At 32.5% G+C, this 71,388-nt stretch overlaps 9 protein-coding genes, 2 long non-coding RNA genes, 1 other non-coding gene and 1 pseudogene across 13 annotated transcripts in view; 6 read left to right on the forward strand and 7 right to left on the reverse strand.

Moving 5' to 3' along the window:
• The window catches only part of LOC131170451 (uncharacterized), a 2,488-nt gene extending 135 nt beyond the window's left edge, over positions 1–2,353 (reverse strand). Inside the window, exons 1-2 of the long non-coding RNA XR_009141195.1 lie at positions 2,150–2,353; positions 1–81 (exon numbers count right to left, since the gene is read on the reverse strand). The exon at positions 1–81 is cut by the window's left edge and continues 135 nt beyond it. This is a non-coding gene — a long non-coding RNA (uncharacterized LOC131170451). The remainder of the gene's footprint in view (positions 82–2,149) is intronic.
• Positions 2,354–9,440: 7,087 nt separating this feature from the next.
• On the forward strand, positions 9,441–14,562 carry LOC110661929 (heat stress transcription factor A-4a). Of its 2 annotated transcripts, none has more exons than XM_021820768.2 (3): positions 9,441–10,071; positions 10,216–10,432; positions 10,521–11,643. In XM_021820768.2, exons 2-3 carry the CDS (start codon positions 10,217–10,219, stop codon positions 11,520–11,522), a joined length of 1,218 nt encoding a protein of 405 aa, XP_021676460.2. In that variant the 5' UTR covers positions 9,441–10,071; position 10,216; the 3' UTR covers positions 11,523–11,643. The 2 variants fall into 2 exon arrangements, 1 of the variants encoding a protein (XP_021676460.2); XR_009141410.1 differs by adding an exon at positions 14,183–14,562 and having other exon boundaries at positions 9,443–10,432; positions 10,521–11,584.
• A 92-nt stretch (positions 14,563–14,654) lies between these two features.
• Positions 14,655–17,994, reverse strand: LOC110661928 (transcription repressor OFP5-like; annotated as a pseudogene).
• Positions 17,995–18,281: 287 nt separating this feature from the next.
• Positions 18,282–19,312, forward strand: LOC131170280 (uncharacterized). Its single transcript, XM_058129339.1, has 3 exons — positions 18,282–18,526; positions 18,604–18,668; positions 18,760–19,312. Exons 1-3 carry the CDS (start codon positions 18,282–18,284, stop codon positions 18,954–18,956), a joined length of 507 nt encoding a protein of 168 aa, XP_057985322.1. The 3' UTR covers positions 18,957–19,312.
• Positions 19,313–19,330: 18 nt separating this feature from the next.
• On the reverse strand, positions 19,331–20,779 carry LOC131170639 (G-type lectin S-receptor-like serine/threonine-protein kinase SD2-5). Its single transcript, XM_058130177.1, has one exon. It carries the CDS (start codon positions 20,625–20,627, stop codon positions 19,494–19,496), a length of 1,134 nt encoding a protein of 377 aa, XP_057986160.1. The 5' UTR covers positions 20,628–20,779; the 3' UTR covers positions 19,331–19,493.
• Positions 20,753–22,101, reverse strand: LOC110661932 (EP1-like glycoprotein 2). Its single transcript, XM_058129340.1, has one exon. The coding sequence runs from the start codon at positions 22,043–22,045 to the stop codon at positions 20,753–20,755; it is 1,293 nt and encodes a 430-aa protein (XP_057985323.1). The 5' UTR covers positions 22,046–22,101.
• A 12,270-nt stretch (positions 22,102–34,371) lies between these two features.
• LOC131170452 (uncharacterized) lies at positions 34,372–35,862 on the forward strand. The gene is made up of 3 exons (XR_009141196.1): positions 34,372–34,525; positions 34,919–34,976; positions 35,552–35,862. It is a non-coding gene; the product is annotated as an uncharacterized LOC131170452 (long non-coding RNA).
• A 17,377-nt stretch (positions 35,863–53,239) lies between these two features.
• LOC131170903 (small nucleolar RNA R71) lies at positions 53,240–53,347 on the forward strand. Its single transcript, XR_009141667.1, has one exon. It is a non-coding gene; the product is annotated as a small nucleolar RNA R71 (small nucleolar RNA).
• Positions 53,348–55,679: 2,332 nt separating this feature from the next.
• Positions 55,680–56,690, reverse strand: LOC131170281 (transcription repressor OFP5-like). The gene has a single exon (XM_058129341.1). It carries the CDS (start codon positions 56,688–56,690, stop codon positions 55,680–55,682), a length of 1,011 nt encoding a protein of 336 aa, XP_057985324.1.
• Positions 56,691–57,043: 353 nt separating this feature from the next.
• LOC131170641 (uncharacterized) lies at positions 57,044–59,689 on the forward strand. Its single transcript, XM_058130179.1, has 3 exons — positions 57,044–58,991; positions 59,069–59,133; positions 59,225–59,689. The coding sequence occupies exons 1-3, from the start codon at positions 58,930–58,932 to the stop codon at positions 59,419–59,421; spliced, it is 324 nt and encodes a 107-aa protein (XP_057986162.1). The 5' UTR covers positions 57,044–58,929; the 3' UTR covers positions 59,422–59,689.
• Positions 59,690–59,873: 184 nt separating this feature from the next.
• On the reverse strand, positions 59,874–61,458 carry LOC131170640 (G-type lectin S-receptor-like serine/threonine-protein kinase SD2-5). Its single transcript, XM_058130178.1, has one exon. The coding sequence runs from the start codon at positions 61,336–61,338 to the stop codon at positions 59,959–59,961; it is 1,380 nt and encodes a 459-aa protein (XP_057986161.1). The 5' UTR covers positions 61,339–61,458; the 3' UTR covers positions 59,874–59,958.
• Positions 61,370–62,514, reverse strand: LOC131170282 (EP1-like glycoprotein 4). The gene is made up of 2 exons (XM_058129342.1): positions 61,555–62,514; positions 61,370–61,378 (listed from the first exon to the last, which is right to left on the reverse strand). Exons 1-2 carry the CDS (start codon positions 62,512–62,514, stop codon positions 61,370–61,372), a joined length of 969 nt encoding a protein of 322 aa, XP_057985325.1.
• A 6,260-nt stretch (positions 62,515–68,774) lies between these two features.
• LOC131170283 (uncharacterized) overlaps positions 68,775–71,388 on the forward strand; it is a 4,945-nt gene continuing 2,331 nt past the window's right edge. Inside the window, 3 exon segments of the mRNA XM_058129343.1 lie at positions 68,775–69,440; positions 69,864–69,938; positions 70,565–71,388. The exon segment at positions 70,565–71,388 is cut by the window's right edge and continues 463 nt beyond it. Coding sequence (XP_057985326.1) covers positions 68,775–69,440; positions 69,864–69,938; positions 70,565–71,388 — 1,565 coding nt within the window.

Raw genomic sequence — 71,388 nt, forward strand, 5'->3', positions numbered from 1 at the left:
TGGGCCTTACCAAAAATATACTGCTGAGGTGACAACTCTTCTACTGCAGATCTGATCACTACTGGTACTTATCTCCGGTACCTACTCGTAGAAAAACTAACGCATTAAGCATATTGCTTAGTAGTGCAATAATAAAATTGAAAATAACTAAATAAATAATAATATATGTTTTAGGTGTGTTATCATCATAAAAATGTATTTTCATAAATTAAGAGTCATTCACAATTTATTTATTCATTTCCATTAATTTATTTGATGTTCAACTTTTTTGTCTCATTTCATTGCCCAAGTAACTAATAACAGACTGTTAAAATTGGATACACGAGAATATACTAATTAGATACCCCATGTATCGATCAGGCATAAAGCCAGCGGGCAGGCATAAAAGCCAGTATAATCTGTCAGGCAAAATTTGCTAGCGAGCAGGTATAAAGCCAAAAGAATAATCATGTCAAACATACATTGTCTATCCATAATCACTCATGAAGTAGGCTCGAAAGCCATGGGCAGTACTGCATTTGTGGTCCCTAATTGACATGTCAATCGATCCAACTCATACACATAAGTTTAAGCATACAAGGGCAATTTTAACATCTTTATACTTATTATTTCATTTCATGTGTTATTCATGCTCATAGCATTAATACACTATTCATAGTGGGAGCATAAGTCCTAATCACCTATTCATATGGTTCATGTGATCATTAATCCATTCATGTTAAGTTCTCATCACATTTCAAGTCATCTATGAAAGTTTCATGAATTTCCAAAATTGATGTTTTAACTTTCCCTAGCAATTTGGCCAAGATGTAAATTCAGTTTGGCCTCCCTTTCTTCATAAAAGTTGTTCCCCTATGTGTGAACTCTAATTCCCTTTTTGAAGCATTCAATTTGAGGTTTTGTGACTCTAGTTATGGTCAAATTACCAAAAAACTATTTCAGGGTACTAAACCCTACACTTTCCTTGTTTCTAGAATTTTATCAAGTGTTGCAACTAGTATCCGAGCACTTTAGGCTCAGAATTGGCTTTAGGTCCCTGAAACAAAGTTTTAAGCCTTTGTCTTAGGTTTTCATATCTTTTTGAATCACTTTATTTAGAGTTTTCTAGAGAAAGTTATGACTAAATAACCATTCAGAGGTCATAAGGCACATTTGCTGGAATTCGGGAATTCCAGCATTGTCACTTCTAATTTACTCTAACAATTTCCCTAAGTTGCCTTAAGATCTGGATTTTGATCAAAACACAAAAGTTATAGTTCTATGTGTTATAAATATTTTGGCTTTGGAATCACTACATTTACAGTTTTGTAGCATGAGTTATGGCAATTTTGCCAAAACTGGTCAGGTACCTATTTGATCAGGATTCCAGGTATAGTCCAGAATTTAGGGCATGTTTCTGAATCAAATTTGTCCAGTAATTTGATTGAGTTAGGGTCATAATTTGGCTCTATGTTATTCATATGAAATGTTCTCCTATGTCTCAGGTTTCTATAGGTTCAAGAATTAGGTCAATTGGAGTTTTCTACTGTAAGCTATGCCCAATTTACTAAACACTGTTTATATGGTCATTTCTATAGGTCTAGAATGTGTCATTCCAGATTCAAGCCTAATTTAGGGTAACTTGTGGTCATTTTCTAGGCAACCTTCCTTCATGACATTTCTAGCATTATGTCTTAAGTTTCATCTCCAATTGGCCTCACACTAATTGGACCTATATAACTCTATTTATAGCCATTCAAACCTACTGGACTCAAGGGTCCAGAATTCCAATATAAAGCCACACTTCCAATTCATTAATTCATCTCAACCACCAACTTTATTTCATACTCAATACACATTAATTGATCAATATTTGACCTCAAACATATCAATTATAGATCATATCATAAAACCCTCAAATTTCCTCAAACCCTAACTCCCCAATTCACACTTTCATGCAATTCAACATACCATTCATGTATTTCATCTTATCTAAGCTAGAATTCAAATTTTAAATTCAATTAACACATCAATTCCTCCTCCTACTATGGCTGGCCGAAATTGTACTCTTCCATTGATGCATAATTTCTTTAATTTTTCATGCAATTCTCTCATATTCCATCTTAAATTCAAGTATAGAAGAAGAAAGTAAGCAAGATTTAGCACTAACCTCACTTGACTAATTCTTTCTCTTGCCAAAACTTCAATATTCTTCAATTCTTTTGCTCCCAATTACTCTAGCTAGGTCAAATATCAAAGTTTAATGTTGGGGGCTATGGGAATTATGGTGAGAATGCAAGGAAAATAGAGCTTGGAAGAAGAGAATCAATGGTGGAAGGCTATGGAGGTGGTTCGGCCATGGGAGGGAGAAGAGATGGAGATGGCTTTTTAATGATAAGAAAGAATTAATGAAGGTTGTCTTATATCGGTGTGTGTGTGTGTGTGTGTGTGTGTGTGTGTGTGTGTGTGTGTGTGTGTGTGTGTGTGTGTGTGTCTAATTTTAATTTGTTGTAAATTATAATTTTAAATATTGTAATTTCAACAATTTGATAAATTCCTTATGTATCTCTTTCATTTTTCCATTCAACTCTTCATATTTTTAAGTCATTTTCAATACTTTAGTCTCTCTCATTTTAATTGACATTTAGGTCAAAAATTAACTCCGGGAGTAAATTGATCAAAATATCCTTCATCGGTTTATAGTCCATCTTTTTCAATAATGATGTTTGAGTCTATAATTCGATGGTCACTTTAATTGTTATACTACTTATTTTAATTTATTTTTATTTCATTTCTAGTACTCAAACTGGCTTTAAATAGTACTATTCACTGACTGAAAATGATATTATTTAGAGCTCATAAGTTCGAGATGTTACAATAATTTATATTTAAATAATTATTTATTTATATAAATAGATTCAAGTAATAGATATCCAACTTATAAAATTTAAACTCGACTTTAATATTATTTTTAAATTTAAATTCATTATAACTTTAATTATATATTATTTAAATTCATCTTATTATGATTCATAGATTAAGTGTCTGAAAATATTCAATACATTTTCTTTCCTACCAGTCTTACTTAGAGCCTAATGAAGATAAAGATGTATAAAAAAATCATCAAACTGATTAACTTAAATAAATTCTAATTGAAATTAGTGATTTTATATATTTAAATATAAATTATAATTTGAAAATAATTATAACCGAATTTTCAGTTTAAGTTATATATATATATATATATTATAAAAATTTAAATAATATTAAAAAAATCACCTAAATCAAAATTAAATTGTTTAATATAAAAATTAAATATATATAATTTTATAATTTAATTTATTAATTTTAATTTAAATTCAATTAAAATTAATTTTACCAATTTGATTTAATAAAATATAATAGTACAGCCTAAGGGTATGTTTGGGAAGGGAGGAAAGTGAGAGGGAAAAGAAAATGTGAGGGGAAAATAAATTTATTTTTCATTCTTTTGTTTGAATTGAGTAGAAATTAAAGGGAGAAGGAAAATATTAGAGAGAAAATAAAATTATTTTATCTTTTTCTCCTTTCTCTCCAAAATGGAGAGAAAGTAAGAGGAAAATATTTAAAAATATAAAAATACCTCTATACTTAATAGTTTTTTTTTTAATTTAAGGGTAAAATTGTAATTTTACTATTCATAAAATAACTTTCCCTCTAATATTTTCCTCTCCCAATTCAAATAAAAAAAAAAAAAATAAATTTTATTTTTATTTCTTATTTTTCCTTTTTTATTTTTCTTCCCCTCTTCCCAAACACAGTGTAAATGAGGAGAGGAGACGAGGAATAGGACGCTTTTGGTTATTCGGTGGTAGCTTTTAATCCCAAATTGCTTGGCAACGACTGGGCGAGAAAGTATCACATCAACTGTATAACCAACTTTTTTGACGGATTTTTTTGTGGCCTATGGCCCATATACGTATGTCCCCTCATGTTCCGCGTGGTGGCTGGGACCACTAATTATTTCAGAGGTCTAATCATTTCCGTTAAACTGGTAGCGTCATGTGATGCCCGATATGGCCCCATCAACGAAGCACTGCACTTGCGTGCCATCTTTTCCTAAATGTGGGCATCTATTTTTATTTTTATTTTTATTTTAAATAAATTATATTTTAATTCATAAAATTTTATAAAATTTATAATTTAATTACAGTAAATTTTAATAAAAATATTATATTCTTAATTTAAAAATAATTAAAATTTTAAAATTTTATTTTATTAATAATTTAATTCTTAAAATTTAATTAAATTTATAAATTAATTTCTATAATTTTAAAAATTAAATAATTTAATTCTTAACGTTTTAATAAAGTTATAAATTAATCCTTACTTTTTTTTATTAAATTCAATAAAAGTATTAAAATATTTTTAATTTTATTTTTATATAAAAATAATTTAATTTTTAAAATTTTAATTTAAATAGTAATTTATGTCTATATTTATATTTTTTTTATAATAACAAAATATAATATAATATGTAAAAATATTGTGAATATGGGCTTTTGAAATTTAGTGGCCTCAATCGGGATATATATTGACCCATTGTGAAGGACAAAATAGAGTATTATGGGCCAGAAACCTCGATACGATCCTCTGTTAGCCCAATAATATTTTTTAAAACAAATTAATTATATTTTGATAAAATGGTGTAATCAAAATCAATTTCAAAATCTCTTCACAAGTAATTTTATGATGCAATTGTTGAGTGAATGCAATTGATTTGTTAATTATGGTGGAATTTATCATTCACATCAAATTAAATTTACATCTCTAATTTAATTATAAATTTATTAAAATCTAAATTAAATCGATAATGAACAAGATATTTATGAAAATTTAATTATTATTTTTAATATCAAAATTTATTACAAACTCTATTATTATTATCTGAATAATATTATTATCTGAATAATATTCAAACTCAATTAATTTTATATATTTTAAAAATATTTTATATAAAATATATATATTTTAATAATTTATATTTTAAAAATTTAATAAATTTATAAAATTATATATTTTATTTATTTAAAATATAATATATAAAAATTTATAAATATTATTAAAAAATAAATATTTTATATTTAATTAATATATAAGATCATCATTTAAATTTAAACTTATTCTGAAGTTAATTATATATTATTTAAATTTATTTCAATAGAGTGCAATCAGACCGAATACTGTGGGATGGCCCTAGAACGGTGGCACGTGCATTAAGCAATCCCTTCAAAGGCATGAAATTAGATGAAAAACATTAAATAATAATAATAATAGGCTTGTCTTGGTCCATGATATTAACAAGAATGATATATTATTTAGAGGAATGGGCGTGTGGCTATACCATCAAACCACGTGTAAGGACAACAAAATTTTTTAATTCAGTAATTCATTTTAATTTTAAAATAATTTGATTTAATTTAATTTTATATTTTAAAAATTTTAATTTATTTTAATTTAAAAAAATCAATTAATCTAAATAAAACTGAATTATTTTATTGATTTTAAAATTAATTTATTTTTATAATTTAAAAATCATAAATTAAACAAAATAATTTAAAAATTAAATTTAAATTAAAAAATTTATTAAAATTTAAAAATCAATCATTTTAAATCAAACGAACCAAGATAAAATAATTTATTTTGATTCAATTTTATATTTATTTTCATTTAATTCAATTTAAATCGAGTGTTTTAACTTCACTTTGAATAGATATTATTTTCATTCATTAAAATTAAATATTTAACTTTATTTAAAAAATAAAAATATTAAATCAGTCCTATTAAATATCTATTAATACTCAAGATGATTATTTAAAAGCATTATTATATAAAATAACCTATGTATTATATAATTTATTTAAGCGAGACCTCCCTCCACCTCAATCCAAAGGCATAAGCATGAGCTCTTACGCACAAAACACACATCTCCGCGGCAAAGAAAACTTCGTAGTCATGTAATTTTTTAGTATATGATTAATTAATATTATTAATTAATTATGACTTATATTTTTTAAACATTAAAAAATATTTGTTATTAGACACGTGGAATCTAAAAGATAAATGCTTATACAAGGAACCAACTGGGCCACCAAAGCGCACACGTCATACTCACAGAAATATCCATAATACAAGGAAATTGGAGTGAAAAATTAGAGGAAATATTTGTATAAAAAACAGGAAGTTGTCTGAACGAGATTCTTCTGATCTTCCAACGAATCTCACAAGCAATAGCACGATAATAATTTATAAATTTATTTTATTTGCTAATATATGTCTGTCAGATATTCTACCTGACACGTCCGTCCGACTGCTAATAATTATTTTAAAATACGTATTAATTATAATAAATTTAAATTATTTTTAACTATAAATTATTTAACTTGAAAGAATATGATTTTTTTTTAATGGAGTAAAGGTGACGGATTTTTTTTTTCCTGAGATTCATATATTAAAAAATTATGTATATTAAAAATAAAATTTTCAAATATTAAAAGATGAACATTTAAAAATTTGAGGGAGAAAGTTTAGTCAAGTTAATTAATATTTTAGAATAGATAATCATATTCAAATAAAGTAATATAAATAAGTTATTTATTTTAATATTTATTAAAAAAATTAATAATTAAATTTATGAGAATTAATATAAAAATGCATATTTATTTATATGTAATATTTTCTATATTATATATAAATGTTGAAAGGAGGAGAAAACGTTAGCTTTGTTAAAAATATACTTTATTTTTTAAATTAATTATAATTATATTTTTATTATTTAAATTAATTTTAATATTTATATAGATTTAAAATTTTTAATTTTAAAATTTATATAAATTTAAAAATTTTAATTCTACTTATATTTAATTTTAATTAAATATAAAATTTTATAACAAATAAATAACTAAAATAAGAAATTAATAAATGAAAAACAAAAATATAGTTAAACTATAATCTATAATCTATCTATATAATTTTAATATAATTATAAAGTTTCTATTTACAAAATATTAATTATTTAAATTTAAATAAATAAAAATATGTAATTTTAGTACTAAAATATTAGAAATTATAATGCAACAAATATAATTAAGCTAAGATTTTTAATAAAAAATTATAACTAAATTAGGATTTCAATGAGTTAAAAAAATTTGAAAGTTCTAACTGTATATGTTGTTTTAAAAAAGCCATAAACTTAAATAATTAGTAAATAAACAAATATTATAAAAATATAGAAATATTCTTATTTTTATATTCTTTATTATAATGAAAATTTTAATGTTAACAAAAATAATTAAACAAACATGTTTTAAAAAAAATTAGAAAAAATAATTATAAATAAGATGAACAAAATCAATTGTTTAAATAATATAAAATATATAAGAAAATATAAAATAGTTAAATTTATTTATTTATAATTAATTAATATACATCGGATTTTGTTAACACGTATATTTATATATATATATTCTTAATTTATAAAAAAAAAAATATAAAAGTGTATTTTTATAATAATTTTTCATAAAATATTAACTTAACATTAACACTAATTAAGATAAAAAAAAATAAAATGTCAGTATTATATAAATAGATACAAATATAATATAACATCATGAAATCTCGTAATATTAATTTGATAAAAATGAAAATTTTATACTTTTATAATAACAATGTACTAAGTCACATGCTACAATTTTTAAAACCTATTATATATAGAGAGGATTAAGAATATATTATTAGAAATGTAAACTAACTAAAGTATGAGTATATAAATCAAATAAAGAATTATAAGCATGAAAAATATTAATTATTGAATATATTTTATTAGTTATCTCAAATTTTTAATTTTACAAATAAATTTTATATTAATATTATCTTTTATTATAAACTTAATTTTTTATATTTTATATTTGATTTTTCACTTATAATCCATATAACTAATTATTTTTTTTAAAGGGATTTAAAATTAGAATTGTTATATTTAATAACGTGGTTTATATGTACACAAATTCTTTTGAAACGAGGAAAAACTTACACCATAATTAATGGTAGTAAGAAAATTAATCATAACCTCATATAATTTATTGTGGTAAAAAAATATATTATACTAATTCTTTAAGAAATATTAATATACAACATTAAAATTTTTATAATATAAACGATTATGCTAAATAAAATAAAATTATAATTTTTCCTTTTTAAATTATAAAATTAGTTTATATTATATTAATTTAATAATTTTTTCATATAAAATTTTTGATACAATTATTCATTTCAAATTAACATACAAAACTAAAAGTGAAAGTAAAAAAGATAAAATAATTATTACTAAAAGGTAATTATTATTTTAATATTTTTATTATTATTATTTAAATTTAATTATTACTTATTTATATTTTATTTGTTTAATTTTATTACTATTTAAATTTAATCTTTTATATGATTAATATTATAATCATATAAAATAGGAATAAATAATATGCATATCACATTAAAAAAACTTGTAATAAGAAAAGGGGTTTGTTAATGTGGATCCACCACTAATAGCACATTGATCCATCTCTATTTAAATAAATAATAAAATTGAGTATTTCTTACAGTAATTTATAATTACAATAAATTTTTTACTTTGGATCATAAATTTCAATTGAATGAAATTATAGTTAAAATTTTAAATTAATTTAGAAAAAATTTAAACTATGTCCATTAAATTTATAATTACATTAATTAAACACCTTAAATAGATTTCACAACTTAATAATTAAACTGATTGATTGTTTTAAAAATAAAATTAATAAAAAAATAAATTTAAATTATTTAAAACATATATAAATAAATAAATTTTTATGAATTTAACTAATAAAATTTAAAATTTAAGACATTTAGATATCATAATTTTAAGTTTAATAAAAAAATTAAACTTCTCTATATTAATTTTAAATACTCAAATTCAATGATTAAAATTAAAACGTTTGAGATAAATTATTATAAATATTTAATCTTTTAATCTCCATTTATTTTATATAAAATAGTTTATATATAAAAAATATTTTTTACGTAAAAAAAATAATTTACATAAATATTTATTTATTATTTAATTATAATATTAAAATAATAATATGTAAGATTATTAAATAATTGAAAAATAATAATATGTAAGATTATTTTTTATTGGCCAATTTCTTACTAAGCCGAGAAAAATGTTTTCCAGATATTCTTTTACAAAATAAACATAGCTATTGAATTGAAAGATTAAACGACAACGAAACAAATCGTTTTCGACCCGCAAATCAATCCTCCCCACTCTGCAGTCTCTCATTGTCTGCAACTTCTTGCTTGAAAGTTTAAAAAATAAACTAAAAACCTTTTTTTTTTTTTTTTAAATAACAAGTTACTGAATTAATAAACTTTTTTTTTTTTTAACTGAGGAATTAATATACCTTTGGTTTTGCTTTAGCTCAAAGTTTTAATTTTTCTTTCTGAGAATTCTAGTTCTTGTTGATAATTGCTATTATAATAAAAAATCAGTGTTGTTTAACGACTTGTCATATGAATATTAATTACTTTTTTTTTTTGGTTGTTTTTGCTATAAATACAGCAAGCTGCCAACTGTTGCGTTTCTGATTATAAATTTTACTTTCTTTGTGTTATTATTCTTTGTCTTCTTTTGAATTGGTTGCAGGGGAGTGGGTCCTCTTGATATTTATAGATTTGATTTAGTATCATCTCAATTTGGAATTGGATGCTATTTCCAATTCTAAGATTCACGATTGTGTGTAAATCTCTAAGGATGGAGAGGGTTTTACTTCGTTGATGAGTTTGCATACAAATTTGGGGAGAATTTAGGGCTTCAATTGGGTTTTTAGGTTTTGAAGGGTCGGTTGATTGCTTATTGGGATTGAACTATACGAGAGGCCAAAAAACAGCTGATTTTTCTCATCGGGTATTGTCCATGGACGATGGCTTTATTGGGTTGTTTCGTTTTCATTTGATTTGAGAAGTTTTCATTGTGAATTCAATGATTGTCGGTTCAGGGCCTGTGGAATTCTCCTGAAGGTTAGAAGGGTTTTGACTTTATAGAAATATAGACTTTGGTTCATTTGGGATTCTTGCAGTTGTATGTTATAGGGGATTGAAAATTTTGATATTCAATCTTGGAAGTTTTTGATGTTGCTGTTCTGATTAGAGATTGAAATTTAGGATGGATGAATCTCAGGGCAGTTCCAATTCACTGCCACCTTTTCTTTCAAAGACATATGAGATGGTGGATGATCCTTCCACAGATTCAGTCGTTTCATGGAGTCAGAGCAATAAAAGCTTTATTGTATGGAATCCACCGGAGTTTTCAAAGGATTTGCTCCCAAGATTCTTTAAGCACAATAACTTCTCAAGCTTCATCAGACAGCTCAACACATATGTAAGCTAATGCTTCCTTTCTGTATTGTTTAACTTCTTCTTCTTTATTAAACATGCTTATTTAGGTTGAATTGTAATGTTTTGAAAAGGGTTTTAGAAAGATTGATCCAGAACAATGGGAATTTGCGAATGAAGATTTTATACGAGGTCAACCACACCTTATGAAGAACATTCACAGACGGAAGCCAGTTCACAGCCATTCTATGCAAAATCTCCAAGGACAGGGTTCTAATCCATTAACCGATTCAGAAAGACAGAGTTTGAAGGATTACATAGAGAGGCTTGAAGAAGAGAAACAAGTTCTTGTCTTGGATTTACAGAGGCATGAACAGGAGAAGCATGGATTTGAGATGCAAATGCAGGCATTGAAGGAGAAATTGCAACAGATGGAGCGAAGGCAGCAAACGATGGTGTCTTTTGTGGCCCGAGTCTTGCAGAAACCTGGGCTTGCTTTAGATCTCATGTCACAGCTGGAACCAGGCCATGATAGGAAGAGAAGGTTGCCAAGAATTGGTTATTTGTATGATGAGGCCAGTATTGAGGATAATCAGATGGTGACTTGTCAAGCTCTTGCTAGAGAAAATGCGGACAGTGATTCTGTTGCTCTGTCAAACATGGAGCAGTTTGAGCAATTGGAGTCGACTCTGAGATTTTGGGAGAGTATTGTTAATGATGTCCAAACCAACATTCAAAGCAATTCAACCTTAGAGTTGGATGAATCTACAAGTTGTGCTGAAAGCCTGGCCTTATCTTGTGTACAATTTAGTGCTGATAATCGGCCCAAGTCTCCTGCTATTGACATGAATTCTGAGCCTGCTGTAGCTTCAGCTACAGAGTCTGATCCTCCGAAGGAACCAGCAACTGGGACTGCTCCTGTGGCAGCTGGAGTCAATGATGTATTCTGGGAACAGTTTTTGACTGAGAATCCTGGTTCAACTGATACACAGGAAGTTCAATCTGAAAGAAAGGATTCTGGTGATAGAAAAAATGATATCAAACCCAGTGAGCAGGGCACATTTTGGTGGAATATGAGGAATGTAAATAATCTTGCTGAACAGATGGGGCATCTTACTCCTGCAGAGAGAACTTGAAATTTGCTTGATTGTTTTTTCCGGCTTTTGGTGCCTCTTGAGCCTCACGTGTAATAAATTAGGTATGATTTGTTTGATATGGTAATAATAGATTTTCTGTGTTGATCACATTATGAACTCATTTTGCATCTCACTTCCATCGTTCTCTGAGTGCTACTATCCTTACAAGGCTTTTGCATTTTCCTTCAGTTTAACTATGATTTGGTTTTTTTCTGAGTTGAACAGGTTTTGACATCTATTATACTCAGGAGGAAATATGTCAATGAGCTTTAATGATGAAAATGATTTTGGTATCTAATTCAACAATAGTATAGGAAGCTCCCTGTTTCTATTTGTGGACGTTTAGGATTATATCACCTTGAATATCAGAGATGTAGATAGATGAGGTTGAAATACAAACAGTTGACCGACCTATCTCTTCTATATCTAGATAATAAATTAATAATAGCTCTGGTATTTCCCATGTTATTAATTCTAGAACTTAACTAAGCTTGGTAAAAATTGGCAATTGTCAACTGAGGAAAATGGGATGGAATTTAAATGAGGTCTGGTTGGTGCTATAATCATTAATGATTTCACATAAGAGGATTGATTTTGTTCAAATTGTTTACGAAGATGGATAAAGAGTGATTGTAATTTTAAGGTTGGCTAGAGGGCAAAATATGACATCTGAAGTAATACCATTAGTAATATGGCAGGGATGAGCAAATGGATGGTGTGTAAATATTATGCTGAGGCAGTATTTTGTGCCAATATTTTCAACATTATTTAATTTTTTTTAACAGAAATTTGGGAATTATCATAATTTTCATGCACAGTTTGGGTTTGCTAGACTCGGTTAATTCACCTTTTCATCTACCTTCTGTGCAAGTCATGTGCATTTGATCTCATTCTTTTTTATCAATTAATTTATTGTTTTTTGCACATTGATCGTTTTCAATAGAAATTGTAACTTCTATCTTATTTGTGATGGTGTCATGGTGCATGTTGCATTTAGTTCTCAGGGTTGCTTTAGCTTTCTTATCTGTGAAATGGGTGTTTATTTGGATTGATGGCGGATACAATACATAGGAAATTGAAATCAACATGCGTTTGGATAGTAATAGTAAGCTTGAAAGTTCTGGCACAGTTGTAGGTACCGTCATCTGTTAAGTTCAGTTGCTCTGCAACTTCTGGTTATTACTTGGTAAAATGCTTTATGGTGGGACCTTGTAGCTACATAATGAAAATCAGTAGGGCAATAAGAATGCATATATATAAAAGAAGGCAGCAAAATACCACTGCTGTTAATTTGAATAATCAGAAATCAGAATCACATTGGATAATTGTCAGGATGCTCAATATACCTTCTAGTTTCTATAGGCATTTGTAATGGTGTCAAAATCATCTTTAATGCCAACTTCATCAATTTTGCACTAAGCAGTTAAATGCGGAGGTATAAGTTTAATTCTGTTATAGAAGGCCTTCTGAAGGACAGAAACAAATAGCAAAACTTCTTCTGGAAGTCAATTCAGTTTGTCCTCTGCTTCTGATGAATATTTCCTTGTATTAGAAATGGGTAAGATCACATTCTTTTAACTTGGCATATTTTTAATAAAAATGCAAAATAATAAGATTTTAAGGATAAAGTGGACTGGGTGATTTGTGCATATTTAAAGTGTTATGCCAGGGAAATTTCTTTTTAGCTTCAACAATGGCTTTTCTAGTGAGAGAATGGCGAAAGCACATTCTGCTAGTCATCTTGGATTTTTTGCTTGATTGGGATCCAATCATTGAACTGGGTTGTCAAGCATTAATACGTGGTACATAAAACCAAATTCCAAATTCCAATGACCTTTTGTTTTGGTGCCATTTTTCTCCCCATCTAGTTATTTTATTTGTTTTTGGGCATCTTCCTGATAAACTTAAGGCTCTGAAATCCTAAAATTGATGCCTTTGCAACTGAATCTTACTCTGTTTGAGTTTCCGTGCCAGCGTATCTGTCATCTTCTATGTAAGATTCCCGCATTGGTGGTGGGATAAAGCTAATGGGTCATACTCAATTATTAATCAATAATTTGAATTTATTTTGAGCAAATTGTTTAGAGTCCGAAAACACTGAGTTGTAACTGCTAAAATAACTTGCATTAATCAATTATTGGAGGGAAGAGGGTTATAACATAGGTTTTGGGTGCATGGTACTTGATGAGAAAAGATAGGCGAGCGATTGGCCTCATCATTAGTTGTGTGTCGTGTGGTCTCGTTTCTTCATTAACAATACAGCAAATGCATAATCCTGTATCACAAATCCTATGCAAGTGAAAGTCTATTTTCAAAGCCGCTCTCAAATTGTAGGCAGTAGCCGCGCTAGCTAGATGGCTACGTAGCTGACTTTTGTATTGTAATATTGCTTAATTTGATACACATAGGTTCCTTAATTGTCTTAACCAAATCCTGCTTTTCAAGATGGAATTATCCCCTTTTTCTTGCTTTTGCAACTTTCAGGATCGAGTGTTTTATGCTTCGAGCAAAAATGGCACCCTAGTTGTTATTAGTCATAGAATGGATTGACTTGCATAGTTTTCCTATCAATCCTCTTTTTGACATGCATTGCAAATGTCGCAACATTTTTTATATTATTTTTTCAGCAAGATTAATAAGGTTATCGAAGTCTTTTTCAGGAAGGGATTTAAGAAGTGCAATTTCACTGTTACTCTATGCATTCAAAAGGGAGAGGAGGAGGAGGCAGCCATGCTATAATCTATGTGATTTAGAATCTTCTTCTGATGCATGGAGCTCTTGGAGTTTAATTCTCAGGACCGGTACTGATTATGTGAAATTGTTATCTGAGAAAATTGTAGATTGGGAATTAGGATCAAATGGGGTCGTCTAGCATGCTATAATAGGACTAATTTTAGCAACTCGATAACACATGGATTCTGGGAATTGAAAGGTTTACAAATATTCTGTGCTTTGCTGCTTACCACCTTAGGGGCTGAATGCAGGATAAATCATTGCACATCACCTATATTCCTAAGACCCGTATTGGCTCTTACTAGTAACTACTAGTACTTTTTTTTCTTCGCTAGCTGGAAAATACTTGTAATGTAAATTCAATCTCAGAGAAAAAAAAAATGTAATATAATTGAGTCAGTTCCCCTAGCTAAAGTTGCAATAAACATTGGTCTTGTACTGTCTAGACTCTCCTCCTCGATTGTACATTTCTTGCTTCTAAGAGCCTATCTTGAAGATGATGGCGAAGATGGAAGTACACAGGCACATCGTTGTTTGCATACTATACGACAATTTCTTGAAGTTGTTCATGGACAGTCGGTTAGTTAAGTAATTCTCCTTATGCGCTGAAATTGAAGCATGATATTAGAATATAATCTATCTACGGGAAACTTACATGTTTCCTTATCGTTAGCAAAGATGTGGTTGATTTCTAGTAACACTCCTGATTGTCGAATTCAGTATCAAAACTAGCTTGGTTCAGATTGAAACATACTTGCCGGAATACCCTGATGATGAGATGATGGAACTCATCAGAATTCAATGTCAGATAGCATGCCAAGAGTTCTTCAAGCTCTTCTGGCTGGCTCATTCTCTGCTCTTTAATCATGTCAATCATCGAATCTCTGAAGTCCTTCTGGGGATCATATGAACATTTCACCACCGCAAAGCTCTCTAAGCCCTTGAATTCCTCCATTTCTTTTTCCTCTGCCTTCTGTTTCATTTTCAACTTGGCTTTCTTCATGTCTTCCAGAGCTTTTATTTTGCAAATTTCGACTTTTGAAGCTGTTCTTGGAGAATAAACTCTCTGCCTTTGTCTTTTCCTCTGTCAGTCCCTCCTTATATACAGAGATTTCCGCTGTTCTTCACTTCTTGACTTCAGCGCTTCAATCTTCTTCTCTTTCAACTTCGGCCACTCAAAGCTAAACTTTTCTGAAGAAAATCCATCACTTCCATTCTCACCAGCAAAAACACAATCCTCATCAATTTTCCTTCCATAAGAATCTCTTGAAGACATGGAAGAGACGCATCAATCTTTCCTTGAATCAGCAGCTGCCAACTTACAATCCTCCCTTTCAACCATCCCACCTGTTCTTCGAGGGTCAGTCACATACTTATTCTTCATTACTGCATTTCGTGGAATCCTTTCTGGTTCATGTGGTCTTCCATCTAGTTCTAATGGCTTCTCTTTAATGACCCTTCGAGTTCCTTTTCTCAATTTCTTATCTCTTGCAACTTTCAGCCTTGATGTTCTGAAGTCTGCCACCTTTTCCCTTGTACATGTTTGTTCTAGCAAAATCTCTTCTTCTTTTTGCAATCCTTTCATTTTCCTTACTTGAGAAGCCACGTTGCTGAACTTTTGAGCCTTTCCATTTCCATTAACTCTTGAAGCGTTTGATCTACAGCTGTTGTAGTTTGATGGTGGAAATTCAAGATCCTTGTCTGAATTGTACCGAACTGATAGCAATACATTTGTACTCTTCATACCATAAAGATTATTCTCTCCGAAAGATAGCCTCCAAAAAGCATCACCATCTCCTTCACAAAATTTACCTGCACCATCAGCACAGAGCGAGGAGTTTGTATACACAGAATTCCACTTCCCTTTTTGCTCGACATTTGCATGTTTTTGCCCCGAGTTGATGCTTGTTTGCTTGAACTTTGTCAGCCATGAAGTGGGTAAAACTTGAGATATTAAGAAAAGGCGAGAAGTAGCAGATGGTGAAGACGGTTTCTTCCTACCCACTTCATCTTTCTCTACTACTGATAAATGGGGTTTTCTCCTTTTTGTAATTTCTTTCCTTTGATGAGAATTTGCTTATTTGTTAAGGTAATGGAGTTGCAGAGGAGAAGATGGTGACAAGAAACCGAATAAGGTGAAAGTGGGGAATAGAGAGTTCTAGCAGTTACAGGGCAGTTAGGCTTATAAATAGGAACGTGGTTTCTTACTTGCATTCTGCCAGATTTTTTTTTTTCAAAAGAAGGGCCCGCTCTAAATCTTGGGATCACTCTGCCTAACTTCAGTTTTCTTTTACACTTTATGGTTTGTACTTGAAAAATAATTCATGGGTAAATTGGGACCTCTCTCGGATCTCCGAGGAGCAGAAACACTACAAGTAGAAAATCCACTTGATTTCCCACCCGCCTCCTCCCCCAACTAAGGCTAATTGCTCAAGACTACATGAAATAAAGGCTAGGCATAGGTACACCACTCAAATCATTAAACAAGACTCTCGATCACACAGCCATTAGCGCTACTGAAAACATCCCTTGCCCCTTGCTTTTAGCTTTCTATTGTCTGCTCATGACTTCCTTGATAGCAAGCAGCAGGTCCCATGAACTTTAACTCAATGGTATTGAAGTCAAACTCTAAATGCGTGAAGTTTTGAGTTTGAGTAACTACTAATTTCAATGCTAGAACTGCCCACTTAAATAGTAAGTTATCATGACTGGTTCTTTATCCCAAGCCAGTCCACTTGCATTAGCAGGCCACTCTTTGTGATGCTCTGAAACAGCTACTTGGCTTTGAAGTGGAGACAGATTTTGGACAATTCGGACTGGCAGTTCTATCTTTTGGTTTTTCTGATTTGGAGGAGTTCCTTTCTTTTGTTTGTTAAAATCAATTTGGTTCCTTCTTTGTTGGCCTTTTGCTTTATTTTTCCGGGTTTCTAAATTGCATGGTATTTTTTTCTTTTAAACTTTAAGCCAAAGACCAGTATAGTGGCTAATTGGCAGAGAAGGTAAAAGGGGTGAGAGAACATAACAATGACCTTGGGTCCTCGGGGATTGAAAACAAAAATGTTCAAGCACAGGGCTAAGTTCGCGCGCGCACATATATTCAAAGGGTCTAAGTCCACCATTTCGCCACAATATTTATGCATGGAAAAGGATAGCAATCAAAAGACAGAAACAGGTAAATTTTACTCTTTACTTCAGTTATACTAGAGGCATCACTTTGTTTGAAAGAAACCCAACAACCAATACATCCAACTCAGAGAATCAGAGGTTGCTTATATAAGAATTTGAGTGTTAATGCCAAATTAAAGTTAGTTATTGCTAATATTAGTTTTTTTTTTTAATGGCACGTGGAGTGATTGAAACGCAAAAAAAGAAAAAAAAAATCCCCTCTAACGTGCAAGAAAAATATTTTCTACAATCATTTGGGAAGATTGGATTTTTGCTTCTTTGTCAGGTCAGTTGCTTCCAGTCTTTTGCTATGTGCAGCTAATCTATTGATTATTTTTAGAGGGAAAGAGTGGTCATTTTCAATTTTATTTTAATTGATTGCGTGATCATTATCAGCTAACAAGGTCTAGAATTTCAAGAATTTAATTTCTGGATGTTTCTCTCTTGCAGTCTTGATCATTCTATTGACTAATAGAGTAGTGTCCTTGCAATTTCCAAAGTCACTTGCAGATGAATCATGCTTCAACTGGAACTCATAAATAAAGCTCTACCAGAGCAATGCTTCATCATCCATGAATTTTTTAGGAAAATTAAAAAAAAATTGAATATGAGACCACCTTCATGTGGATTTAGAAAATACAAACTCAATTCAGTCTACGAGAATTTGAGTGGTATGTTCCATGCAACTGAAGTTTAAGACTGAAGTCCAATGCAATGTTTTTGTAGTAAAAGACAATACAGATTTAAGTTCAAATTCCACATTTCTATTCAAACCCAAAATTCATTCACTATTGAACAGAAATTAAACTTTCCATATGCATATGTATATATAGGATATCAACCTTTGCTTCATTCTCACCAATGGCTACACCAAGGAAGCCAAATTGTTATCCCCTTGTTTTGGCAGTGGTTTTTCTTTCAGGTTCTTTGTGTGTTAGAGCTGCAAATGAGTACATATCAGCAGTGGGCGGTCGGAGAGATAGTCTAAGATTGGCAATAGAGTCATGGAATCAGTGCAATGAGATTGGAGTGGAAGTTCCTAATATGGGCAACCCAAGAGCTGCAGATTGCTTTGACATATATAAAGGCTTCTCGACGGGCAGAAGGTAACCTTTCTGCCTTATTATTCTTGTTTTCTATTTGTTCTTGTAATGAAAGTTTATATTTAATGTGTTCGTGACAGTGAAATATTTGCAGCTATGGATTATTTTCTAGCAAGAGTTAGAACTCATGTGGATTTGCAATTTGGTATTAAAATAAAACTCTCTTGCTAGTCCTAAACCAGAAATTATTTCAGCATAACAATTTCTTTGTGTATTTTGTGATTACTTATTTGTAGAGAAGAACTGCTCTATCTGCAGTTTGCTGCCTGACATGTTGGTCCACAGAGTCACAAAGGAAGACAACAAACTAGGTGTTGAAGACCCTTTTCTTGGAGTGCAATTAAGGTCCCTTTATGATGTAAATCTTTATGCTACGGAGAAGGAACTATACTTAGGCTCTAAATGTCAAGTTGAAGACACCCCAAATCCATAGCAATTTTGGATGATCATGCTAAAGAGTGGGAACATGGACAATTATGCAGCCAAGTGCCCCAAAAATGGCCAGAAAGTGCGACCTTTCGGCCCTGATTCTGAGTTCCCTTGCTTTGGACAAGGGAGCATGAATCAACCATTTATTTATCATGACTATACTACTTTGCAAGGGCCTAATAGGACTGCTCTTAAAGGTAAATTTTATGGTCTATGGGATTTGGATGCTGATTTAAGAAAAGGATTGTTGAGTAACATTTCTTACCATTCTGTGAGCTGGGAGAAGGAAATTGGAAAGGGCAGTTGACTAAAAGCACTTCAAAATTTTTATTACAATTATCAGTAACAGCAATGAACACAAAAGAACAAAGCCAAGTAACATCTAAAGCTATGTTGCTTTATAAGTAGAATCAAGCAGATTGAAATAATAATAATAGTAAAAAAAAATATGTAGCAGTGGAATTGCAGGAACATATAAAGCACAACAACTAAAATAAGTAATTAGAAATAGAGAACCATGTTTTCAAAAATCATCATTAAATCACCTCGGTCCCGATAGACGGGATGGCATTATTGGAGTTGTGGTTCCCTGCTCAGCCTCTCTTATTGTCGCTGCTACTGTTGTTGGATTATGGATGGTGTAGTCTAGGTCAGCTTCCACTTCCAAATTACCTTCTACGACTTTAACCACATCTGACATGGAAGGCCTCCTTTTGTAATCACTTTGCAGACACCAAATTGCTACCTTCATCATCTGTACAGCTTCTGAGTTATGAAGTTGCATATCCTGATTACTTCGGTCGACCATATCTACCAATTGATCCTCTTCTGCTTTTCTCATGAAAATTGGGAGCAAATGCATACATTCCTCAGGCTGTGACCTATCTAAATTTTTCCTTCCACAGACTACTTCCATGACTACAATGCCAAAGCTATAAACATCTGCCTTCTCTGTGATTACTGAGCTCAACAATTCAGGGGCCAAATAGCCTGGAGTTCCTCTCATTGTGGTTACCACTTGGCTTTGATCCCTATCAATCAACTTACACAACCCGAAATCTGATATCTTCGCACGAATTTCTTCATCCAGTAGTATATTTTGGGGTTTGATATCTAAATGTACTATTCTCTGTCTACATTCTTCATGGAGATAGGCCAGCCCCTTTGCTATGTCTAGGACTATTGTCCTTCTAGTTTGCCAGTCTAGAGGAGGTCGTAGCAGCGGTTCTTTGCAGAAAATCCATTTATCTAAAGACCCATTACACATAAACTCATACACCAAAAGCCTGTGCAATTTTTCTGCGCAGAAGCCGATTAGCCTCACAAGGTTAACATGGTGGATGCTTCCTATAGTCTTGACCTCAGCCAAGAATTCCTTCTTTCCTTGGCCTATAGCATCGAGGCGCTTGACTGCAATTTTATCTCCATTTTGAAGAGTGCCTTCAAAAACTGATCCAAACCCTCCTTCTCCAAGCTTTTCTTGAAAACCCCCTGTGGCTACCGTCAATTCTTGGTAAGTGAATCTCATAGGCATTCCTGATAGTATATCAAAGTTATCTTCCATGCATTCCTCTTCATCCCTTTTGTTTCTTAAAAGCACAAACAAGAAGCCAATGGCCAGACCCACAAGAAGCAAGGCACTGATCGCCGATCCTGCTACTATTTTAGTTCTCATATTTGATCTTGACGTTGATGCGGGTCTCTCGGTACTGTTATTTGATCTTCCATTTTCTTTATCGTTGAGCGTTTTGATGAAGGCATATGATTTATAATCTAATGGTCGTTTAGTGTCTTCAGCAATTATGAGCGAAAGGGAGAGGGTAAAAAACAATCCCCTAAGAGAAAATTATCAAGGTACCGAAATAAAGCAACTTTGCATGAACAATTTTTCAAGCATTCCTTCTTACAACTCTCCACATCTGTTCCTTTACGGGCTGCAGCATCATCGTCAATATAGCTGAAATGGTACACATTTTCATATGCAAGAAGAGATTGATATTTAAGATTTTCACATGTCGTTGCATTAATTTCTGAGCATCCGGATTTGTCTTGAGCATTTGTCTGATTGTCTCGAGCAAGTCCTGGTGGACATGAGCACATTCCATTTGAGCAGAGTTCATAGTCACTGCATACTGTTGGGTAATCGCATTTCGACAGATAGCGAGTCAACATGTCATCAGCTCTAATCCCACTGCTGTCATAAAGAATGAAATGCCCATTTGATTCAAATTTTAAGAAAGGTCCTCGTCTACCACGAACAGAGGCTTGATAAAGAAGCCTGCTCACATCAAACGCAGATGCATTGGCATATAACACAATATCCTCAGATCCATTGTAGTTTAGCTCTATGCTTTCCAGGTTTTCACCAGATAATTTAAGATACATCTGTGGGACATTAGTTTGATAAAAACCAAACACACCTTTAGAGGTCACAGAAAAATAGAAATTTCCCTCTGAGATATTGCCATTTGAAACACTACTCACCAGCTTCTGGCCTCTCACCAATTTCTGGCCGGGAAGTAATGTATCTGTTGGATGATCAAAAGACTGCCAGACAATATTGTTATTGGCATCATAGACGACAAGATTTCCAGTGTCCATCATCTTCATACCTGCAACAGACTTGTTAGATGTGTTGGTAGACCAAACCAGACTTCCATCTGCATCTCTCAGCTCCAAATTTCCATCAACTAGTAACTGTAACTTTGCATTCTCACCAACGGGTCTGTTTCTATTTGCAGACCATATGTTGGCATAATCTTGTATGGACAAATTAGAGTATTTATCTGTATATATTGTTAACAACGCAACAACAAGAAAGAAGCGACCATCACCGTCATAAGCACTGCGAAATGCACAAACGGAACCAAAATTGGATCCGGAAGAAATCGTTTTGTTTTGGAATGCAGCAGTAGCATTTCCATCAGAGAGGATTATTCGTGCAGAATTGGCATATGGTAGGGATATATTATTGGTCCATGATGTTGGTGTTGATACTTGTGCTGTGAGAATTTGAGCTGCTACGGAGAATGCAAGGAATGAGATGACGATGAGAAGCTGCATAACAGCTTTCAAAGTCGTCCGAATAGCCATGAGTTTATGAATTGCAAAGAAGCCAGAGATTAATTACAACTGGATGCAAGTGTGTGTTTAGGGTTAAATTCTGATGATAATCTTAAGGCATATATATATATTCTTTTATAATATTGCTATGTAACTAACCCATGACTTTTTTTTTTTTATAGTATTATCATATCTATCATATATATAGGTAATTAATTATTTAATAGTCACGCTATTAATAATATAATAAATAGCCTATAAAGTAACTTATAAAACAGTAATATATATTAATTACAAATATTTATATTTATATATATAAGTAATTCTTATTTAACACCTAACATTCTCTTTTTGTAAGATTGTAAAGTTATAAATTTTTTAATTACCCTATTGATATTATAATAAATAGCAAGATAACTTACACTGTATGAACAAATATTAATTACATATATTTATATCTATATTATATATAGACATATTTTAATTATTTCTATTATGAAATATTTATTAAAAAGTTTGAGAGATAAAAGTAATAAAAATAAAATTTAAAATAATTAATAAAAAATTAAAAATATTACATTATTTTTTTATATTAAAATTTAAAAAATATATAAATTAAAATTATTAATAGTTACATGCATTAGCATGGACAATTCTCTAGTTTGTATAATAAATCCAAATGTTTGCACTTATCCGAACCTTTTAATTTTGGGTAATTAAAATAAATCTTTCAAAATAAGAAAAAAATTATTCCACACTTAAATTTTATTCTCAAATTGTAATAGATAAATTATAATTTAGTCTCTGAAATTTAATGAAACCTATAATTTAGTTCTTGTATTTTAAAAACTAAGCAATTTAGTCCAAAAGACTTGACAAAATCTATAACTTAATCCCTTATAAACTTTATATTTAAATAGTATAATAAATATATTATTCTTCTCAAAATTAATTATTCTTCATGTCAAGAATATTCCAAAATTGTTATGAAATTTTACTTAAGTTTCCAATATATGTTTTTTAGATTTTAATAAGTGAAATTTTGATTTCTTAAAATAAAATGAAAAAATTCTTACGCTAGAAAAATAAAGATAGGTTTAGTTTGCAAGTCGCGACTCGTCCTACAGGATCTCTCTCTAGAGCTCCGATCTTTGCATTTCTAGTGATTGTTTCGTTGGGGATGGGCTAGTGGACGAAGATTGGTCCTGACTTGATTGCAAAGATATTTAATTATAAATATTTATTATACTATTTAATTATAAAATTTAAATTAAGGAATTAAGTTATAGGGTGCCAAATTTTAGAAATTAAATTACTTAATTTTAAAAATATAGGAATTAATTAAATTGTAGGTTTCATTAAGTTCCAAAGATTAAATCGTAATTTTCAAATTTTAATTTGGGTGTTAATTTAATAGATTTTTTTTTAATTTTATTTTGAAAGATTGGATTTAATTATTTAAAATTAAAAAATTTACACAAAATAAACCATCAACGCAATCATTATTCTGCCGATACCTAAACTTAAATATAAATAACACATGTCAAAAGAAATCAAGAAATAAACATATAAATCTATGCAATAAATTATAAAAGTTTGAACAAGTCATCATTAAACTATATATATATTGTCGCTTTTCTTTCTTTGGACTTGTAACCTTAATAATTGAATCATTTAAAATTACAACTTTTTTGTCATTTTAGTAAAAACAATTTTTTATTTTATTTATCAATGAGAAAATTTTAAGAATATCTATGGAAATATACTTAAATTTTTAACTCCCTAAAAAGCCCAATGTCCTTAATTTTATTAGTGACACCTAAGAAAATGATATATATATATATATTAAAAATAAAATTTAACAATAATATTTCAAAAGAGAAGTTAAGAGATGTGGTAGGAGACCAAGAAGATTTAAATAGTTCAAAAGCAAAATGATATATAAGTGCATTAAATATTATAGCATATCATAACAAATACAATTAAACGGAGAGAAGCACACATAAATTTCCTTTAAGAACCAGACACACTTTAATATTATACATTATAGATAGACACCTGATCCTGTTATCAATGATCCATATAAAAAAAAGGGCTAATAATAATAATAATAATAATAATAATAATAATAAAAAAGACTTCATTTCCGGAAAATTTTTTTATGTATAAAGAAAAATATGTTCTATATTTTCTAATATTTGGTGTACTTAGAAAATTGATCAACAAAAAAAAACTTTTTCTAATCAAAGATAAAATTAAGTAATTGTTTTAAAAAATAATTTTTTATTTAAAAAAAATATTTTTTTTAAATTTTAATTATTTTATTAAAATATAAAAATATATATAGATATATGATATAAACACATACTATTAATTTAATATTATAATTAAATAATAAAAAATATTTTTTTAAAAAATAATTCTCATAATTTTTTTTATAATATATGTAAATTATGTTCTGTAAAGTAAACGTATCTATTAAACGAAATTAAAATAAAAGGGATTTGGCTTGTAACGTAGCTCCAACTAGTCCTATGCCAAACCTTGATTCCTTCCAAGTAGATAAGCTATCAAAAAAAGGGAAGGTCGGCCTTCACAAGAATATTCCATTTGGATATCTTAGAATTCCAAATAGCTAAAAGACTGTGTATCGTATTGTATATGTGAAACAATTACTATCTACTTGCCATTTGGAAGACTAATATTAAAAGATCACATATTCATACGAAAAATTTATTGTATGGATTGGAAGAAAATTTCTATAAAGAGTCGCTCATTGCAGAACAGTATGTGAAAGTAGCTCGAAAGATCGTAAATAAAAAAATAAAAAAAATTAATATTTTACAAATTTTTTTGATTAATTATTTCCTAACTGACATAGCTGGGTTTGTGCCCCTTCCAGAAAAATCACATTCTAAAATTAAACACATTGCTTCACATCCCTACTAAGCTGCTGCTTATTGTAGAGAGGGGATGAACAAAGTAATTAAATGGAAATATAAAATATATATAAATAAAAAATTAATATTGCATCAAATAAAAACATATAGAATCAGTGCAATGAGGTTGGAGAATAAATTCTCAATATGGGCAGCCCAAAAGCTGCAGATTGCTTTGATACATACAAGGCTTCTCAACGAGCAGAAGGTAAGCTTTCTGCCTTATTTTTCTAGTTTTCTATTTGTTCTTGTAGTGAGTGTTTTTATTTAATGTGTTCGTGAATGTGAAATATTTGTAGCTAATGCATTATTTTTCAACAAGAGTTTGAACTCATATGGATTTGCAATTGGGTATTAAGTATTAAAATAAAACTATCAGGCTAGTCCTAAACCATAAATTACTTCGGCATAAAAATTTCTTTGTGTATTTTATGATTACGTATTTTGTAGAGAAGAACTGCTCCATCTGTAGTTTGCTGCCCTACATGTTGGTCCACAGAGTCACAGAGGAATAGAACAAACTAGATGTTGTAGACCCCTTTCTCGGAGTGCAATTAAAGACCCTTTATGATGTAAATCTTTGTGCTAAAGAGAAGGAACTCTATATATGTTAAGATCAGATGCTACGTATGGACTTCCTATCATGTCTTGAAGACTTCAATAAAGTATCTGTGGTTGGTGCTTTACTGTAGGTCATGTTTAGATGACATAATCAAATGCATAATTACATTATATATTTAATTATTTTATTTGGTAACACAAAAAATATAATATAATAAAATGATAATCACATAATATAATTAATTACACTTTAAATAATAAAATTATTACTACATGCAAAAAAATATATAATCATGATTATTTATTTTTATTTATTTTTTTATTTATTGTCAACACTATTATCAAATTACCATCACCACTTGGTCACTTCTGCTGCTATCACCACAACTCCACCACCATCACCACCCTACCATCATCACCTAAATCACTATCGTCGCCGCCACCACCACCATTACTACCCTACCACCACCTGCCACCACCATCACCTGACTGTTGCCATTACATCATCACTACCACCCTCACCCTGTTACCATCGTCACTGCCACCACCTGAACATTGTCATTACCACTACTAGCATTACCACCACTACTTAGCCACTGTCATCACTATTATTACTTAACAACTACCACCACTTAACTATCGCTACCACTACTTAGTGGTGGTGGTAGGGTGATAATAGTGAAAATATTAATAATTTCAAATTAAAATAGTATATAATAAAATATTATTATTAATTTGATTATATTTACTGCTACAATATTATATTTTAGAAACACATATCTTGAAACAAATAAGATATTTGTTACTAATAACTATAATTTGAGGCAAAATTTTATTAGTATCTAAATATTATATTATTTGTTTTTAATGACTTATTTTTTGAGATTAAAACTTATTAGTCTCTAAATGTATAATTATTTATTTCTAATAATTAAATTTTTGAGGCAAAATTTATTAGTTTCTAAATGTTATATTATTTGTTTTTAATTCATTAATATTAACTTTATATAAGGAGTTTTAAGTTTTTTTTTTTATAATTTTATCACTAAAAAATTTCCTTTTTCCATATTAAAAAAAATTTTAATAACTAATTGAATTATATATATATGCATATGAATAAATTATATAAGGTGTGTTAAGTATGTATAGATTATATATAATTAAATAAAAAGTGACTTTTAAAAAAATTAAACATATAAATGCATACACATATATACATATATATTTATATTGTATTATGTTTGTATATATTAAAATAATGAAATTATATTTTTCTTTTAATCTATATAATTAAAGCTTTTAATCAACACATTGTTATTGATCATTGAGCTAAAAAGTATTATTAATTTCTTAAAAAAAAACTTAAAATTTTGATAAAAATACTTTTACCATTAAACTACAAATATGTTGATGATTTGAATTTATTAATTATACATATATTAATATATTTATTTTTTAATTATTATTTTTAATTAAATTTATATATAAAAATATATAAGAACTATAATAAATATAGTAAAATTTGATTATATAATATATTATATTATTAATTCTTTATTATAGTAAAGTATTTATATGATGAATTAAAAATTTAAATTTTGATTTATAAATTAAGAAAATAATAATTGTAATAAAGAAAGAAATTGATGTCCCACATTATTTTTTCAAGGACTTGAGAAATAGTGGTTTTCCTATAAAAGGCAATCCTTGACATTTTAAGCAAAAAATGGGGTCTAAATATAGGGCTCACAAGTTGTAGTTTTTTTTAATTATATTTTATTATTTTAAATAATATTTATTATTATTAGTAATTTAAATAAGTTTCATTTAAATTGTAGTAGTAATTAAATATTATATTATTAAAGACAAATAACTGTATTTATATTAATAATTAATGACATGAAAAATTAATATATAATGACAAGATAATTTATTTTTGGAAAATATTATTAGAGACAAATTTAGAAATTTTAGTATAGACAATTAAATTTAATTTAATTTATTTTTAAAAATAGATTTAGAGGCAAATAATATAGTTTGTTAAAATGAAAAGGGGGACAATTTTTTTGTCTGTATAAGCTATTATTATAGATAAATAAATTTATCTCTAAGATTAAATTAGTGCCAAATATATATTTGTCTCTCTATTTGTTTCTAATTACATTTAGGGATAGCGGTAAATGAGACAAATAATTATTTGTCTTTAAAAATATATAAAGACAAATAAATAGCTTTTGAGTCAAAATTTTTAGTCTCAATATAATAATTTTAGTTTAGTGATTCTATGAACATATACATGTAATGGTAATTATATTACATTTTTGTTCTTTCAAACAGATTAATATACATTCCTCAATTCTACTACTTCACAGAAGTATACATAATTCTTACGTCCCCCTCAAGATGGAGTTAAGGAGAAATCAATGAACCCCATCTTGATAGTTTTACTTGAAGGCTTGATGGCTAAGGGGCTTGGTGAACAAGTCTGTTAGCAGGTGCTTGGTATAAATATGAGCTGTAGAGATAAATCCAGCAACTAGTTGATTCCTGACTATATGACAATTAATGTCTAGGTGTTTGCACATATTGCATCATTAGTCACATTCTTTCCCTTAATCAACTCCATGACTTCACTAACTAAAGCACAAAAATTCACATTAGCATTCCAACCCTCATGAGCATTCTGTGACACTTGATCTATTAGAGTATCGACAATATCACTTGCTACATTTGATTGCTGTCTGCCTTTTTGGTTTTTAAAATCCTTATACCAATTAGGATACCCAAACAGCTTGAAACAAGATTCCCTGACAGGACCCCCAATATTGCAATAAGTACAGTACCTTTCCCCTTTCTTCCCATACTCCTTTTTCTTGAATGAAAACTTGTAACCACCACCTATAACATTTTCTTTGATATTATCCCTTTTATAACCGTATGTCTTAACCGTCATGGCAGCAGAATGTTCACTAGATTCAACAATTGTATGTTGTACTTTCCTTTTCTTCTCAACCTTCAATATCATGGAATAAGCTTTGTTGACATTAGGAAGTGGATCCATCAAAAGTATTTGATTTTTCACATGCTTATAATTTTCATCGAGTCCCATTAAGAATTGTATAAGCCTATCCTCACTATCAATTGCTGCCACAGCTTTTGTTTCCCCATATGTAAAGGCACCACATATGCAAGTAGGAAAAGGATGCAGACAAGTTAATAACTCATCTCACGTCTTTTTCAGTTTAGTAAAATACATTGTAGCAGGACCATTACTTTCCCCAAAACGCAACTCTAGTTCTTCCCAAAGTTCCTTAGCATAATTTGTATACAAAAATGCCTCAACTATCTCTTTCGATATAGCATTCAATATCAAAGACACAACCTTACTATCCACTCTCAACCATCTTTCATAAGATGGTGAATCAACAGAGGGCTTTTTCCATTAATAAAACCCAACTTATATTTAGCTCAAAAAGCTATTATCATTGATCGACTCCAAGATAAGTAATTATCACCAATCAAAAGAATACTTACCAATAGTACAAGACTTTGATGATTTGAGTTCTGTAAATACAATGGATAATTAACATATTCATCTCCATTCTCAACTTTTGTTCCATTCTTCACACCCAAATATTCTTCCATCAAACTCATCTTCAAACTTATAAAAACTTTATGAAAGGGAGGAAAAAAAAAAAATAACAACCCTATGGCTCTGATACCACAAAGAAACTTAGAACAAAGGAAAAATGCTAAATAATTGGCAATGAAATGATGAGAATACCTCATGAATCTTATTAGTTGCATAAAGAATTTTTTATACAGAAGAAACAAAAAAAAATGTGTAATTGCACCTTGCTGATGTGGCACAGCTCACAAATAAGGAAAAAAAAACTCACGCCACACTAGTTATGACTAAAAACTCACAATTCTACTATTTTACAGTAGTATACATAATGGCTACAGTTACTCGACAGAACGAAATGATCTTAAACCCAAATGCAAGTTAATGGTGCTATCCTAACAACCTTAATGTCTACATTCCTTACCACACATTTGCTAATGGAACACGTGTCCATCGCAATGACACTGCTAGCTTCCCTTATGTAGCCAGCTATTGCTTGCATTGCTGTCCAGGGAATGCAGAGCATCTTGAGGTGCTTTACAGTTTGTGTGATCCATTTAGCAATCCTCAGCCTCAGGACATATTGCAGATTTTGCCACATCTTATTTGGGGTGAGTATGTATATCCAGCTCAATAAGGTAAATAAGGACTTCTTTGAGCTTACTGCGAAAGTGTCGGGTTATGAGGAATTGCTTAGGGAAGAAAACCAGAAAAGGAAAACCTCCATGGGTACGTATTTTTAGGAAAATTTTCATAATATGGGTATTAGTAATTTCACTAATATGGGAAGTTGTGTTTGTCCTATTTTATCTAAAGCCTCTTGTAACCCTCTGCTGCCTCAGCAATAGTAAATTTTTTACATAACAAGGGTAGAGGAGATTTTTTATTTTCTTTTATACGAAAAGTTTTTGACTCTTCCATAAGAACACAAGATGCCATCCAAAAAAGAGGTAAAGGGCAAAGGCTACTCCAAATACCATGACGTTTGGACTTATTATAACAACTACTTTTGGGCATTCAAAAATTTGGTCTAGGACAAGATTAACGAGGATGTTCTCAATTTCCTAGAGAAAAGTGAAAACTCAATGTTGATAGATGAAGACCTTTTTCCACCAATGGCAATGGTCAATATCAATAACATCCATCTAGAGGCACTTTTGGAGATTGAGAAAGCCAGATATCAGACACATAAAGATTATGGACCAAAGTTAAAGTTGGCTTGGGTTCCTAAATAATAGATCTACAAGGTTCTAGAGAGATAATAGATGAGACCAATAAAGAAGGTTGCACCTATGGGATAGACCACAAAACCTAGGCATCAGTTTGGATTGCCTTTTCCCATATTCAAACTTCTCTAGGACACAAACAAGAAGGTTACAATGGCTGAGGGCTAAAAAATGCCATAAGAAGGACTTTGGTACCAAGGACAACACCAAAAATCAAAATCAAGATGAAGAAAAGCCTCAGTTACCATTAACTCAAGAATGGGATTTGCTTGGTCAACCATTGAGCAAGTTTGACTTCTATGTCAAACACTCCAAACCACCCTCAGCTAACATACTACTTGAATCGATACATCCTACAAGATGGGGTGATGATGACGATTCATCTGACACTCAGCGAGATCAAAGAACATAAGGATAGGATTATTTCATGGTTGGTGTCAGATCCCAGTACCATTTGGCTGTACAACAACTTTAATTATGCTTCCCACATCATTTTAAATACCCAAGAGATATAGTTCAGGGATTGAGGGATGAAAAATAAATAGGCAAAGTTAGTTGGAGAAATAGTGAAGACATGTTGGATGGGTGTATGAGCTCAATTACAGTTCAAAACATGGGAAAAGGCAATCCAAACAGAGTCATTCTAGAGAAGTCGAATGCTTAGTTGGCTAGATATCTGAGGCTATTGTACATCAAGGCTCATGTTAATGGTAAGCCAGTTTCTAGGATTCTGATGGACAATGGTTCTATAGTAAATGTGAAGCCATTAAAAATGCTTTGGGCACTTGGTAAGCCAGAAGAAGACCTAGTGCACATAGAAGTTATAATGTCTGGTCTCGCAGGAAAGACAGCTAAAGCAATTAGAGTCATCCCTTGGAGGTCACAATCAGCAGTAAGACTAGCCTTGCCGCTTTCTTTGTGGTGAATTCTAAGGCAAATTATAATTTGTTACTAGGAACAGACTGGATCTATTCTAATCTTTGTCTTCCCTCTTTGTTACATTAAATGGTATTGTTCTGGAATGGAGATGGTGTGAAGATAGTTTGAGCAGACCACATAACATTTTCAATCTTTAGTAGCAACATGGAAGCTAGATATTATGACATAGATTTCACCCCAATTCAGATTTGGAAGTAGGCTAAGGGCCAAAAAGGTTCCAAAAAAGATATTATTAAGGACCAACTAGAGTTCCTTAAAAGGAAGGCTTCAGAACTCTTAAAACCAATGCTATTGTGCCATGTAGGCCAATGAGCATTCTGATCATTGAGGAGATGATAGTTACTTAAAATGTCATATCTTTATCATTGCATACTTAATCTTTTGAGTTTGTTTCTTTTTCAATTATCATGGTACTACTTATTTTTATGTTATTAGGTGTTTACAAGAGCATGTAAGAGCTTATGAAGGATAAAGAGGTGAATTGAGCACAAAAAGAAACAAAGCACACATCAAGCATTTTAAGGCAAAAGGGGCTACAATTTTCATGAGGACTTAGCTAATGACAAAATAGTCTTAAAATTATCTTAGTAATGGTATTTGGAGGCTAATGGTGAAAAAGAATATATTAGGATATCAATCCATTTTGAGCTTCTTTGGATAACTTTAATGGAGCTTATATGTGATTCACTATTTAGAGTGTGAATCTGACCTTATGGGCTTAGATGGACCTTAGTTGATATATTTTAAGGTGTTATATGAAAAATGAGAGCAATTAGACTAGATTACATTAAGGGTCACATGTTGAGTGTGTTTGGGCTCTTTATTGTTAGTTTTGTGGGATCAGAGTTGGGGCCTTAATTGGCGGGATTAATTATTTTATTTAAGGCCCAAAATAAATAAAATAGAGGTATGTGGGTCCCCAAGGTAGTGCAAGTGGTAGATCTATACAAGGAGAGTTTTTTTTTTTTTTTTTTTTTTAACTTGTTTTCTTACTTTAAGTAGGATTCTTGAAAGAGTTTTAAGTTAGAATGCAACTAGGACTTCTAAATTAGATCTGGAGTCTTATTTAACCTATTTTCTCCATAAAAAGGGTCTAAAATATAGATCTGGAGATTTTGAATTCTCTTTTACTCATAGTGGCAAATTCTCTATTTGTGAATTCAAAGATATTAACTGCTTGATCTAGCTGCTAGTATGATTTCTTCTTCTTCTTTTGGCTTTTGGAGCACTTATACATCCTTTGGAGTGTGTGGCATCATCATCAACATCAGATTCAAGTTGTTCGAATTAATTCTCAAACAGACAGCATGCTTTTCTCTCTTCTTTTGTTAATTTGTTTATGTTTAATGTTCTTAGTTATGCGTGAGTAGTTTTGTAATTCAGTAGGGAGATAGGTGAATCCATGGAACATGTTACCATGAGACTTTGATTTGAGTTTAATAAAATCCATATTTATTTTATATTGAGTATCACTTATCTTTTGGTTTATGTTATGAATGTTGAATGTATGGTTAGTTAGAGTGGTCAACTAATTAATTGTGCATGAAAATATATTGCTAAGTTAAGATAATTTGAGTATGTAATAGCTTGAACAATCTGACTACAAGTAGCACATAATAATTTATTTCATTATAAAAATGAGTGTCTAAGTTAAATGAACCATGCCATATGAGTTTGTTACCTTGAATTGTGATGTCTTCCTAATAATTAATACTACCATTAAACTTAATTATAAGCTGCTCTAGTCTTAGAATGAGAGTGATGGTAAGGGATTAATTGTAGAACACTTCTTGGTTAATCTAATCTGTAAAGAAAGATAAGGAAGTTGTTAACTTCTATAACCAATTCACTCAATTAAATAAATTTGCATCTTTGTCAGTGATTGATATATGTTACATGGTGGATGCACCCTTTTTACTAAATTTGTTGCAATCTGATTGTGTTGAGTATTCATAAGTGTCATTAACCTTAGTTTATATTCTAGCATTCTAAATTAACTCTAGTAGTTTAGTGAATACAAATCAAAACCCCCTTTTTATTTTATATTGCATATTTAGTTTGATAGATTAGGTATTTATTTTGTCCATTTTAAGTTCTTTTTGTTTATTTGTGTCTCTAAGATCTGCTTTCTTATTTGTATTTACTCATTTCCTATGAGATTAACCTCTATTTACCCTACATACAAGTGGCTTAGGCAAAGTATTTTTAATTGGTACATTCGGCATGCATCAAATTCTAGCACTGTTGCCGAGGAGTGATTTTTATTTGTTTTAAACTTGAATTTAGATATGTTTTGTAACACCCTCACTTTAGATAGTTCGTACATTCTACTGTTCCAGTGACCAATGTCTGTCTGGACAGCCAGAATGTCTAGAACTATATGTAAACTAGAGGGAGGAGTCATAAATAATTCAAATAATGGTAAGAAAAAAAAAGAAATTTTGGAAAAATTTTAGCAATGAAATATAATGAAGTTAAATGAGCCGGTGCCCTAACAATGGGTGACCTAACGGGAAGTTGCTGTCTTTACAGCTAGTAGCCCTAAACCCAAGAGAAATTTCATGAAATAAATTTGGGGACTCTAGGGAAGAAATATTGAGGGTTTGATGATAATAAATTAATAAGAAAACACAAAGAAAATCTATTCAATAGGTACAGACGATTTTGGCTCAATAAGCCAAACGGAGGGCATTTTGGTCATTTCGTCTTCGAAGATGATTTTTGACCAACTTGTCCATTTAAGTGGATGAATTATATGGCATAAAATATGAATTAATATTGATGAAAAATTAATTAGAAATGAGTAAAAGAAATGAGAAAAGAAATTAAAATTTAAATTGATTTATTATGTCATAAATGAATAAAATAAAAATTCTAACCAATGGGAAATTGACAAGCCAATTAAAAGGAGATAAATACAAATAAAATGAGATAAAAATGAAAAGAAATTCAGTCATCTTCACCTCCCAAACCAGTCGGCCAGCCACCTCCTTTCAACCTCCATTAAAGCTCTCTTGTAACACCCCTGATTTTTTTATATATTATTATTGGGCTTCGTGTAGGTATCCTTAATTCGCGGAAATTCGACAGTTGTCCGGATCTGTGAATTTCCGGCCAGACAGACCACCTACCGGAAAAGTCTCCGAATTGGATCGAGGTTTTGGCTACCCCACCATTGTTAGGCATCCCGAGCGTGTTCCCGAAGTCGGAATCGGCAAAGGTAAACCCGAACCTTGCTTTTTTCGTAATTTTCTAGTGCTTAAATAGGATTAAAAATTCATAAAATATTCGTGGTAGCCTAGAAAATTACGATTCTTTTTGCAATAGCTTAGTAATAATTCTAAGGACCGCGGGGCAGAGTTTTATAATTTTTAGAGCTTATTTGAGCAGTTTTTGCAAAAATGATCAATTATAAGGACTAAATTGAAATTTTACATATTGTGGATATATGGATTGTGGATATAGAAGTGTGTTTTGAGCCCTTTTGCAGGTTGGGTAGGTCCTAGGTATAGGGGAGACTCTGCTAGATTTTCGGCACGACTTAGGACGTATTGGGTCTTTTCTTGATTTGTATTGGGTCATTTGTATTAAATAATTGTAATATAATTGTCAGGTGAGCCGGGACAGCCTTCTTCCTCCGCCCAGCCGCCACAGTGATTGCCGTCAAGTCTGTGAGTAAAATATTAATTTTAATTGTAATTTCGATATTATTATATGTTCAAGCATGCCCATGCATCACTTATATGCATATATCTATGTAGATAAATTCTAGGCACGATTTATGTTGCATTCATAACTGTGAAAGTGCCATGGATTTTGTTGTGGTAATTTGGAGCAGTGTGCGTGCGTTGGCGTGCGTGTGATGTGGTGTGGACTATGGATAGGACGGGTAGACACGGCTTGAGATCTTCGCTGGGACCCGGTCCTTCGGGGTAGACACGGCTTGAGTTCTTCGCTGGGACCTCGATTTGGTTATTAAGTGGAAGTCCGAGCTGAGTTCTTCGCTGGCACCAGATTGGATTTAAGAGAGCTGTATAGGGGATCAGCTCCCATATATTATGATTGATGTTACAGAGTGCGTGAGTGCTCCAAATTACCTTTTTGCTGTTATGATGTGAAAATATTATTGCTGTTGCATTTCACTCCACAGGTTGCATTAGTTCTAGATAGTTATAGAGATTATGGTTAAAATTGATATTTTACTCTCTGAGTCGAATGCTCACTCATGTTCAATATTTTTTCTCAGGCTACAGGAGGATTTTATTGTGGTTAACCTGCTTTTCTCCTTCGCAGGTTGTTTATCAATAGTTTTGTAATTTTATTTACTCCTAGAATTTCCGCATGTGTTAGAAATATTTAAATGATTCGGGTCTGTAATATAAATTGTCATGTGGACCTGTAAAATTATATGCATGTTTGATGGATTGGATGAGGGAGCTGAGCTCCCATTTATTTTTATGCCGATATGAGTATGTGGAGGGTGAGCTGAGCTCCCCAATTGATGATATATTTTGTTTACAGGTCGGGTGAGTCAAAAACTCCCCGTTGAAAGGTCCACTTTATGGCCGGACTCTGTCCGGTTGGTTTCTTGAAATTGGGCCCAAATGGGCCTTAGAGTTGGGTTAATGAACAGTTAGGCTTACTACGGGCCTCGGGGGCTTTAGGCTGGCCCAGGTCCTAGTGCCGGTCCGGCCCATAGGTTGGGTCGTGACAAATGTGGTATCAGAGCTTAGGCTCCAGATTCATAGGGAAAAATTATCTAAGTGTTGGGAAGAGTCTATTAGGAGTCACATGCGGAGTATAGGATTCTGTTTCATCTTTTCCTGTAATTCTTTGTTTCTAGATTCTACGTTATACCTCGGGAAATATAAGATTACCTCAGTTAGTGTCTTGATTTTCGTGGAGTACACAGAAATGTGAAATAGAGTTAGTAGACATGTGAGGTCCATCATGAGGATACGTACTCCAAGAAATATTATATTTTTGTCAGTATGGGTTTAAATGGTGTGCCCATTTCATGTAAGGCACGAGTACATAAAAGTGAGTCTTAAAAGTACAGTTGCCCTAGATAAGGATGAGGATACCACTCATCGGCAACATCGAGATGACCCAGTCATAATAAGTTTGTGATAATAGAAGATTCAGGAGAGATAAGAAATTAGGAGACCTAGTATGTCAGGACGTATCGTAGTAACTATACAATGTTCTCGATGTTTGCTCTGTAAGCTGCAAATTATAGTACCGACATGAGATTATTGTGTAGAGCTGCATACTTCCCTGTAGTGCTTATGATGAGGATGTTTGCAGGCAGTCTCTGTTTTGGTACAGTAATACCATAACAGAGTTCTATATCTGCAGAGGAGTTGGGAACTCCTAGTTAGGGGTCTAGAGTTAGAATATTGAGAGGTCACAGTGGGGTGATAACTAGAGTCAGTGACTCAGTTACCCTAGCATGAGCTAGAGTTACAATAAGAATTGCCATCGGACTGCAGGTTTGGATTAGTTGCAAAGTAAAGGTGACACCTATAGAGTGAGATTATCTAGTATTCAGTATGGAATTTTGGATGGTTTTTGCAGTATGACAAACATTTGGTTAGAACTTAGTGAGAATAGTATACCTTGTGTGTATCAGTATGAAATAAAGTACAACCCTACTACCTAGGGAAAGTCGAAACTATGAATTGATGATTCACAGAGCTATAATATGATAGGAGAGTCATTAATTTGACATGGTTTTGGGCAAGGTGGTAAATGTAGTATCTTTGTTGCAGCAAGTTAGGGTATAGTCCTATCTTTTCAGAAGGGATCGAAAGTTATTACTAATAATGGTGACCAACAAAATAGTGCCCCAGATGGACCGTAGAGTGTGGTAGAGAGAAGTTGGCTCGGGTATCCTCATGAGGATGCAAGTTCTATTATAGGAATCATATATAATCAGATCACGATGGATGTAAATCCTTTGAATTGGATGACGGGTTTGGGTGCCCGGAACCTTAAGTTTTAGCTAATTGAGTAAACATGGATAATAATAATAATAACAAATAAATAAAATTACTACAGAATCAGTTCTCGAGGTGGTAAGGGTATTATGTAAGCTAAAGGATAAGAATAGAGATCATACAATAAAAGTATGACTGTAATTTGCTGAGTTCCTTTCTAATTTCAAGTTATTCAAAACAATAGTATAATGTAATTATAATAGTGTTAAGAGTAATAAATTAGCGAAGATAAATCACAGAAGGCCAACGGATAAAGAAAGTGCAGAATGAAAGTTTGGACAATTGATTGCAGATGCAATATAATCTAAATGCTAGTGGAAGTACTAGCTAGAGTGGTCAAAGGACCAAATCTGAGTAGCACAGACATATGATAACGTGATAGAGACTCTGAAAGATATAGTTAGCAAGTACAGCTATTATGTTAGGAAGAAGAATGGAACCAGGGATAGAATAGTCAAGTTCTATTTTGGGTAAGACAAAGGAAATAAATGAAAGGACAACCTAAAGAGCGCATAATAAAAGGAACAAAGTTAAGATATAGGATAGGCTAAGTGTTATTCTTGGCAAGTAGAATGACAAGGATGGAAAACCCAAAATGGGACCACATTAGTGAGAAAAGTGATGGAGGTATGGAATACAATAATAATGAGTAAATGTTAGAAGGTGTGCGATGGTATTGCGGACTACCTAAATAGGTAGAGAAAGAGAAGTTAGTAAGCGATAAGTTGAATAAAAGTCACCTAAGGGATCAAATAGGTATGATGAGAGGAAAAGAATGATAGATAATGACACATAGGTTTTAGGTTAGACTTTTGAGATAGTGAGAAGGTAGTTAGAGGTTCGTTATGAATGTCAGGCAAACATTTTTAGTATGATCAATGTAATCACTTTGCAAAGGACGCAATAACGACAGAGCAACAGTAGGGGTAGAATAAAAAGTGACAAGTATGGATGGTAATAAATCACTAGAAAGTTTAAGGATCAAATTAATGACCATAGATAAGGGTGGAATTAGTGTTTGAAGAATCTATTAGCGAGAGAATCTTTCAGGATTCAACAAGGGTTAAGGGCACAATATAAACGATGATAGATATGAATCATAGGTCGAGTATAAGTAAAGTTAAAAAATTATAAAATATTATGTCAGGAAGGACGATGGTATAGTAAAGGGTTCATGCAGATGATACCTTATAGGTAGAGCACAATTGTGCTAGGAGATGATGAAATTTGAAGAGAAAAACTAAGAAACATAGGTTAAACATTATTATATGGACAATCGGGCGTAGTTGAATATAGAGGATATTTTTCTTTCTTTTCAAGTTTAGCTCGTGTTTTTGATTCCAGAGCGTTATATAAGGAGCAGAGGCTGAGGCAAGGAGACCTAGTTATTTGAGATTTTGATAGGCACCAATTCATATACAATTTCCTGATATGAGAATGACAGTAAGTGCATAACTAGTGTTAAGTATGAAAGGACGATCAGAGTAATGACAGGAGTTAAATTGAGTTAGCTACTAAGGCTTGCGACTGTTTTAAACTATGAGCTAGATGAAGTACTATTTATGGATGAATTTCAATAGATGAAATTGTTGCTGATGGGTAATTTGAGGTTGAAGTTTAGAAAGCTATGGGCAGTATATATGATTATATTAAGGAGAATGAACACGTGAAGTATCTTGTTTGGAATTAAGGCATGACACATATTTCCTACAGCCGTGTTAGTTCAGATGGAACTTATAGTTTATGGGGCTCATATTCATCCAGGATAAGCAATTTCCTACCAAGGCTGGTAGGGAATGATAATGTTCTGATAGTTAAGTTGGAAAAAAGGGGGTAAAAAAAAAAATTCTCTATGGGTAATTATAAGTGTTACATAAGGTGAAGAATGTGCTGGTAGGAGTAAATCATAGGGTTAGAATTCTCGAAGTAATGAAACTAGTAATCAAGATAAGACTAAGAAATAAAAAGAAAGTTAAAGTTGATGATGGGATAGACATCTTTGAAGGAAAAGGTGTAAGGATGAGATAGGACTAAAATTAAGGAATAAGTACAGCAGGTTGAAAAGATACCAACAATACCAAAAATAGGAAAAGGGAAGTGGATAAGATCCAAAGGACAGGAAGAGAGCTCGATAGAGTCAGTTATAATGATGAGGATAAGGAGTGTCTAACCACTGCCCCTGTGTTAACACTACCTATGAGCGGTGAAGGATACATCGTGTACTGTGACGCCGTCACAGTTGGCCTAGGGTGTGTTTTGATGTGGAATGAAAAAGTAGTGGCTTATGCTTCAAGGCAGCTGAAGAGGCATGAGCAGAACTATCCCACCCATGATTTGGAAATGGCGGCTGTAGTCTTTGCACTAAAAATCTGGAGACACTACCTGTATGGTGAAGTGTGCAAGATATACACCGACTATAAGAGTTTGAAGTACATCTTCCAACAGAGGGATTTAAACTTGAGACAGAGGAGATGGATGGAGCTTCTGGAAGACTATGATTGCACCATCCAGTACCACCCTGGGAAGGCCAATGTAGTAGCAGATGCTTTAAGCAGAAAATTATCTAGCAGTTTGGCGCACATTTCAGCAGAGAAGAGACCGTTGATTCAGAAAGTACATGAGTTGATGGATCAAGGTTTAATCCTAGATCTTTCAGATGAGGGGGTCTTGTTGGCTCATTTTTCACTGAGGCCAGACTTGCGAGATAGAGTTAGAGTTTCCCAATACAGAGACCAACAATTAATGAAGATCATAGAAAGAGTATAGCAGGGTGAAGGTGGTGAGTTTGGATTTGCCAATGATGGCGCCCTAGTGCAAGGTTCTAGGATATGTGTGCCCAATGTGGACAACCTCAAGAATGAAATCATGCGAGAGGCACACTATACACTGTACAGTGTCCACCCAGGTTCCACCAAGATGTACCATGATGTGAGAGATAGCTATTGGTGGAATGGCATGAAGAGAGGCATAGCAGACTTTGTGTCCAAGTGCTTGACTTGTCAGAAGGTGAAGTTTGAACACCAGAGACCGTCAGGGAAGTTGCAAGAGCTCCCTATCCCAGAATGGAAGTGGGAAATGATTTCTATGGATTTTGTGACTGGGTTGCCTCGTACCACGCGAGGATATGATTCGATATGGGTAATTGTAGACCGCCTAACCAAATCAGCTCACTTCTTGCCTGTGAAGACTACATATTCTGTGGCACAGTACGCCCGGCTCTACATTCGAGAAATAGTCAGATTGCATGGAGTTCCGGCTTCCATAATATCTGACAGAGGGCCCCAGTTCACTTATCGGTTTTGGAGAAAGTTGCAGGAGGCACTTGGCACACAGTTGAACTTCAGTACGGCTTTCCACCCTCGCATGCACGGACAAATTGAAAGGACAATCCAAACACTGGAAGACATGCTTCGCATGAGTGTTTTGGATTTTGGAGGTCAATGGGATGAGCAGCTAGCTTTGGTGGAGTTTGCCTACAACAACAGTTATCACTTCAGTATAGGGATGCCACCCTATGAGGCACTATATGGAAGAAAGTATAGGTCTCCTCTGTGTTGGACGGAAATGGGGGAAGCGAAGGTGCATGATGTAGACCTAGTGCAGTACACTTCAGAGATAGTTCCTTTAATCGTGAACGATCAAAACAACTTTCGAGGCGTAAGAGTAATGCACTGGATGGAGGGATGTGGAGTTTGCAGTGGGCGACTATGTATTCCTGAAGATTTCTCCAATGAAGGGAGTCATGAGATTTGGAAAGAAGGGCAAGTTGGCACCTCGGTCAAATTTTTACTGTAGCAATGACCAATAGAACAGTGAACTTAAGGTATAAAATCTGAAAAATTGAAATAAATTGCAATAAGCTTTGAAATGGAATTGACAACAAATGACAACATATGTGAAATGTAAAATGTGATATATTGGTGATATTAGAACCAACTTACCTATTGTGTATGAAAAAGTCAATATTTTAGTTGACTAGCAAAATAAATAGTAACCAATAAAAATTAATTACAAAGAATTACACATTAAATTTTTGTAATATGCCCTAGTATGCCTAGTCTGATTGATTTGGATAGGTTGGCATGTCAATAGGGTTCTGTTAGCAGTACTACATATGGCATTATGCCATTCTGTGATGTTATGGCCTATGGCCATTCTGTAATGCTTAATATACTTGGCCTTGTGTCCAATGATTATTACGGCTCATTAGCTGTTCTGTTGCACACTTAGAGATACTTTGTGACCGATGGTGTGATGGCTTGAGGTACTTAGTACCCAGTGCCAGTTTACCCGTTTATCTAGTCCGGTCAGTTGTATAGGTTACTTGGGCAATTAAATTAAGTTTTAATAAATTATAACCAAATAATGAATATAAAAAGTAACCACATAAGGATATCAATAATAACTCCCAAAAACTTAGTCTGCTTAAAATATCAATATACATTCTGCATATTTAATTATTTTAGTTTATTTTTATTTTATATTGCCACTACTAAGTTTTATGCTTAGCGCGTCGCTTTTTGCCACGTGTAGGTACTAGAGATTTGGATAGAGAGCCCAGTAGACCATAGACTGGGAGTTACAAGTTTTTGATCTGCATTTGAGTCCCCAATGTCACCTCCTCAACAGTGTATATTTTGGTAGAGTCCACTAGCTTGTATTTTATTTTTGATCATTGTAATTAAATTTTGGATATGTAATGTAAATTATGTATTTTTGTACATTAAATGTGCACATGATGTAAATTAATGAAGTTTGAAATTTCATGTATAAATTGTGTATGAATGAAAATGTGATGAAAATTTCATATGAATTTTGGTGAGTGAAACTTATTGATGTTCTGAATGAAAAAAATATAAAAATGAATTTGAGAATGTATATAAAAAATGATTGTTTCACACAGGTGGGAAATTGTCAAATTATTAAGAAATTAGGGGAAACTCTGCCAGTTTCTCCGATAAAATAATTAGATCTGAACTTAAATAAAATTAAATGTGATAACCAGGAATATAATGAGATAAGTTAATACGCTTCAATACACTGTGTGGCATGCCTTGCTCGGCTACACTGTAGACGGGTAAGGGGTGTTACATGTTTATATTTAGTTTTTGTGTTTATTCTTAGGTTGTATGTCTGAAGAAGAGCTTAATACAAGGCTTAAACATATCAGGGAATTCATCAAGCATCAACCTGAATCATCCACTCCATTTAGATTTAAGACTTTTATTGGAAATGAACTGTAATTAGGAGAAAATCCTTCTTATCTTTTTGAGTAAGAACCTTTAGATTCATTAAGTGATTCATGGCTGCTAATGCTAATGGAAATTGCACCATTATAGCTCTGGTATTTCCCATGTTATTAATTCTAGAACTTAGCTAAGCTTTGTAAAAATTGGCAATTGTCAACTGAGGAAAATGGGATGGAATTTAAATGAGGTCTGGTTGGTGCTATAATCATTAATGATTTCACATAAGCGGATTGATTTTGTTCAAATTGTTTACGAAGATGGATAAAGAGTGATTGTAATTTTAAGGTTGGCTATAGGGCAAAATATGACATCTGAAGTAATACCATTAGTAATATGGGAGGGATGAGCAAATGGATGGTGTTTAAATATTATGCTGAGGCAGTATTTTGTGCCAATATTTTCAACATTATTTAATTTTTTTTAACAGAAATTTGGGAATTATCATAATTTTCATGCACAGTTTGGGTTTGCTAGACTCGGTTAATTCACCTTTTCATCTACCTTCTGTGCAAGTCATGTGCATTTGATCACATTCTTTGTTATCAATTAATTTATTGTTTTTTGCACATTGATCGTTTTCAATAGAAATTGTAACTTCTATCTTATTTGTGATGGTGTCATGGTGCATGTTGCATTTAGTTCTCAGGGTTGCTTTAGCTTTCTTATCTGTGAAATGGGTGTTTATTTGGATTGATGGCGGATACAATACATAGGAAATTGAAATCAACATGCGTTTGGATGGTGACAATAAGCTTGAAAGTTCTGGCACAATTGTAGGTACCGTCATCTGTTAAGTTCAGTTGCTCTGCAACTTCTGGTTATTACTTGGTAAAATGCTTTATGGTGGGACCTTGTAGCTACATAATGAAAATCGGTAGGGCAATAAGAATGCATATATATAAAAGAAGGCAGCAAAATACCACTGCTGTTAATTTGAATAATCAGAAATCAGAATCACATTGGATAATTGTCAGGATGCTCAATATACCTTCTAGTTTCTATAGGCATTTGTAATGGTGTCAAAATCATCTTTAATGCCAACTTCATCAATTTTGCACTAAGCAGTTAAATGCGGAGGTATAAGTTTAATGCTGTTATAGAAGGCCTTCTGAAGGACAGAAACAAATAGCAAAACTTCTTCTGGAAGTCAATTCAGTTTGTCCTCTGCTTCTGATGAATATTTCCTTGTATTAGAAATGGGTAAGATCACTTTCTTTTAACTTGGCATATTTTTAATAAAAATGCAAAATAATAAGATTTTAAGGATAAAGTGGACTGGGTGATTTGTGCATGTTTAAAGTGTTATGCCAGGGAAATTTCTTTTTAGCTTCAACAATGGCTTTTCTAGTGAGAGAATGGCGAAAGCACATTCTGCTAGTCATGTTGGATTTTTTGCTTGATTGGGATCCAATCATTGAACTGGGTTGTCATGCATTAATACGTGGTACATAAAACCAAATTCCAAATTCCAATGACCTTTTGTTTTGGTGCCATTTTTCTCCCCATCTAATTATTTTATTTGTTTTGGGGCATCTTCCTGATAAACTTAAGGCTCTGAAATCCTAAATTGATGCCTTTGCTTATTTTATTTGTTTTTGGGTAGATTCCTGATAAACTTAAGGCTCTGAAATCCTAAAATTGATGCCTTTGCAACTGAATCTTACTCTGTTTGAGTTTCCGTGCCAGCGTATCTGTCATCTTCTATGTAAGATTCCCGCATTGGTGGGATAAGGGAAAGCTAATGGGGTCATATAACTCCTAGCTCAATTATTAATCAATAATTTGAATTTATTTTGAGCAAATAGTTTAGAGTCTGAAAACACGAGTTGTAACTGCTAAAATAACTTGCATTAATCAATTATTGGAGGGAAGAGGGTTATAACATAGGTTTTGGGTGCATAGTACTTGATGAGAAAAGATAGGCGAGCAATTGGCCTCATCATTAGCTGTGTGTCGTGTGGTCTCGTTTCTTCATTAACAATACTGCAAATGCATAATCCTGTATCACAAATCCTATGCAAGTGAAAGTCTATTTTCAAAGCCGCTCTCAAATTGTAGGCAGTAGCCGCGCTAGCTAGATGGCTACGTAGCTGACTTTTGTGTTGTAATATTGCTTAATTTGATACACATAGGTTCCTTAATTGTCTTAACCAAATCCTGCTTTTCAAGATGGAATTATCCCCTTTTTCTTGCTTTTGCAACTTTCAGGATCGAGTGTTTTATGCTTCGAGCAGAAATGGCACCCTAGTTGTTATTAGTCATAGAATGGATCGACTTGCATAGTTTTCCTATCAATCCCCTTTTTGACATGCATTGCAAATGTTGCAACATTTTTTATATTATTTTTTCAGCGAGATTAATAAGGTTATCGAAGTCTTTTTCGGGAAGGGTGTTAAGAAGTGCAATTTCACTGTTGCTCTATGCATTCAAAAGGGAGAGGAGGAGGAGGCAGCCATGCTATAATCTATGTGATTTAGAATCTTCTTCTGATGCATGGAGCTCTTGGAGTTTAATTCTCAGGACTGGTACTGATTATGTGAAATTGTCATCTGAGAAAATTGTAGATTGGGAATTAGGATCAAATGGGGTCGTCTAGCATGCTATAATAGGACTAATTTTAGCAACTCGATAACACATGGATTCTGGGAATTGAAACGTTTACAAATATTCTGTGCTTTGCTGCTTATCACCTTAGGGGCTGAATGCAGGATAAATCATTGCACATCACCTATATTCCTAAGACCCGTATTGGCTCTTACTAGTTACTACTAGTACTTTTTTGTCTTCGCTAGCTGGAAAATACTTGTAATGTAAATTCAATCTCAGAGAAAAAAAAATGTAATATAATTGAGTCAGTTCCCCTAGCTAAAGTTACAATAAACATTGGTCTTGTACTGTCTAGACTCTCCTCCTCGATTGTACATTTCTTGCTTCTAAGAGCCTATCTTGAAGATGATGGCGAAGATGGAAGTACACAGGCACATCGTTGTTTGCATGCTATACGACAATTTCTTGAAGTTGTTCATGGACAGTCGGTTAGTTAAGTAATTCTCCTTATGCGCTGAAATAGAAGCATGATATTAGAATATAACCTATCTACGGGAAACTTACATGTTTCCTTACCGTTAGCAAAGATGTGGTTGATTTCTAGTAACACTCTTGATTGTCGAATTCAGTATCAAAACTAGCTTGGTTCAGATTGAACAATACTTGCCGGAATACCCTGATGATGAGATGATGGAACTCATCAGAATTCATTGTCAGATAGCATGCCAAGAGTTCTTCAAGCTCTTCTGGCTGGCTCATTCTCTGCTCTTTAATCATCTCAATCATCGAATCTCTGAAGTCCTTCTGGGGATCATATGAACATTTCACCACCGCAAAGCTCTCTAAGCCCTTGAATTCCTCTATTTCTTTTTCCTCTGCCTTCTGTTTCATTTTCAACTTAGCTTTCTTCATGTCTTTGATGCGTCCCAACCGCAAGTGCACGGGTCGTACAAGTAATATAGAAAAGATATCGATCCCACGAGGAGTTGTGTTAATGATTGAATTTTCGATATAAAAGTTGACTAAATTGAAGTATTCATGAAATTAAAATAATGAATTAATGGGTAATGGAGTACGAAATCTAAATGTGCAAATTTAATATTCTATTCAAAAATGTATTAATTAAACTAAAATTGCATCAAATTGAAATAAGCAAGTTCAAATATGGCAATATTTAAAATGGCAAATGATTAAATTCGATTAGAAATTAACAATGGTAAAAAGGCGATTCCGGAGTTCGGGATTTCATATTCAAGCTATTTTGGGATTTTCCCTAGCTAGCCCAATCCATGAAATTTATGGGTTTAAAGGAGATTAATTCTAAAATCCTTTGAAAACTCTTTCGAGTGAGACAAAGAGTGCCTTAATTAACTTAATCCTACTTTCGTGGAGTTAAAATTAACCAAGACCCATTAGGTTCTTTAATCAATCTATTAAAACCCTCTTAACCCTTAGTCTATTTCTAGATCTAAGTTAATTAAGTCCAATTTCTTGATTAACTATCACTTGGTTTTCTCCTTTCGGTGCTTCAACCAAGGATTAAGAACATAACTTAATGGGGCCCTTCATTAAGCATGTGAATAAGCACACAAGAAATGGATTAAACCTCATAAATTCATTAAATTGGGACTAACCCAGTTCAAATTCACAAAAATAACTAAAATATTACATCCCTTACTCCAGAATCAAAAGTAAACTACTCACTATCCATAATGCTTACAAGATATGATGAGTTTAAATGGAAATAAAGCTTTAATCTAAGCTAAGAAGTAATAAATTAAACACTAGAAATGTAGAAAAATGTAAAGGAAGGAAGAAATCTGCAAATCTTGGTTAAAAATGGTGTGGAAGGTGAAAATGACTCCTCAAATTCTGCCTCTCTTCTCCTCTTCTTCTTTTCTCCTTGCCTCCTCTCTAAAATGAGAAAATGGGACTATTTATAGCATTTTTCTGACATGGAGCCCTAAAATAGTATGTTCTAGGAGGAATTGATTGAGAGAATCTTACCTTGACTCATTAATGAACTCTTTATGGGATCAGATAAGTGGATCGCATAAGTTATGTAGTCCCTTATGCGCTGGTTCTGAGTCACTTATGCGAAATCGCATGACTTGGTGCATAGGTTATGCACAATTCCGTGAAGGTGCATAAGGGAGGCGAGAATGTGCATAAGCTATCGTCTCCTTATGCACATTTCATTTGGTTCTGAATGATGATCTTTCTCCTTATGCAGACTGCATAGCTTATGCGGCAAGTTATGCACAATTTGGTCAATGCATAATTCAGCTTGAAAACCTATTTTTGACATCTTTGGCTGTAAAAGACACTCCTCAATGGCAAAATTCTCTTCAGTCCTTCAAAAACACCATTTTTCCTACAAAACAAAGTAAAAATTACAAATTAATGCAAAATTGACAACTATGAAAAGCTAACTAATTAACTAATGAAATTAGCTAAAAATGGCTAATAATCAAATAAAAATGGTTATAAAATTAAACCTAAATGACTATGCAAAATGTATGCATCAAATACCCCCAAACTCAAGCTTTTGCTTGTCCTCAAGCAAACTTTAGAATGTGATGCAAAGTTTTTAGGGGTGCCTTATCCAAAGAGCTATGAAAATTACCTATTAAAGTAACTAAACACACCTTTAGCCATACCAACAATCCATATACCCATCCTTCAAAATGCAAAGAATCTAATGCTTATCCAAGCTTTCACCGCTTAGCCATCAAGTCAATTATCATTCAAAATCCCCAAACCAACCAATCAAAAGAGAGAGTTATACTCAAAAGGAATTCTAGAACAATCAATAGTCAAAGTGTCTCTATATAGAATGATGGAATTAAATGAATGAATGGATGATTTTCCAATCCCATAGGCAAATTCCCTACTCCTATCTCCACTAATGTAGCAAGTACTATCAAGAGATCAAAGGTCTTTTTAGGGATGTAATGGGGCCATGGGGTTCAAAATGAGGCTAAGAAGAAAGATGGGTAAAAAGTATTCAAAGCATGAGAATATTTTCAATTTTTAAACATAAGGTACACTTCTTATTATATATTTTTTTGTTTTTCTCTTTTTTTTTATATATGGGAGAGAGAAATACACAATGAGGATTGTCAAGTGCTAGCATAGTTTACAAAACAGATAAAAATGGAGGGACATTTTGATACTTTAACTTGTATTTTGCATTTTCTTTTGATGATTGCCCCTAAAATTGCCACCCCCAAACTCATTTCTTTTAATACTTTGGGTGGATTTCTTTCAATTTGAATGACAATAGTGAAAAGCACATATACTAGCACTTTTAAAAGATGACAAGCACTTCTTCTCCCTTTTATTGTATATTTTTTTTCTTTTTTTTTTTTTTTTTTTATAGAGTGTACCTAATATTCAATATTATTCTCATGAAAATGGTTGGAGTGTTTGGTTCATTGGCTAGGTAGCAATAAGGATTTCAAGAAAAATTAGGGATAAAAAGGCTCAAAGGGGTTTTCAAAGGTCAATTTTAATTAGGAAAAAAAAAAGGGCCAAAGGTTTAAAATGAGAAGGTTTAAATCAAAGAATGCCTAATCATCTCTCTTTTCAAGTATAAGCTGATATTTCGCCTTGAAAGGTTTAGAAAATTTGTTCTAGGATTGGTGAGACATCATTTGACTACCTTATATCCAATAACTCCCTCTAAACACTCCAATCTCTAAAGGACTAGTTGGGTGGCTTTTTGGCTAAGAAGATATAGGCAAGGGATAGACACTTCAAAACTTTGCACCTCTTAGGAAACTTTCAATCCACAAACCCAACTAAAGGTAAGTCAAATCACTCTCATAGGCAACTTTTCAATACTCAAGGGATTTGGCAAAAGATTTTAATGCATGATGCATGATCCCTAAAAATGAGCAATGCATTAACTAAATGGAAGAAGTCTATTTGTGTGCAAAGTGTATAATTTCTAAGTGATGTATAATGTGTGTGTAAATGTGTTATGTATATGTGTGTATGGATGTATATGTAAAATATTTACAATATATGTAAATGGAATGGAATGAGATGCTCCTATACTCAAAATGTGAAAAGTAAAGCCAAAAATCAAAATGTGCACCCCCAAACTCAAAATTGGACATTGTCCTCAATGTCTCAAGCAGCAGATAACCAAAACCCAAAGCAACTAATATTGACCAGGAATTGTAAAAAATGAAGAGCAAAAAGAAAGAGTTACCTGGTATGAGAATTCAAGATAAAGGAATGCATAAGAAGTCGCATGTGTTATGCAGAGTTAAGTGCTGTCCAGAGCATGTGCATAGGTAAGGTGCATAAGCCATGCGGTGCTGCATAAGTGGCAATAAGGGTTGCATAGGCTATGTAAAATATTTGCAAAATTTTTTTTTTTTTTTTTTTTTTTGTGCATAAGTAGGGTGCATAAGCCATGCGGTGCTGTATAAGTGGCAATAAGGGTTGCATAGGCTATGTAAAATATTTGCAAAATTTTTTTTTTATTTTTTATTTTTTTGGTCATGCGGAAGTGCATAAGTTATGCACTCTCCTTATGCAAGTCTCGGCTGGTCTTGAAATTTTGAGGAGCGAAGTCATGCGGGAGTGCATAAGTTATGCACTCCCCTTATGCACCTCTCGGCAGAATTGGTTTTTCAGAAATTTGGGTCATGCAGAAGTGCATAGGTCATGCACTCTGCTTATGCAGTCTTCGGCAATTTTTGGAACTTTGGTTGGTGGTCATGCAGATGTGCATAAGCTATGCACTCTGCTTATGCACTCTGCGGTGGGTTTTGAAATTCAGAATCTTTGGTTATGCAGAAGTGCATAGGCTATGCACATTGCTTATGCAGGTCTCGCAACTTTGGTTTTTCGTGTTCTTTGGTCATGCAGAAGTGCATAGGTTATGCACTCTGCTTATGCACCCCTCGGCAAGTTTGAATTTTTGGAGTTTCTGGTCATGCGGAAGTGCATAACTTATGCACCTTCCTTATGCACCCTTCGGCAGGTTTGATTTTTCTGGGTTTCTAGTCATGCAGAAGTGCATAGGTTATGCACTCTGCTTATGCACCCTTCGGCAGAATTGGAGTTTTGGATTTTTGGTTATGCAGAAGTGCATAAGTCATGCACTCACCTTATGCAAACTTCGGCAGAGAGAGAAAATGAAGGATTTGAAGTTATGCAAATGTGCATAAGTCATGCACTCACCTTATGCAAGGTTTGACAGATATGAAATTTGACAAAATGAGGTTATGCAGAGTTGCATAAGCTATGCACTCTCCTTATGCACTTGCAATAAAGGTGAAAAATGGCAAGAATTGTGGTTATGCAGGATTGCATAAGCTATGCAGTTGCTTATGCACAATTCAACAAAATTAAGATTGCAAAGGAACATGATTTGCAAGTGTGAAAAATACCCTAAAATGAAGAAATATAATTCCATGAAGCATAAACCATGAGAAATTTTCACAAAAAACACATCAATATATACAAAGTTCATCAAAAATGCATCACACAAGCTTGTAGAAGATGGATCTGCATAAAAGCATTTGTGACCCATGCCATTTTGACTCAAATTCTGCAAATCAACATTTAGCACATTAAAACTCAATAAAATCTGCATAAAGTTGCATCTATTCACAAATGATGAACTCCCCAAGTCATGCCAAGAAAAATGCAGCATTTTTACCTTGAATCCTACAACCCAAAGAAGCTCAAAACTGCAAAATGACTCACTTACCACCATATTAAGATTAAAATCACACATACTTAAAAGTCTCACACCCAACCTCACCAAAAACACAAGCCATCTGCTGCAAACACCCTCTTTGCTGCAGAATTTCTTCTTCCTCTCTGCATAAACAGATTGCCTTCAGATGTAATCTATCTGCTGCAGACTTTTCCTTTCTCGCAGATTGCATTTTTCCTCTGCAATAACTTGATTGCAGCTCCCAATAGTTCACTGACCTTTCTTCATTGATATACATCTACAAGGGACAAGATTTAATAATGTCAAAAATTGAATTTGAGGAAATTTAAGATAAAAACAAAATTAATGAAAATGAAAGTAAATCAACAAAAGCAAAATAAAAGGACTTGGGATGCCTCCCAAGAGCGCTAATTTATAGTCCTTAGCTAGACTCTTTTCATGTTTCATGGTGGCTGAAATTGGAATTTGTTGCCTCTGTTTCCAATAGGTGCTTCAATGAATCTATACTTCATTTTCTTTCCATCACATGAGAAGATCCTTGTTGCTTTGTCTAAAAATCCGACCATTTCTTTCTTGACAACCTTTGGTGCATCTTTTCTTTGAGAGATGGTTGCTTTACTTCACTTTTCTCCATTTGCTCAACTTGAAAGATTGGTGCCATAGGACAAGGTGGATTACTATTCAAATCTTGTGCAAATGCAGCCTCTTTTGGATTTTCATCATTGATACTCCCTTCATGGATAAGACAACTTTCAAGAGAAGCCTTCGGATAGCTCTTTCTAAAGTGCTCTTTTACTAACTCATCAACTATATCAATTCTCAAACAAGAGTCTACATCTTCATGTTGCTTCTTCTTATCATTGCCAATATTGAAGACTAACTGATCCTCTCCGATTCTAAGAGTAAGCTTTTCACCTTTCACGTCAATCAAAGCACCAGCTGTAGCCAGGAAAGGCCTCCCCAAAATGATTGGCATATGAGAATCCTCTTCCATGTCCAAAATGACAAAGTCAATCGGGATGTAAAATTTTCCAACCTTGGTGGTATATTTTCCAAGATCCCTTATGGATAATTAATTGATCTGTCAGCAAACTGAAGAGAATTGTGTGTTGGATTAATATATCACATGTTAACCTACTCATAGATGGAGAGGGGCATAAGGCTTACACTAGCCCCTAAATCACATAAAGCTTTTATAGAACATGATTCCCCAATATGGCATGGAATTGAAAAACTCCCTGGATCCTTGAGCTTTGGAGGAAGTTTCCTTTGGAGGATAGCACTGCATTCCTCAGTTAAGGCTAAAGTCTCATAATATTCAAGTCTTCTTTTGTTTGAGATAATTTCTTTCAAAACTTAGCATAAGAAGGCATTTGGGAAAGAGCATCGATAAAAGGCACATTTATATATAGCTTCTTCAAAACCTCTAAGAACTTCCCAAATTGCTTATCAAGCTTGGCTTTTTGAAATCTCTGTGGAAAGGGAAGCTGTGGCTTGTAAGGCTCTGGAGGTATATATTTCTCTTCTTTCTCTCCAACCTCCTCTTTACCTTTTCTTGCACTCCCTTTTTCACTCTTTTGTTTTTCATCTCCTCAAAATCTTCCTCATTTTCTCTCTTTTCAACTTTTTCACTCTTCTCATTATGCACTATTTTACCACTCCTCGGTGTGATGGCATGACATTGCTCCCTTGGATTTTCTGTTTGACTAGGAAGTTTCCCATAGAATTGGTACTTGATGAGCATGCTTGTTGTGCAATCTGATTTTCCAAAGATCCTCTTGTGTGTTTGCATTTGTTCCAGCCTTGCTTTCATCTCTCTCAACTCTTCATCACGCTTAATTTGATTAGCAAGAATTTGTTGTAATAAAGCCTCTGTGGTGGAACTTTGTTCTTGCTGTCTTGGTAAAGGTGCAGTATTTGCATTCTTTTGCTGAAAACTAGGTGGTGGTTGCCTAGGTTGTTGGTATTGATGCTCTTGTTGTTGTGATGGAAAGTTCTGAGATGAATCTTGATTTTGCTGATTCTCCCATGAAAAATTGGGATGATTCCTCCAAGCATATGAAGGATAATCTACTCCACAGCTCATTGTTCCTTCTGCATAAGTAACTTGTTGAGAACTTCCAGAGCATGATGATGAACTGATTAGCATACTTAAATCCTCCATTTTCTTAGCAAGGACATTAGTGAGTGCATCAAATTTGGCATTGATCATGTTGAATGGATCAAGCTCATACATTCCAAAGAACTTGCCTTTTTGAGTTGGAGTTGACCCTCTTGGACTACTCCATAGATGACTGTTCTTTGCTATTTTCTCTAATAACTCATAAGCTTCATCTTCATGCTTAATGATGAATTCCCCTCCAGTTTGAGCATCAATGATTCCTCTGATAGCAGGAGTGACATTTGTGTAAAAATTCTGGTTTATCATCCATTTAGGAATGGCATGATGTGGACATTGTCTCTCCAACTCCTTCCATCTCATCCATGACTCATAAAGAGTCTCATCTTCTCTTGGTCTAAAAGCAATCATTTGATTCCTCAACTCTTGAGTTTTTCCAGGTGGAAAGTATTGGGCAAGAAATGCATCAGTGAGCTGCTCCCAATTTGTAATTGAGTTGTGAGGTAAAGAATCAAGCCAATCCAATGCTCTATCTTTCAAAGAAAATGGAAACAATTTTAGCCTTGCTGCATCATCAGATACTCCAGGTTGTTTTTGCATGTCACAAATCATAGCAAACTTCTTCAGATGTGTGTGTGGATTTTCAGAAGGATGACCCCCAAATTGAGAATTCTGAATCATTTGAAGGACTCCAAAATCCATCTTGTAACTATTTGCATCAATCCTTGGTCTTGCTATGCTCTCTCTCAAGTCATCAAAACGTGGAAAAGCATGATCCATCATACTTCCCCTAGGCACGTTAGCATTAACAACTTCTTCACCATGGGCTGTATTTTCATTATTTTGATCATTTCCAGCATTACCAACACCAATTCTAATTCTTTCATCAGCCATGTCTGCTTCTAATTCAGTTTCTATCAATGCTTCTTTTCTTTTTCTGGTTTCTTTCTTGTTGGCCTTACAAAATTTCTCAATTTGTGGTTGATTAATAAGGATGTATCACTTGTGCTTCTAGCTCTTCTCATAAAAGATTAAGAGTACCTGAAAAAGAACAAACAAACACAAAATGAAAAGATAACAGAGATAAAACTAAAAAACAACTAAAATAATCAAGAATTCAATCTTAAGCAAACAACTCCCCGGCAACGGCGCCAAAAACTTGATGCGTCCCAACCGCAAGTGCACGGGTCGTACAAGTAATATAGAAAAGATATCGATCCCACGAGGAGTTGTGTTAATGATTGAATTTTCGATATAAAAGTTGACTAAATTGAAGTATTCATGAAATTAAAATAATGAATTAATGGGTAATGGAGTACGAAATCTAAATGTGCAAATTTAATATTCTATTCAACAATGTATTAATTAAACTAAAATTGCATCAAATTGAAATAAGCAAGTTCAAATATGGCAATATTTAAAATGGCAAATGATTAAATTCGATTAGAAATTAACAATGGTAAAAAGCGATTAGGAGTTAGATTTCATATTCAAGCTATTTTGGGATTTTCCCTAGCTAGCCCAATCCATGAAATTTATGGGTTTAAAGGAGATTAATTCTAAAATCCTTTGAAAACTCTTTCGAGTGAGACAAAGAGTGCCTTAATTAACTTAATCCTACTTTCGTGGAGTTAAAATTAACCAAGACCCATTAGGTTCTTTAATCAATCTATTAAAACCCTCTTAACCCTTAGTCTATTTCTAGATCTAAGTTAATTAAGTCCAATTTCTTGATTAACTATCACTTGGTTTTCTCCTTTGATTGCTTCAACCAAGGATTAAGAACATAACTTAATGGGGCCCTTCATTAAGCATGTGAATAAGCACACAAGAAATGGATTAAACCTCATAAATTCATTAAATTGGGACTAACCAGTTCAAATTCACAAAAATAACTAAAATATTACATCCCTTACTCCGAATCAAAAGTAAACTACTCACTATCCATAATGCTTACAAGATATGATGAGTTTAAATGGAAATAAAGCTTTAATCTAAGCTAAGAAGTAATAAATTAAACACTAGAAATGTAGAAAAATGTAAAGGAAGGAAGAAATCTGCAAATCTTGGTTAAAAATGGTGTGGAAGGTGAAAATGACTCCTCAAATTCCTCTCTTCTCCTCTTCTTCTTTTCTCCTTGCCTCCTCTCTAAAATGAGAAAATGCGACTATTTATAGCATTTTTCCGACATGGAGCCCTAAAATAGTATGTTCTAGGAGGAATTGATTGAGGGAATCTTACACGACTCATTAATGAACTCTTTATGGGATGCATAAGTGGTGCATAAGTTATGCGATCCCTTATGCGATTTTCTGGTTCTGAGTCACTTATGCGAAATCGCATGACTTGGTGCATAGGTTATGCACAATTCCGTGAAGGTGCATAAGGGAGGCGAATGTGCATAAGCTATCTTTGTCTCCTTATGCACATTTCATTTGGTTCTGCAGTGATCTTTCTCCTTATGCAGATCTGCATAGCTTATGCGGCAAGTTATGCACAATTTGGTCAATGCATAATTCAGCTTGAAAACCTATTTTTGACATCTTTGGCTGTAAAAGACACTCCTCAATGGCAAAATTCTCTTCAGTCCTTCAAAAACACCATTTTTCCTACAAAACAAAGTAAAAATTACAAATTAATGCAAAATTGACAACTATGAAAAACTAACTAATTAACTAATGAAATTAGCTAAAAATGGCTAATAATCAAATAAAAATGGTTATAAAATTAAACCTAAATGACTATGCAAAATGTATGCATCAGTCTTCCAGTGCTTTTATTTTGCAAATTTCGACTTTTGAAGCTGTTCTTGGAGAATAAACTCTCTGCCTTTGTCTTTTTCTCTGTAAGTCCCTCCTTATATGCAGAGATTTCCGCTGTTCTTCACTTCTTGACTTCAGCGCTTCAATCTTCTTCTCTTTCAACTTCGGCCACTCAAAGCTAAACTTTTCTAAAGAAAATCCATCACTTCCATTCTCACCAGCAAAAACACAATCCTCATCAATTTTCCTTCCATAAGAATCTCTTGAAGACATGGAAGAGACGCAGCAATCTTTCCTTGAATCAGCAGCTGCCAACTTACAATCCTCCCTTTCAACCATCCCACCTGTTCTTCGAGGTTCAGTCACATACTTACTCTTCATTACTGCATTTCGTGGAATCCTTTCTGGTTCATGTGGTCTTCCATCTAGTTCTAATGGCTTCTCTTTAAAGACCCTTCGAGTTCCTTTTCTCAATTTCTTATCTCTTGCAACTTTCAGCCTTGATGTTCTGAAGTCTGCCACCTTTTCCCTTGTACATGTTTGTTCTAGCAAAATCTCTTCTTCTTTTTGCAATCCTTTCATTTTCCTTACTTGAGAAGCCACGTTGCTGAACTTTTGAGCCTGTCCATTTCCATTAACTCTTGAAGTGTTTGATCTACAGCTGTTGTAGCTTGATGGTGGAAATTCAAGATCCTTGTTTGAATTGTACCGAACTGATTGCAATACATTTGTACTCTTCATACCATAAAGATTATCCTCTCCGAAAGATAGCCTCCAAAAAGCATCACCATCTCCTTCACAAAATTTTCCTGCACCATTAGCACAGAGCGAGGAGTTTGTATAGTCAGAATTCCACTTCCCTTTTTGCTTGACATTTGCATGTTTTTGCCCCGAGTTGATGCTTGTTTGCTTGAACTTTGTCAGCCATGAAGTGGGTAAAACTTGAGATATTAAGAAAGAGCGAGAAGTAGCAGATGGTGAAGACGGTTTCTTCCTACCCCACTTCATCTTTTCTCTACTACTGATAAATGGGGTTTTCTCCTTTTTGCAATTTCTTTCCTTTGATGAGAATTTGCTTATTTGTTAAGGTAATGGAGTTGCAGAGGAGAAGATGGTGACAAGAAACCGAATAAGGTGAAAGTGGGGAATAGAGAGTTCTAGCAGTTACAGGGCAGTTAGGCTTATAAATAGGAACGTGGTTTCTTACTTGCATTCTTCCAGATTTTTTTTTTCAAAAGAATGGCCCGCTCTAAATCTTGGGATCACTTTGCCTAACTTCAGTTTTCTTTTACACTTTATGGTTTGTACTTGAAAAATAATTCATGGGTAAATTGGGACCTCTCTCGGATCTCCGAGGAGCAGAAACACTACAAGTAGAAAATCCACTTGATTTCCCACCCGCCTCCTCCCCAACTAAGGCTAATTTCTCAAGACTACATGAAATAAAGGCTAGGCATAGCTACACCACTCAAATCATTAAAGAAGACTCTCGATCACACAGCCATTAGCGCTACTGAAAACATCTCTTGCCCCTTGCTTTTAGCTTTCTATTGTCTGCTCATGACTTCCTTGATAGCAAGCAGCAGGTCCCATGAACTTTAACTCAATGGTATTGAAGTCAAACTCTAAATGCGTGAAGTTTTGATTTTGAGTAACTACTAATTTCAATGCTAGAACTGCCCACTTAAATAGTAAGTTATCATGACTGGTTCTTTATCCCAAGCCAGTCCACTTGCATTAGCAGGCCACTTTTTGTGATGCTCTGAAACAGCCACTTGGCTTTGAAGTGGTGACAGATTTTGGACAATTCGGACTGGCAGTTCTATCTTTTGGTTTTTCTGATTTGGAGGAGTACCTTTCTTTTGTTTGTTAAAATCAATTTGGTTCCTTCTTTTTTGGCCTTTTGCTTTATTTTTTCGGGTTTCTAAATTGCATGGTATTTTTTTCTTTTAAACTTTAAGCCAAAGACCAGTATAGTGGCTAATTGGCAGAGAAGGTAAAAAGGGTGAGAGAGCATAACAATGACCTTGGGTCCTCGGGGATTGAAAACAAAAATGTTCAAGCACAGGGCTAAGTTCCACACGCGCGCGCACATATATTCAAAGGGTCTAAGTCCACCATCTCGCCACAATATTTATGTATGGAAAAGGATAGCAATCAAAGGACAGAAACAGGAAAATTTTACTCTTTACTTCAGTTATAATAGAGGCATCACTTTGTTTGAAAGAAACCCAACAACCAATACATCCAACTCAGAGAATCAGAGGTTGCTTATATAAGAATTTGAGTGTTAATACCAAATTAAAGTTAGTTATTGCTAATATTAGTTTTTTTTTTTAATGGCACGTGGAGTGATTGAAACGCAAAAAAAGAAAAAAAAAATTCCCCTCTAATGTGCAAGAAAAATATTTTCTACAATCATTTGGGAAGATTGGATTTTTGCTTCTTTGTCAAGTCAGTTGCTTCCAGTCTCAATAGCCCTTTTAGGCCTGCTTTGACCTATGAGTTTGCTATGTGCAGCTAATCTATTGATAATTTTTAGAGGGAAGGGGTGGTCATTTTCAATTTTATTTTAATTGATTGTGTGATCATTATCAGCTAACAAGGTCTAGAATTTCAAGAATTTAATTTCTGGATGTTTCTCTCTTGCAGTCTTGATCATTCTATTGACTAATAGAGTAGTGTCCTTGCAATTTCCAAAGTCACTTGCAGATGAATCATGCTTCAACTGGAACTCATAAGTAAAGCTCTACCAGAGCAATGCTTCATCATCCATGAATTTTTTAGGAAAATTAAAAAAAAAATTGAATATGAGGCCACCTTCATGTGGGTTTAGAAAATACAAACTCAATTCAGTCTACGAGAATTTGAGTGATATGTTCCATGCAACTGAAGTTTAAGACTAAAGTCCAAAGCAATGTTTTTGTAGTAAAAGACAATACAGATTTAAGTTCAAATTCCACATTTCTATTCAAACCCAAAATTCATTCACTATTGAACAGAAATTAAACTTTCTATATGCATATGTATATATAGGATATCAACCTTTGCTTCATTCTCACCAATTGCTACACCAAGGAAGCCAAATTGTTATCCCCTCGTTTTGGCAGTGGTTTTTCTTTCAGGTTCTTTGTGTGTTAGAGCTGCAAATGAGTATATATCAGCAGTGGGCGATCGGAAAGATAGTCCAAGATTGGCAATAGAGTCATGGAATCAGTGCAATGAGATTGGAGTGGAAGTTCCTAATATGGGCAACCCAAGAGCTGCAGATTGCTTTGACATATATAAAGGCTTCTCGACGGGCAGAAGGTAAGCTTTCTGCCTTATTATTCTTGTTTTCTATTTGTTCTTGTAATGAAAGTTTATATTTAATGTGTTCGTGACAGTGAAATATTTGCAGCTATGGATTATTTTCTAGCAAGAGTTAGAACTCATGTGGATTTGCAATTTGGTATGAAAATAAAACTCTCTTGCTAGTCCTAAACCAGAAATTATTTCAGCATAACAATTTCTTTGTGTATTTTGTGATTACTTATTTGTAGAGAAGAACTGCTCTATCTGCAGTTTGCTGCCTGACATGTTGGTCCACAGAGTCACAAAGGAAGACAACAAACTAGGTGTTGAAGACCCTTTTCTTGGAGTGCAATTAAGGTCCCTTTATGATGTAAATCTTTATGCTACGGAGAAGGAACTATACTTAGGCTCTAAATTTCAAGTTGAAGACACCCCAAATCCATAGCAATTTGGATGATCATGCTAAAGAGTGGGAACATGGACAATTATGCAGCCAAGTGCCCCAAAAATGGCCAGAAAGTGCGACCTTTCGGCCCTGATTCTGAGTTCCCTTGCTTTGGACAAGGGTGCATGAATCAACCATTTATTTATCATGACTATACTACTCTGCAAGGGCCTAATAGGACTGCTCTTAAAGGTAAATTTTATGGTCTATGGGATTTGAATGCTGATTTAAGAAAAGGATTGTTGAGTAACATTTCTTACCATTCTGTGAGCTGGGAGAAGGAAATTGGAAAGGGCAGTTGACTAAAAGCACTTCAAAATTTTTATTACAATTATCAGTAAACAGCAATGAACACAAAAGATCAAAGCCAAGTAACATCCAAAGCTATGTTGCTTTATAAGTAGAATCAGGCAGATTGAAATAATAATAATAATAATAAAAAAAAAGTAGCAGTGGAATTGCAGGAACATATAAAGCACAACAACTAAAATAAGTAATAAGAAATAGAGAACCATGATTTCGAAAATCATCATTAAATCACCTCGGTCCCGATAGAAGGGATGGCAGTATTGGAGTTGTGGTTCCCTGCTCTGCCTCTCTTATTGTCGCTGCTACTGTTGTTAGATTATGGATGGTGTAGTCTAGGTCAGCTTCCACTTCCAAATTACCTTCTACGACTTTAACCACATCTGACATGGAAGGCCTCCTTTTGTAATCACTTTGCAGACACCAAATTGCCACCTTCATCATCTGTACAGCTTCTGAGTTATGAAGTTGCATATCCTGATTACTTCGGTCGACCATATCTACCAATTGATCCTCTTCTGCTTTTCTCATGAAAATTGGGAGCAAATGCATACATTCCTCAGGCTGTGACCTATCTAAATTTTTCCTTCCACAAACTACTTCCATGACTACAATGCCAAAGCTATAAACATCTGCCTTCTCTGTGATTACTGAGCTCAACAATTCAGGGGCCAAATAGCCTGGAGTTCCTCTCATTGTGGTTACCACTTGGCTTTGATCTCTATCAATCAGCTTACACAAGCCGAAATCTGATATCTTCGCACGAATTTCTTCATCCAGTAGTATATTTTGGGGTTTGATATCTAAATGTACTATTCTCTGTCTACATTCTTCATGGAGATAGGCCAGCCCCTTTGCTATGTCTAGGACTATTGTCCTTCTAGTTTGCCAGTCTAGAGGAGGTCGTAGCAGCGGTTCTTTGCAGAAAATCCATTTATCCAAAGACCCATTACACATAAACTCATACACCAAAAGCCTGTGCAATTTTTCTGCGCAGAAGCCGATTAGCCTCACAAGGTTAACATGGTGGATGCTTCCTATAGTCTTGACCTCAGCCAAGAATTCCTTCTTTCCTTGGCCTATAGCATCGAGGCGCTTGACTGCAATTTTATCTCCATTTTGAAGAGTGCCTTCAAAAACTGATCCAAACCCTCCTTCTCCAAGCTTTTCTTGAAAACCCCCTGTGGCTACTGTCAATTCTTGGTAAGTGAATCTCATAGGCATTCCTGACAGTATATCAAAGTTATCTTCCATGCATTCCTCTTTATCCCTTTTGTTTCTTAAAAGCACAAACAAGAAGCCAATGGCCAGACCCACAAGAAGGAAGGCACTGATCGCCGATCCTGCTACTATTTTAGTTCTCATATTTGATCTTGACGTTAATGCGGGTCTCTCGGTACTGGTATTTGATCTTCCATTTTCTTTATCGTTGAGCGTTTTGATGAAGGCATATGATTTATAATCTATTTGTCGTTTAGTGTCTTCAGCATTTATGAGCGAAAGAACTGGAGAGGGTAAAAAACAATCCCCTAAGAGAAAATTATCACGGTACCGAAATAAAGCAACTTTGCATGAACAATTTTTCAAGCATTCCTTCTTACAACTCTCCATGTCTGTTCCTTTACGGGCTGCAGCATCATCGTCAACATAGCTGAAATGGTACACATTTTCATATGCAAGAAGAGAATGATATTGAAGATTTTTACATGTCGTTGCATTAATTTCTGAGCATCCGGATTTGTCTTGAGCATTTGTCTGATTGTCTCGAGCAAGTCCTGGTGGACATGAGCACATTCCATTTGAGCAGAGTTCATAGTCACTGCATACTGTTGGGTAATCGCATTCCGACAGATAGCCAGTCAACATGTTATCAGCTCTAATCCCACTGCTGTCATAAAGAATGAAATGCCCATTTGATTCAAATTTTAAGAAAGGTCCTCGTCTACCACGAACAGAGGCTTGATAAAGAAACCTGCTCACACCAAACACAGATGCATTGACATATAACACAATATCCTCAGATCCATCGTAGTTTAGCTCTATGCTTTCCAGGTTTTCACCATAGAATTTAAGATACATCTGTGGGACATTAGTTTGATAAAAACCAAACAGACCTTTAGAGGTCACAGAAAAATAGAAATTTCCCTCTGAGATATTGCCATTTGAAACACTACTCACCAGCTTCTGGCCTCTCACCAATTTCTGGCCGGGAAGTAATGTATCTGTTGGATGATCAAAAGACTGCCAAACAATATTGTTATTGGCATCATAGAGGACAAGATTTCCAGTGTCCATCATCTTCATACCTGCAACAGACTTGTTAGATGTGTTGGTAGACCAAACCAGACTTCCATCTGCATCTCTCAGCTCCAAATTTCCATCAACTAGTAACTGTAACTTTGCATTCTCACCAACGGGTCTGTTTCTATTTGCAGACCATATGTTGGCATAATCATATATGGACAAATTAGAGTAATTATCTGTATATATTGTTAACAACGCAACAACAAGAAAGAAGCGACCATCACCGTCAGAAGCACTGCGAAATGCACAAACGGAACCAAAATTGGATCCGGAAGAAATCGTTTTGTTTTGGAATGCAGCAGCAGCATTTCCATCAGAGAGGATTATTCGTGTAAAATTGTCATAAGATAGGGATATATTATTGGTCCATGATGTTGGTGTTGATACTTGTGCTGTGAGAATTTGAGCTGCTACGGAGAATGCAAGAAATGAGATGACGATGAGAAGCTGCATAACAGCTTTCAAGGTCGTCCGAATAACCATGAGTTTATGAATTGCAAAGAAGCCAGAGATTAATTACAACTGGAGGCAAGTGTGTGTTTAGGGTTAAATTCTGATGATAATCTTAAGGCATATATATATATATTCTTTTATAATATTGCTATGTTACTAACCCATGACTTTTTTTTTTTTTTTTTATAGTATTATCATATCTATTATATATATGTGTTATTAATTATTTAATACTCACGCTATTAATAATATAATAAATAGCCTATAAAGTAACTTATAATACAGTAATATATATTAATTACATATATTTATATTTATATATATAAGTAATTCTTATTTGACACTAACATTCTCTTTTTGTAAGATTGTAAAGTTATAAATTTTTTAGTTACCCTATTGATATTATAATAAATAGCAAGATAACTTACGCTGTATTAACAAATATTGATTACATATATTTATATCTATATTATATATAGACATATTTTAATTATTTCTATTATGAAATATTTATTAAAAAGTTTGAGAGATAAAAGTAATAAAAATAAAATTTAAAATAATTAATAAAAAATTAAAAATATTACATTATTTTTTTATATTAAAATTTAAAAAATATATAAATTAAAATTATTAATAGTTACATGCATTAGCATGGACAATTCTCTAGTTTGTATAATAAATCCAAATGTTTGCACTTATCCGAACTTTTTAATTTTAGGTAATTAAAATAAATCTTTCAAAATAAGAAAAAAATTATTCCACACTTAAATTTTATTCCCAAATTGTAATAGATAAATTATAATTTAGTCTCTGAGGTTTAATGAAACCTATAATTTAGTTCTTGTATTTTAAAAATTAAGCAATTTAGTCTAAAAGACTTGGCAAAACCTATAACTTAATCCCTTATAAACTTTATATTTAAATAGTATAATAAATATATTATTCTTCTCAAAATTAATTATTCTTCATGTCAAGAATATTTCAGAATTGTTATGAAATTTTACCTAAGTTTCCAGTATATGTTTTTTAGATTTTAATAAGTGAAATTTTGATTTCTTAAAATAAAATGAAAAAAATTCTTACGCTAGAAAAATAAAGATAGGTTTAGTTTGCAAGTCGCGACTCGACCTACAGGATCTCTCTCTAGAGCTCCGATCTTTGCATTTCTAGTGATTGTTTCATTGGGGATGGGCTAGTGGATCCTGACTTGATTACAATTTGTGATGACTAGATTGGGGCAAAAAAACTCAGGTTCTTAGTTTTCTCTCTTAGAAAATATATAGATTTAATGACATTTTGGTCATTTCTACTATAATAAATGATCAATTGGATGAAAAATTAAAAAAAAGGACTATATTTTAAAATAATTTAAGAATATTCTTGACAGAAAAAATAATAAATTTTCAGAAGAATAATATATTTGTTATACTATTTAATTATAAATTTTAAATTAAGAGATTAAGTTACAGGGTGTCAAATTTTAGAAACTAAATTATTTAATTTTAAAAATATAGGAATTAATTAAATTGTGGATTTCATTAAGTTTTAAAGATTAAATCGTAATTTTCAAATTTTAATTTGGGTGTTAATTTAATAGATTTTTTTTAATTTTTATTTTGAAAGATTGGATTTAATTATTTAAAATTAAAAAATTTACACAAAATAAACCATCAACGCAATCATTATTCTGCCGATACCTAAACTTAAATATATATGACACATGTCAAAAGAAATCAAGAAACAAACATATAAATCCATGCAATAAATTATAAAAGTTTGAACAAGTCATCATTAAACTATATATATATATATATATATATATATATATATATATATATATATATATATAAATTAAAAATAAAATTTAACAATAATATTTCAAAAGAGAAGTTAAGAGATGTGGTAGGAGACCAAGAAGATTTAAATAGTTCAAAAGCAAAATGATATATAAGTGCATTAAATATTATATCATATCATAACAAATGCGATTAAACGGAGAGAAGCACATATAAATTTCTATTAAGAACCAGACACACTTTAATATTATACATTATAGATAGACGCCTGATCCTGTTATCAATGATCCATATATAAAAAAAAGGCTAATAATAATAATAATAATAATAATAATAAAAGACTTCATTTTCCGAAAATTTTTTATGTATAAAGAAAAATATGTTCTATATTTTCTAATATTTGGTGTACTTAGAAAATTGATAAAAAAAAAGTTTTTCTAAGGTAAAATTAAGTAATTTAAAAAAAAAAATTTCTTATTTAAAAAATATATATATTTTTAAATTTTAATTATTTTATTAAAATATAAAAATATATATAAATATATGATATAAACACATATTATTAATTTAATATTATAATTAAATAATAAAAAATATTTTTTAAAAAAATAATTCTCATAAATTTTTTTTTTAATATATGTAAATTATGTTCTGTAAAATAAACGTATCTATTAAACGAAATTAAAATAAAAGGGATTTGGCTTGTAACGTAGCTCCAACTAGTCCTATGCCAAACCTTGATTCCTTCCAAGTAGATAAGCTGTTAAAAAAAGGGGAGGTCGGCCTTCACAAGAATGTTCCATTTGGATATGCTAGAATTCCAAATAGCTAAAAGACTCTGTATCGCATTGTATATGTGAAACAATTAATATCTACTTGCCATTTGGAAGACTAATATTAAAAGATCACATATTCATACGAAAAATTTATTGTATGGATTGGAAGAAAATTTCTATAAAGAGTCGCTCATTGCAGAACAGTATGTGAAAGTAGCTCGAAAGATCGTAAATAAAAAAATAAAAAAAATTAATATTTTACAAATTTTTTTGATTAATTATTTCCTAACTGACATAGCTGGGTTTGTGCCCCTTCCAGAAAAATCACATTCTAAAATTAAACACATTGCTTCACATCCCTACTAAGCTGCTGCTTATTGTAGAGAGGGGATGAACAAAGTAATTAAATGGAAATATAAAATATATATAAATAAAAAATTAATATTGCATCAAATAAAAACATATAGAATCAGTGCAATGAGGTTGGAGAATAAATTCTCAATATGGGCAGCCCAAAAGCTGCAGATTGCTTTGATACATACAAGGCTTCTCAACGAGCAGAAGGTAAGCTTTCTGCCTTATTTTTCTAGTTTTCTATTTGTTCTTGTAGTGAGTGTTTTTATTTAATGTGTTCGTGAATGTGAAATATTTATTAATTATTTATTAAAATAATTAATAAAAAATTTAAAATATTACATTATTTTTTTAGATTAAAATTTAAAAAATATATAGATTAAAATTATTAATAGTTACATATATTAGCATGGACAATTCTCTAGTTTGTATAATAAATCCAAATGTTTGCACTTATCCAAACCTTTTAATTTTGGGTAATTAAAATAAATCTTTCAAAATAAAAAAAAAAATTATCCCACACTTAAATTTTATCCCTAAATTGTAATAGATAAATTATAATTTAATCTTTAAGGTTTAATGAAACCTATAATTTAATTCATGTATTTTAAAAGCTCTCCGCCTAAGTAGTTTGCGCTTAGCCGGTCCTAAGTCCGGATAAAGGAGGAGGGTTGAGGTAGGTGACAACTAGCGTAAAAACTTCGTCACACCTTATGATATGGATTCAAATGATTTTAAAAGCTAGGCAATTTAATCCAAAAGACTTGGCAAAACCTATAACTTAATCCCTTATAAATTTTATATTTAAATAGTATAATAAATATATTATTTTTCTCAAAATTAATTGTTCTTCATGTCAAGAATATTCTAGAATTGTTATGAAATTTTACCTAAGTTTCCAATATATGTTTTTTAGATTTTAATAATTGAAATTTTGATTTCTTAAAATAAAATGAAAAAAATTCTTACTCCAGAAAAATAAAGATAGGTTGAGTTTGCAAGTCGCGACTCAATCTACAGGATCTCTCTCTAGAGTTCTGATCTTTGCATTTCCAGTTACTGTTTCGTTGGGGATGGGCTGGTGGACGGAGATTGGTCCCGACTTGATCGCAGCTTGTGATGACTAAATTGGGGCAGAAAAACTCAGGTTCTTAGTTTTCTCTCTTAGAAAATATATAGAGTTAATGACATTTTGATCATTTTTGCTATAATAAATGATCAATTAGATGAAAAATTGAAAAAAAAGACTATATTTTAAAATAATTTAAGACTATTCTTGACAAGAAAAATAATAAATTTTCAGAAGAATAATATATTTATTATACTATTTAATTATAAAATTTAAATTAAGGGATTAAGTTATAGGGTGCCAAATTTTAGAAACTAAATTACTTAATTTTAAAAATATAAGAATTAATTAAATTGTAGGTTTCATTAAGTTTCAAAGATTAAATCGTAATTTTCAAATTTTAATTTGGGTGTTAATTTAATAGATTTTTTTTAATTTTTATTTTGAAAGATTGGATTTAATTATCTAAAATTAAAAAATTTACATAAAATAAACCATCAACGCAATCATTATTCTGCCGATACCTAAACTTAAATATAAATGACACATGTCAAAAAAAAATCAAGAAATAAACATATAAATCCATGCAATAAATTATAAAAGTTTGAACAAGTCATCATTAAACTATATATATATATATATATATATATATATATATATATATATATATATATATATATATATATATATATATATATATATATATATCAGTTAAAAATAAAATTTAACAATAATATTTCAAAAGAGAAGTTAAGAGATGTGGCAGGAGAACAAGAAGATATAAATAGTTCAAAAGCAAAATGATATATAAGTGCATTAAATATTATATCATATTGTTGACCCCGTGTAGCTCAAAATGAGCATTGATTTTGATGATAACAAAACTCAAAGAGAATCTAACTAACCTAACCTTAAAGTGATGTGTAGATTCTTTGTCTTATGCATAAAGAACCTTTGAAGTTGTATCTAACGAGAAAGGATACTCAAGGGTATTTCAAGACAAAATCCAAAATGAGAAAAAGGCTATGGAAATCAAGACTCAAAGCAAAGGTATGAAAAGCATAGTGTTAGAGTCTTAGGTCTTTTTGTGAAAAAGAATGGATGAGAGTTTAGTCATATGGAGCTCAAAAATGAAAATTTATTTTCTGATTACTTTTTCTCATCATGACCTTAAACACAACTATTGAAACATTTTTTAAAGGTCTAAATCATTTTACATTGCAAGTTGAGACATGCAGCTGTTGACTTAGTTTCCTAACTGGTTTGCTACAATTTTCGGTTTGCTAATGTGTTTGCTAAAAACATTAGTTTACTAACCAGTTTGCTGACTGCTCCTAAAATTTCATTAGTTTGCTAACTGATCAGAGCTGCTCAACTTCGCACAAAAGGACAAAATAACGGCCATTTTGTCTTGGGCAGTGTGTATAACGTTCCAAAAGGGTTTCAAACGGTCTAAAATAATTTGGGACTATAAATACACCTTCTTTACTTCATTTACACTTAATGAAAGCCTACATTTGAACTCCAACATTGATTTTTCATTTATTGCTTTCATTCAAGAGCATTTAAGATTTTGAGCTTCCATTGGCAAATCTACTCATCTCTTCTTTATAGTTTGATTTGTATTGAGTAAGAGTGAGTGTTGAAATATTGAATTGCATTCAAGAGAGGTTGTACAAGCACCTATTGAAGCTTGAGAGTGTAAGTGCTTGTAATAGCACTTGTGAAGGTTTCAAGCTACCTTGGTGTAAAAGCTTGGTGTTGAGAAATTGTAAAGGGCTTTTGGTCTCTTGCCTTCAAAAGAGCAAATAGTGGATAGAAGACTCAAAGAGGGTTTTTTGAGACAGTGGACGTAGGCTAGTTAAGCCGAACCACTATAAAATCCTTGTGTTTGATTTCTCTAACCTTTACCTCTTTACTTTTATGCAATTTAAATTTCTTTTCTCATATACATGATATTGAATATTGATTAAATGGATTGAGTTGATAAATTTGTGGACATATTGAGTGACTTGAGAAAATTAGTTGATGAATGCTTTGTTAGATATTGCCATATACATTGATTGAGAATTGAATTGCAACTTAGGAACACATTGTTGAAGCACATATTACTTTCTTTTTATATAGAGAAGCACATAGTTGAACAAAGCCACAATTTTTCATTAGGCCACAAGCAAGGGCCGAAAAATTTGTTAAAGTCCAATTCACCCCCCTCTTGGACTATTTTGGGACAACAAATTGGTATCAGAGCCTGACTCTCTTGCTTAGGGTATTACAACCTTAGAGTGATCCATAATGGCTAGTTCATCTAGTAATACTGCTGGTATACCTGCACCTTTAGTTGAAGGCTACTCAATCACTAGACCACCACTTTTCAATGGCACTAATTATTCATTTTGGAAAGTAAGAATGAGAAATTTCATACAATCTGTAGATATTGATGCATGGAGAATTATTAAAAATGGTCCACATGTTCCTCAAAAGAATGGTACTGGAACTACAAAAGTTCCAAAACATGAAGATGAATATGATGACAATGATTGGAAGAAAATCTCTATAAATGCTAAAGCTATTAATATTTTGCATTGCTCACTTGACCTTAATGAATACAATCGTGTTTCAGGATGTCAGTCTGCTAAGGAAATTTGGGATAAGCTTGAAGTGACTTATGAAGGAACTGATGTTGTTAAAGAGTCTAAAGCAAACCTTCTGATTCGAGATTATGAGTTGTTTGAAATGAGGCCAGGAGAATCAATTGCAGATATGAGTACAAGGTTTACTGATCTTGTAAATCTTCTCAAAGCACTTGGTAAAAAATTTGAGGAAGCTGAACTTGAGAAGAAAATTCTTAGATCACTTCCAAAGTCTTGGGAAGCAAAGACAACAGTTATCCAAGATACTAAAGATTTCAAAACGTTCACCTATGATGAACTCATTGGTTCTCTCATTGCACATGAAATGGTATACAAGAAGGATGAAGTTGAAAATGAGCAAAAGAAGAAGAAAAGCATTGCTCTCAAATCAAACAAGGATGAAGATAAGAAGAAAGGAGTTGCATTCAAAGTTGACTCAAGTGACAACTCAAGTGTTTCAAGTGATGATGAAGATGAAATGGCTGTGCTTGCAAGAAAATTTAAAAGAGCTTTCAAGAAAGGAGGAAGCAAATACAAGAAATTCTTGAAAAACTATACTCCCAAGGATAAGTACTTCAGAGATTCAAAAGAAGAAATTGTATGTTATGAGTGTCACAAACCTGGACATATCAAGCCCAAATGTCCATTGCTCAAAAAGAAGAAAGGAAAAGAAGATAGGAGCAAGAAAGCTATGAAAGTAGTATGGAGCAACAGTGAAGAGTCTTCAAATGATGAATCAAGTGATAAAGAGGCTGCTCTTCTTTGTTTGATGGCATGTGAGGAGAAAGTTGAGAGCTCACAAAAAGATGAAGAAAGCGACAATGAGGTAAATTCTTATGAATCTCCTAATGTAGAAGAACTTGAACTTGCATTTGCTAGAGTATATGATGAGTATAGAAATTACAAGAGAAAGTGCACTAAAATGAATTTAGAGATTGAATCATTGAGATCACAAAATATTGCCATGTCCAATGTGTATAAAGAAAATGAATTTTATAAAGGACAAATTGCCATGTTTAAAGAACTAGATTTAGAGTTGAAAATCTCAAAAGATACTTGTGAATTGCTCATTGAGAAAAATAAAGTTCTTGAAACTAAGGTAGAGTCTTTGACAAATGATTTGGCAAAATTCACAAAAGGAAAAGAAACTCTAGATGTACTTCTTGGAAACCAAAGAATTCCGAGTGAAAAATATGGAATTGGTTTTGATGGTTTCATGAACTATGACAAATATAAGAATCATTTCATTAAAGCATCTACATCTTCCTTGCCTAATGTTACATGTTATTATTGCAATAAAAGAGGTCATATGATTAGCTCTTGTGCATTTAGGAAAGGTCATCTTAAGATAAAGAAGGTATGGGTACCAAAGGGAACCTTACCTAAGGTCACTAACCCCCAAGGACCCAAAGTTGCTTGGGTACCTAAAGCTAAATGATTAAATTTCAGGTTTGTTGCAAAGGACTGAAGGAAAGTGATAAATGGTATATAGATAGTGGTTGTTCAAAGCACATGACTGGTGAAAAAGACAAGTTTTCAAAAATTGCAATGAAAGATGGAGGATATGTAAAATTTGGAGACAAAGGGAAAGGAAAAATAATTGGAAATGGCACAATTGGCACCAAACCTTGTATTGAAGATGTATCACTTGTTGAAGGGTTGAAATACAACTTGCTAAGTGTAAGCCAACTGTGTGATAAAGGCTTTGAGGTAAAGTTTACTTCGTCTCTATGTACAATCAATAGTTTAGATAATGACACATTGTTCATTGCCAATAGATCAAATAATGTTTACTTGCTTGACATGAATAATTTTGAAACTAATCATGGTACATGTCTAGTATCTCTTGATAATTCTAGTTATTTATGGCATAGAAGACTGGGTCATGCAAGCATGCATACACTCTCAAAACTGTCTAAGAAAGAACTTGTTAATGGTCTTCCTAAGATTAAGTATGAAAATGAATTTCAATGTAGAGCATGTGCACTAGGAAAGCATACTAGAGCATCTTTTAAATCTAAGAATATTGTGTCTACCACTAGGCCATTAGAATTGCTTCATCTTGATTTATTTGGACCCGTAACTCCTACTAGTCTTGGTGGAAAGTCATATGCTTTAGTTATTGTTGATGACTATTCAAGATATACATGGACATTTTTCCTTGCTCACAAAGATGAAACTTTTGAAAAATTCACCTCGTTTAGTAAAATGGTTCAAAATGAAAAAGGCTTTTGCATCTCATCTATAAGAAGTGACCATGGAACTGAATTTGAAAA

Source organism: Hevea brasiliensis, chromosome 11 (assembly GCF_030052815.1).
Source record: "Hevea brasiliensis isolate MT/VB/25A 57/8 chromosome 11, ASM3005281v1, whole genome shotgun sequence".
Taxonomy (NCBI): domain Eukaryota; kingdom Viridiplantae; phylum Streptophyta; class Magnoliopsida; order Malpighiales; family Euphorbiaceae; genus Hevea; species Hevea brasiliensis.

Bases quoted from the DNA above. Each gene is read 5' to 3' on its own strand.
- LOC110661929 (XM_021820768.2), top strand. From the start codon at position 10,217: ATGGATGAATCTCAGGGCAGTTCCAATTCACTGCCACCTTTTCTTTCA. The intron at 10,433-10,520 runs GTAAGCTAATGC...TGTTTTGAAAAG, and splicing joins TCAGACAGCTCAACACATAT to GGTTTTAGAAAGATTGATCC.
- LOC131170280 (XM_058129339.1), top strand. From the start codon at position 18,282: ATGGCTACACCAAGGAAGCCAAATTGTTATCCCCTTGTTTTGGCAGTG. The intron at 18,527-18,603 runs GTAACCTTTCTG...TGTTCGTGACAG, and splicing joins GGCTTCTCGACGGGCAGAAG to TGAAATATTTGCAGCTATGG. The intron at 18,669-18,759 runs GTATTAAAATAA...ACTTATTTGTAG, and splicing joins TCATGTGGATTTGCAATTTG to AGAAGAACTGCTCTATCTGC.
- LOC131170639 (XM_058130177.1), bottom strand. From the start codon at position 20,627: ATGAGAACTAAAATAGTAGCAGGATCGGCGATCAGTGCCTTGCTTCTT.
- LOC110661932 (XM_058129340.1), bottom strand. From the start codon at position 22,045: ATGGCTATTCGGACGACTTTGAAAGCTGTTATGCAGCTTCTCATCGTC.
- LOC131170281 (XM_058129341.1), bottom strand. From the start codon at position 56,690: ATGAAGTGGGGTAGGAAGAAACCGTCTTCACCATCTGCTACTTCTCGC.
- LOC131170641 (XM_058130179.1), top strand. From the start codon at position 58,930: ATGGGCAACCCAAGAGCTGCAGATTGCTTTGACATATATAAAGGCTTC. The intron at 58,992-59,068 runs GTAAGCTTTCTG...TGTTCGTGACAG, and splicing joins GGCTTCTCGACGGGCAGAAG to TGAAATATTTGCAGCTATGG. The intron at 59,134-59,224 runs GTATGAAAATAA...ACTTATTTGTAG, and splicing joins TCATGTGGATTTGCAATTTG to AGAAGAACTGCTCTATCTGC.
- LOC131170640 (XM_058130178.1), bottom strand. From the start codon at position 61,338: ATGGAGAGTTGTAAGAAGGAATGCTTGAAAAATTGTTCATGCAAAGTT.
- LOC131170282 (XM_058129342.1), bottom strand. From the start codon at position 62,514: ATGGTTATTCGGACGACCTTGAAAGCTGTTATGCAGCTTCTCATCGTC.